Source organism: Sebastes fasciatus, chromosome 22 (genome assembly GCF_043250625.1).
Source record: "Sebastes fasciatus isolate fSebFas1 chromosome 22, fSebFas1.pri, whole genome shotgun sequence".
Taxonomy (NCBI): Eukaryota; Metazoa; Chordata; class Actinopteri; order Perciformes; family Sebastidae; genus Sebastes; species Sebastes fasciatus.
In genome coordinates this window covers 11,486,388-11,540,665 of record NC_133816.1, presented here as the reverse complement: position 1 = coordinate 11,540,665, position 54,278 = coordinate 11,486,388, and the positions used below count along the sequence as shown (strand labels likewise).

At 40.5% G+C, this 54,278-nt stretch overlaps 6 protein-coding genes across 6 annotated transcripts; 2 read left to right on the top strand and 4 right to left on the bottom strand.

The window, feature by feature from the left end:
• Nucleotides 1-2,756: 2,756 nt before the first annotated feature.
• LOC141760803 (uncharacterized) lies at nt 2,757-10,509 on the bottom strand. Its single transcript, XM_074623881.1, has 4 exons — nt 9,712-10,509; nt 9,392-9,593; nt 4,412-7,692; nt 2,757-4,303 (listed from the first exon to the last, which is right to left on the bottom strand). The coding sequence occupies exons 2-4, from the start codon at nt 9,465-9,467 to the stop codon at nt 4,073-4,075; spliced, it is 3,588 nt and encodes a 1,195-aa protein (XP_074479982.1). The 5' UTR covers nt 9,468-9,593; nt 9,712-10,509; the 3' UTR covers nt 2,757-4,072.
• A 3,664-nt stretch (nt 10,510-14,173) lies between these two features.
• Nucleotides 14,174-16,606, top strand: ccnb1ip1 (cyclin B1 interacting protein 1). Its single transcript, XM_074624768.1, has 4 exons — nt 14,174-14,478; nt 14,594-14,740; nt 14,979-15,153; nt 16,184-16,606. The coding sequence occupies exons 1-4, from the start codon at nt 14,182-14,184 to the stop codon at nt 16,348-16,350; spliced, it is 786 nt and encodes a 261-aa protein (XP_074480869.1). The 5' UTR covers nt 14,174-14,181; the 3' UTR covers nt 16,351-16,606.
• On the bottom strand, nt 16,568-23,114 carry ttc5 (tetratricopeptide repeat domain 5). Its single transcript, XM_074624767.1, has 9 exons — nt 22,853-23,114; nt 21,671-21,803; nt 21,375-21,586; nt 20,965-21,115; nt 20,776-20,867; nt 20,485-20,688; nt 18,810-19,024; nt 18,555-18,699; nt 16,568-18,469 (listed from the first exon to the last, which is right to left on the bottom strand). Exons 1-9 carry the CDS (start codon nt 22,913-22,915, stop codon nt 18,350-18,352), a joined length of 1,335 nt encoding a protein of 444 aa, XP_074480868.1. The 5' UTR covers nt 22,916-23,114; the 3' UTR covers nt 16,568-18,349.
• Nucleotides 23,115-23,316: 202 nt separating this feature from the next.
• mettl3 (methyltransferase like 3) lies at nt 23,317-32,125 on the top strand. The gene is made up of 11 exons (XM_074624765.1): nt 23,317-23,578; nt 25,463-25,650; nt 25,768-26,220; nt 26,353-26,528; nt 27,848-28,061; nt 28,161-28,348; nt 29,499-29,537; nt 29,636-29,744; nt 30,172-30,237; nt 30,354-30,466; nt 31,674-32,125. Exons 1-11 carry the CDS (start codon nt 23,479-23,481, stop codon nt 31,786-31,788), a joined length of 1,761 nt encoding a protein of 586 aa, XP_074480866.1. The 5' UTR covers nt 23,317-23,478; the 3' UTR covers nt 31,789-32,125.
• On the bottom strand, nt 32,064-38,701 carry LOC141761393 (uncharacterized protein C17orf114). The gene is made up of 3 exons (XM_074624772.1): nt 38,662-38,701; nt 33,401-33,496; nt 32,064-33,288 (listed from the first exon to the last, which is right to left on the bottom strand). Exons 2-3 carry the CDS (start codon nt 33,483-33,485, stop codon nt 33,116-33,118), a joined length of 258 nt encoding a protein of 85 aa, XP_074480873.1. The 5' UTR covers nt 33,486-33,496; nt 38,662-38,701; the 3' UTR covers nt 32,064-33,115.
• An 8,702-nt stretch (nt 38,702-47,403) lies between these two features.
• tm4sf5 (transmembrane 4 L six family member 5) lies at nt 47,404-54,015 on the bottom strand. Its single transcript, XM_074624769.1, has 5 exons — nt 53,705-54,015; nt 52,467-52,547; nt 51,310-51,452; nt 49,160-49,352; nt 47,404-47,819 (listed from the first exon to the last, which is right to left on the bottom strand). Exons 1-5 carry the CDS (start codon nt 53,876-53,878, stop codon nt 47,802-47,804), a joined length of 609 nt encoding a protein of 202 aa, XP_074480870.1. The 5' UTR covers nt 53,879-54,015; the 3' UTR covers nt 47,404-47,801.
• Between the last annotated feature and the right edge of the window lie 263 nt (nt 54,016-54,278).

Here is a 54,278-nt window from a genome sequence, read left to right as displayed (position 1 = left end):
TGTCTTTTGTCTTGCAATAGAATAATAAATAAATAAAATATACTTTAAGTACCAAAAGTAAAAGTACTCATTTGCCTCTGACAAAGTATAAAGCAACATAAAATGAAAATACTCAAGCACCTCAAAATTGTACTTACGTACAGTACTTGAGTAAATGTTGTCTATTTAAATTACTAACTTACTAAGCATCAAAATATACTACCAAAAGGCCAGTATTCACTGTTCTTGTCATCCTCTTGTTCTGTTAGTGTGTTGTCTTTTGTCTAATAAATAAATTAGAAAATGCGATGAAGTACATTTACCCAAGTACTGACTTTAGTACAATTTTGAGGTACTTACTTGAGTATTTTCATTTTATGTTGCTTTATGCTTGGTCAGAGGCAAATGAGTACTTTTACTTTTGGTACTTTAAGTATATTTTATTTATTTATTAGACAAAAGACACTAACAGAACAAGTGGACGACAAGAACAGTGAATACTGGCCTTTTAGTAGTATATTTTGATTCTTTTGTATTTTTCAGTAAATTAGTAGAGTATTTCTACACTGTGGTATTACTACTTTTACTTAAGTAAAGTAACTAAGTAGCCTACATTTACTCAAGTACTGTACTTGAGTACAATTTTGAGGTACTTGTACTTTACTTGAGTATTTTAGTTTTTTGCTACTTTATACTTCTACTCACCTGCCTGTCAGAGGCAAATATTATACATTTACTCACTATATTTATTTGATAAACTTAGTTTAGAGGGACTTTCCAGATTTGGATTATAAATACAAATAATATCAACTAACAAAATATGATATATTATTAAATATTAAGCTACACGGCAGTATATCAAGTAATTAAATTATTTTGAAATTGGCAATTTTTGCATAATGAGTACTTTTACTTCCAGTATTTTTTTATGCTAACACTCTTAAAAATGTATTTCTACACTGTCGTATTGCTTTTTTATTATTATTTTTTTTATTAGGATCTGGCTGGTTTAGTCCTCATACATAAAAAAAAACACCACTTTAATAGATAAAACCAGAAACAAACAATATTTATTCAAGTAAGATACTTAAAACCCACAATCCACCCCCATACATTGTACAACATAGGCAAGACATGATTTTTAAGTCTAAGTATTGCAACTTTGACTTAAGTAAATGATCTGAGTACTTATTCCACCACTGAGTATTACATAAATTCATTACTCATCATATTGAGTCTTTACTGTGAAGTGATTTCACTTGTTTGATGGATGACAAAACTATGGACCATAGCTCCCTCTTGTGGATTTAAATAATACTGAAGGGTGAAGAATCACACAGAGTGTCTCTCAAGTGAAGTTTATTCTGACTTTGTGTCTTTTTAAAAATCACAATAGGAGAGTTTAAAACGTATATGACGGAACTTTTATCTACTCTTACTCCATAGTGGTGTTTAAATTACTGCATTTAGACCTATACTTGTACAGAGTATAAAACAATACCTACAGTATTTTCTCCACAAAAGCCACTCTCCAAACTAGTTTATCTCACCTATTGACTCATTAAAAACAACAAAATAAAAGCTGTTTTAAAAGCCCTCCTGAAAACACTTGCATTTACAAGCAGTATGCAAACATTTAATAAATGGTAACATATTGTAATCTAGTTTTACCCGGTTATACGGATGTTTTCAAGTGTTTTTAATGTACAGTATTTGTCAACAATTAACTTAACGTAGACTATAGTTTTACTTTTATATCGTTCATTATCTGTTTATACAGCAGCCTCCACTTATGGGTGCCGACAGGAGGAGTTATAGTTGTTGACAAATACATTAATAAATGCACTTATTTCTGCTTACAACTACATAATAATACCATTTATTAAATGTTTATATTCTTCTTATAAATGCTAGTGTAAAAGTGTTATTCATTAGGGTTTGCATTTCTATGTTTTAATGATTTTTCTTTATAAACAAATACAAAAACTCTCTAATAAGCAATTTAAACAATTAACTGACTATGTGATTCTGTCCCATTCTAGTTGAATGGCAGCTGTTATTACCAAAACCCCCTTAATCAATGACCAGTGTGAGAATAAACAACTCTTTGTCTTCCAAATTGGGTTGATTCTTCTTTAATTGTAGGCTAAATATGCATATTAAATGACCTTTTAACACCTCAAAAAACTTTAGTCCTCCCTATACTGAAGATGATCGATGTCTACAGAGAGTTGATTAATGCGTATTGATGAGTGATAAACGTGTTACATGTGATCGACCACCTCCGTCACACCTGTGGACCATTCACCTCCACCTCCCTGCTCCTTTCTTTAACTGAAAAAACTATTAAACTGACTTTTTCTTCTTTCTTTTTTTTTTTTTGATTGAGACACGTCCCTTGTCGCCCACGAACGCATGTGGACAAACTTCTCACACATGGCTCCTTTCAGTCCCTTTGTCCCGCTCGCTGCCCTGAGCATTCTTTGCCTTGGTTACCGGTTGTCATGGTTTCAGGAGCCCCTGTAGGCTAAAAAACTGGAGGGATTAAAGACGGCCATTTTGGGGACAGCTGGGCCAGGTTGGTCCCTGTTGCCCCCTGTCCCGCTCCCAGTCACTCTGGGGGGAAGAGGGGTGGCATTGTGTGAGGATTAGAGCTTCCTGTGTGTCAGCTCATTACACGGGGTGGTGGGGGGGTGGGGAGTACAGGGGTGAGGGGGGTGAGCAGAAAGAGTGAGGGAGAGAAATGAAAGAGAAAATGAAAGAGAGTGCGTATGAAAGAGCGTATGACACAGAGAGGGGAGGGATAGGCAGGGAGGGAGGGAGGTGGTGGCCTCTACAGCTGCACCCTCAATCACACTCATACAGGCTCTGATTATCCTTTTCACACATACACACACAGTAGTGGGGAACTGAAACATATTAAAAGACATTGAGGGCAAAAAAAAGGCAGAATTAGGAGACAGCTAGCCCAGCGCCCTAGACAAAGGACCCCCCGATATCCAGACACACCGAGAGCTGGAACAAACAAGCCAAAACTGACCAACAGCGTACATGCAAACAGAATACTTAAACAGATAAATGAATTCACAAAGACGGCTTAAACTGAACCCAGACACACACACACACACACAAAAACACAGACGAGCAACAAACAGGTCTCCTCTTCACATCGCCGTTGTTTTATTGATCTTTTATACATCACATGGGAGGCATGGTTTTGTCATTGCTACAAAAAAAAGGGTTTACAAAGCATACAAATACTAAACTGGGCAAAGCAGGAGTGCAGACAATTTCTGCAGGAGCAGAAAACTCTCAAGTGCTTTGAGAGAGGAGAGCAGGGGGAAGAGGAGGGGGAATTATAACGGACAGGGCTCATCCTTGTTGTCGGTTTGACCCTGCAGACAGCTTCGACAACGAGAATAAACATTTACAATCATCAGTATGAATAAGGTCATTTGCTGTTAGCAAATTTTTACAGCTATAAGTACAAGGACTGTTCACAAAGGTACTAACACAATCATCGCCATTATTATCATCATCATCATCATCATCATCATTACTAACGTGTTTGTTTAAGATGTTTCCACAGCACAGGACACAGTGCAACTCACAGTGCAACTCACAGTGCAACTCAGCACATCAGAAACATGCTTTCAGCAGCATGGCATTAAAACAAAAAAAAGGAAAAGAGCAAAGTAACAATAAAAAAAGGCATAAAACGTAACCGCAGCTCATATTTACAAACATCGGCCATTACAAATTGTTGGCCTGTTTTGGTATGGAGTTCATCTTGTAAAATGCTGCACCGTCCCTCTTCATTCAAATCAGCTTATACAAGCGCAAACAATTAATTCTCATTGTGACAATGTTGTGAAGTGTGTAAGATAAGGCCTCACTGTGGTCTTTGAAATACAAAAATACATAGCTAGAATACTACATTCACAAATCTCTTGTAATGTGACTAAAATACAAACTAGATCTATCTGCCTAATACAAAAGGTAAACATGGTTTAGAATTAACAACTCTAGAAATCAAATCTATTAAAAAAATACATTCCCTTGTCAGGACCCTTTTTTAAAGACGATACTAACTCTACACAGTAGTGTCCATAGGCTCGCCCGCCACACTAGAAACAACACTGATTGGTGGAGGATCTGTGCTGTCTCCTTTCTCAGGGGATTTAGCCAATCCCTGCTTTTCTTCCTGCTGTCCCGGGTTCTTATTGGCTGAATGTGAGCTGCGATCCTCCGCAATGTCGGTGTCATTGGTTTGAGCCTTGGAGGGGGTATTGGTCGATGCTCCAGGGTGAGTTTTCATATGACCCTGTTGATGGGAGACACAACACAATAGTCAGTTACCCACAAGTTGACTTTAAATGTATAAATATCTTCTTATTACACCATCAAAATCCACAATATCTTCAACCCTTACCTTCAGTCCGCTACGGCTGGCATACGCCTTTCCACACTGGGAGCAGCTGTAGGGTTTGTCAGGGCGAGGAGGCTGTGCGTTCGGTGCTGGTGCTGGGACAGAGGGCTCTGGGTCCTCTGAAGGCTTTTCTTGCACGCCGTTACCCTCCTCCATCGTAGAATCCTTCTCCGGCTCTGGATCTGACACCGGCAAAGGCTCACTGGGTGCGGTGGTCTCACTCTTGCCTTTGCTTTGGGCAGTATCTTTCTCTTGTGCCTCCTGTGGTGCACTGCCACAGGCCTCTTCTGCTTCGGGGATCGCTTTGGGGCTGGCAGGTGGGGTGAGTGCAGGTGAGGGGTTTGCAGCTGGGGGTTTGGGGTCAGGACTTGTGATGTTTTTTTCTGTGGAGCAGGCTTCGTCATTATTAACCCCCGTATGCGGCGTATCATTGTCTACTCCAGGCTTTGAAACACAGAGGGATAGAGGGGTGTCATCTGCCTCTGCGTCTCCATTCACTACAGCTAAGGTTTTTTTTAAAGGGCTGGTGCTGCCTGGGTCAGCGTGGGTCTCCTCCTCAGAGTACATGGAACCGTTCATGGGGCTACCATCAGCTAGGGCGTTGTTGTCTTTCAGACGCAGGGGGTCCTCGGCTCCCACTGAGGGGGGATTACGGGTCAGGGGTGGGCTAACACTGGGTGTTGAGCCCTCTGATTCCTCCGTCTTCACAGAGGTGACGTCAGCGGCTGTGGATTTCTTGGAAGTGGACCCTGAGTTGAGAGCATCAACTGGAGACTTGGATCTTGTCTTGACTTGGATCTCCTTTGTGGTTAAGGCCAGAGGAAGGAGTTGGGGGGCTTTAGATGGTGAGCTACTCTCACGCTCATCAAAGACAGCATTCTCCGTTTCCGCTGCGTCCTCAGGAGGCATGTCTTCGTCAGGCGGTATTTGCCCACCCAGGTGCAAGCGGATATGGTGCTGGAGAACCAAGGCGTTGGTGAACTTGCGTGGGCACAACGGGCAGGAGTTCAAGGCACGGGAGTTGGCTGGTCTTGCACGGTGAGTGGCCAGGTGGGCTCTGAGGCTGCCCTTCGTGGAGAAGGAACGACCACACAGCTTACAAGGGAACGGTCGCTCTCCCAGATGCGTGGCCTGATGCAAGCGCAGAGCTCTGGGGCAGCTGAGGACACGCAGACACACTCCACACTGATTAGCAGCCTGGGCGGTAGGCAGAGAAGGGGTCGTCATTAGTCCAGCGATGTTGGCACTTGGGCTCAGGCCGAGAGCAGCCAACATTTCCCTGCGATAGGCACTGGAGGTTGTAGACAGGTCGTGGCCGTGTGTGTCGCCATGTGCTTCAGCAAGGCTTTGTGAGGAGGTGGAGGAAGAAGAGGCACCTCCCTGTGGCTGCTTTCCAAGCTTCTGTACCAGGCGCTGTAACTTGGAGGTATCTGAGGTCTGGGTAGAGGTGGTGGGAGAGGATGAAGAGGGGGACGAGGTTGATGGTTTGGGGAAAGGTGGAAAGGGGAAGGGCAGCTGATGAGATGAGGTGAGGTGGGAGGCGGATGGGTGGCCTGGGGGCCGGAGAAGTGCAAGGTGGTGAGGGGAGGTACCGTCAGGGAAGAGAATCTTGGGGAGGTGGGCCAGTTGGGAGTATGGGGAGGTTGTATGGAGGGCGGAGTGAGGAGGTGTGTTTTCATCAAATCGCTGCTGTTTTGCTCCTTTGAACTGGCCGCCCATGGAGGAGGAAGACGAAGACGATGAGGGCAGTCCGGTGGCAGCAGCTGCAGCTGAGGCTCTGTTCAGCTGTAGCAGTGAATGGGCTGTGGACAGCAACGCCATGTCCACCGACGGGGGCAGAGGTAGAGAGGAAGGCGAGGGCCGAGCGGACGCACCAGACAGGAATCCTAAAGCCATGTTCTCCGTCATCCCAGGAATGCTTCCTTTCACTGCATTAAATGGCTCGTCATCATCAGCCCGCCGTTTTCTCCTTCTCTGGATGGGACTGGGAGCAATCTGTATTTGATCTGACAGCGCCGGGGGCAGCAGGGAGAGGGACAGCTCTGGGTTCTGCTCTCTGTGTCGCAGGAAGTGAGCTTTGAGGTTCCCTCTGGTTGTAAAACGACTCAAGCAGACAGGACACTGGTAGGGCCTTTCACCTGTATGCGACCTCAGATGGATCTGGAGTGATGAGTCGCTGCTCAACACCTTCCCACAGAAACGGCACATATGTTGAGGGCGTCCCGATGACGAGGCAGAGCCCAGAGAGGAGCTGGGCTGGTGATCTTGGGAATGGCTGGTGATAGGAAGAGGAGGTGTCGGGAAACTGATGCCATTGCTATGACCAAACGAGGAGGTGTTGGATGATTTCTCGTGGAGGTAGCGTGGCGGTAGGCCCAACGACAAGGACAGAGGGTGTAGGGAGGCAACAGAGGAGCTGATAGTGGATGAAATAGATGAGGTAGAGGAAGATTGAGCTCTGCTGCCATTGATGTGTGAAGCACCTGATTTGGAGACGGATGGCTGGGGGAAGAGGGAAGATGGAAGGCCAGTCAAAAGCGATGCTGCGGTGGTTACCGGCGTGGCAGTGGAGGGGTGCGTTGGCGACGAAGATGCTGCTCCTGTAGACTTCTGGTTGCTGTCAGCGCCACAGGCCTGTATGTTATTATCTTGGCCAAAGACGGCGCCTCCAAGCCGTAGAACGTGCCTACAGATCTCCTCTGTTATCTGCATCTGGTGGATTTGCCTCTGCTGTAAAACCCTCAGCTCCTCAAGGAGTACTGCCAGTGTCGGCGACACCTGGATCTGTCCCTGCTGCCCCGGAGAGCTTGAAGGCTGCTGGTGACCGGGGCTGGTGCTGTCACGGTGAGGCAGCACGCACTGAGAAGACGAGGAGGAGGAGGAAGAGGAGGAGGAGGTAGTGGTGGTGGCTGAGCTGCCCATCGGTGGGGAGGTCATGGTGGAGTGAGAGTTCCCTTGGTGGGACAGGCTATGGGAACCTGAGGTTTGACCCAGGGGAGGAGGCGAGTGAGTCTGGGACGACAGCGAGGGGTGAGGAAAGTCCGGGGAGAGGGAGGAGTGGGTGTTTGGGAGGGAGGTGGTGAAGGGGGCGATGTGGCTGGGCCAGTGGGGAGGAGGCGAGCTCTCGCTGGGTAAGGAGGGCGCGTGGAGCCCACCAGGGGATGGGCGAGGGGCCAGAGGCGGCTGGCAGTCTTGGAGAGAGGTAGGGGAAGAGGAGGAGGAGCCCGACGAAGTCACTTCTGAGCCAAGAGATGTAGATGGCGACTTCATGCCCAGGTGATCATCTGAGGATTGACAGAAAAAAGGAGAATTTTTTAAAACTTAAAATTGACTTTCTGTTTGTTTCTTTGCAGGGGCATTATTATGCAGTATCCAGACTCCAATATCAGACCAGATACATAGGTATGTAAATTCATTAAAACTTTCTACTTCAGTTTCAGTCTGTTTATTTCATTGATTCCCCTTATTGTTTAGAAGTTCAGTTTGCATACCAAAAGATCCTGTTACAACTTCAAACAAAATGCCTGCTAGGAAATGGCCTTGAACAAGCAAATAAACAAGTGGAAGAAACTCTGCAGTCTATGAGTCTTTGTAATGTCTTGTCTCAATCTGTGCTCTCCGGAGCAAAACTCCTCAAACATCTTGCACACACAAAAAAGCTTACAGACCACCTTGCTGCTATGGCAACACATTTTAGAGGACAATGGGCATCACCAAGACAACCCATAACCCCTCTTAACCCACCCCCTCCCTACAGCAGTTACGTCTTTCATCTCCCTATTCACCCTTCCCCCCTTACGTCACAGTGGAGGTCAAGGGTCAGGCCACGCTAAGGGTTCTGGGCACTGTCCAGACACTCTGATTGGTCAACTAATCTGACCTCTGCTGCTCGGGGGTCAAATTCTTTCAGAATCTTGAGCACGGAGTGAGAAAGAGTAAAAAGAAAAAGAAGGGGGAGGGTAACAACAATGGAGAGACAAACTAACTATTCCCTCCTGGAGTGATATAGTGATGGAATGAAAGACTGTACCTCAGTGAAATTCCTTCCCTGTGTGACTTATAAACAAACCTGAATCTGCAGGAAAGTCTAAAATAACTCCCAGGTGAAACTTCTATTTTACCTGCAGAGAGTTTTAGGTACACGCACTTGAAGATATAACACAGAACAAGTGCGAGAACAATCTCCCTATCCCCCTGAATCTTTTCTTTCTCATCCATCGGACCCCCCCCCCCCAGCTGTGTAGGAGTATACAGTCAATAGGGTTGGGGGCGAGAAAGAGGGAGAAAGAAAGGGGGAGGGAAGTGTTGAGAAGGTGGAAAAATGGGGGTGCATGAGAGAGAAAGGCATGGACGAAGAGCAAAAGAAGAAGAGAATAGAAGGGTGGAAGATTAATCTTTACCAAAAAACACTGCCTTCCCTTCCCCCCACCCATGCACCTTATTGTTAACAAATAAGAGAGTGCTCTATACTAATCAAAGACCTCCAGCAGTCAGCGCTGAGCAGCCTGTTGGGTTTCCTAGAGGACGAACAGCATATGAAAATGGCCACAGATGTATGTTAGTTAATCCCACTCTATTCATTTCACAGGGACACGTTTATTGGCCCCGACCAAAGTGCCTAAGGCCTCCATTTAGTGGGGGCCCATTACAGTGAATGGCCGAGCAGTGAGGGGTTTCTTTAGTTGACAAACTTTTAGATCTTCAACTTTTTAAGTCTGTTAAATCAAGTTGTTGGAATGGAGCCATGCGTAAATAAACGGGTGAAAATGACAAAAAAAAACACAATAAATAGACCAAATAGAGCACATTAATTCACTGCGTCTAAACCCAAACTTTTTTTGTTGTTGCTTTTGTTAAGTTCTCTGAAGATTTTCCAGACTCTGAAAGTGAATGATGCAGGATAAGTTTGCAGGATGGTTGCGCCTCTTTCAAAGAAATTCAAGACAAAAACGCGTGCACACTCAGTAAAAGATGTTTACTCACCGTGAGATAGCAGCCTTGGGCCCCCCGGATCCGCGTTAACTAGATGCTGGGGTCGCTTCTGCTTCCGGCGTGACATGATTCACTGCGACTCAGACAGACAGGATGGAACGGAATGGAATGGAATGGAGCGTTCTTTTTGCGCACTTTGGAAGCGCTCCTGAAACCATCCAAGCATCTAAAGATGCAAAAAGACGCGCAAGCCCTGTGGATGAAAAATCGCAATAAAAAAAATGTGTAAGATCACTTTTAAATGTAAAAAAAAGAGCGTCTTTTTATATGGAAAAAAGTTTAAAAAAAATAGGAAATCCGCAGGTCTGCACCGTGTCATATGAAGCTGCAGTAGAGTGTGTGTGGCTGTTTCTCTAAAGTCTCTTCTCCCCCAAAAAACTTGTCCAATTTGCGCCCCTCCTCTCCCACTGCTGCCCTGCTGCATGCACATACAGGGAACACACACACACACTCTCTCACACACACACACACACACACAGAACCACTCCTTGTTCTTCAATGATATTTGCATTTCAATGGCGTGTAACACACAGCCTCCCTGGTTCTCTCTTTCTCGTTTCTCCCCCAGCTTTATTTTTCTTTACACACTCAACGCAGCAGCTATAAACTTTCAATAAAAAAACATGACAATTATAGGTGTCAAAGCAGTTGGATTGCTTAAAAAAACAAATGTATTTATTCCACACATCTATTTTGCCAAAGAGATGTTCTTTTAATCATTCCTAGAAGAGAATAAAATCATCATGGGTCAAATTTAACAATTAATTACGATTACAATTAATTTTACAAGTGCAATTACCTCTGTTTACATTACATCTATTTTTTATATTTTATACCTCTAGTGTAACTCTTCTGTTTGTAATTATTTATTACATCTACTTTTACCTGTTTTATTGTTTTGCTTTATAACTGTGTGTGTGTTTTTAGCTGTTATATGTTTTATTTGCCTCGTTTAGTCTTGTCAAGTATTTGTTTTAAAGCACTGACCAGAAGTGGCAAACTGTGAATCTCGTTGTATTTAATACAATGACAATAAAGCTTTCTATTCTATTCTATTCTATTCTATTTAAGATGCAATAATATGTCTAAAAGAAGTCTTAACAGGTGACTCATCCATCAGGCCACATCTGTTTAGGGACCCTCAGGTGGATAAATAATGAAATCATAATACTTGACTTGCAGGTGGTTTCCATCAGCAATAGTCAAAAATCCATTCCTCCCAGTGGTGTTATTGTGCAGGATGAGGCGATATTTCTAAACCTTTGATTTCCATATAGGGCCAATTATCAGCAGTGAGTTGTGTGCAAGTGGGGCCACACAGCTATTCCACATGCATGCATGTATTTGGTGTGTTATCACCAAGCCTATAATACCCCCCCTAACTCCCACCCAACTCCCAAAAAGCATCTTACACTGGAGCTCTATTTAAAAGGCAGAGAATAGATGGGAATCTTTGACAATGGCGTGCTGGACACAGTTGAGTGAGCATCTCCCCTCTCTCACTATGAACCCCCGGATCCACTGCTGCACAGCACAATGCCCCTCTTTCACCCCCCGCCTTTACTCCTGTACCACGTGGAGAAATGGATAAAGAGAGAGAGAGAGAGAGAGAGAGAGAGAGAGAGAGAGTGAGAGAGAGAGGAGGAGGGGGGGGCCATATTTAAGTAGGTGTCTCACATTATACATATATCCACTCAGAGGCTTTGTAAGAAAATAAGGCATTATTTGATTTGTGGGGGGGGAAATAACTGCAATGTTTATCTAAAGGGTTATAGATTGGGCTTGTCATTAAAGTATCTCACTTCATCCAGCTTAGTCATCACCTGTAAAAATAAACAGAAATGATAATGTAAAGAGTCAGGTTGTATTTAAGATTCTTTACTTAAGTAAGTAGCAATACCACATAAGAATAAGAGGAATAAGTTGAATTCAATATTTCATTTAAACAGTGCAAAAGTATACAGGCATATATATATATATATATTACAATGATAATTGGCATTGTATTTTACATGGTTGGAAGGCCTGTTTATTTACCTTCACAATGATATCCAACTTATAAGGATCATGCATTTGTAGTATGAGCAGGCACAGCTGATTATATGGGTAGTGCCAAAGAAAAATTTGCCAAAATGCATGATCCTTACAAGTTGGACATGATTGTGAAGGTAAATAAACAGGCTTTCCAACGATGTAAAATACAATGCCAATTAGCATTGTAACAACAGAGAAATAATCAACCAAACACAAGTTTCCAAACTTTTTTTTCCAAGTTTATAAATATATATATATATATATATATATATATACACAGTATATTGTGTGTATATATACAGAAAAAAGACAACACAAACATATATAGACAATTGAAAAAACAAAAATAATCACATATACATTTCATTATGCCAGAGTTTAGTTTATAAACATAATATTATTTTAATTTAATAACTTAAAGTTTTAAGAAAGTTTATTTGGTTCCTGACCATTTTTTCTTATGAATATCAATTTTCCAAAAATAATAAATAATTGTATGATATATATAGCATATTATTTAAAGTCTCATCTTGACTAAAATATAGCATTACATCAAACATATATATTTCTACATTCATCTTGAGTTTCTTCTCTAGAAAGTTGGCTGCATCCATGCAGTCACTCTTATAATCAGGGATCTAAATATTTTGAAATTTGACCCGTTAACAGCTTGACTTGCAATCAGCCAATCAGATTACAGTATTCATTTAGCGTCACCTGTCGTCACCTGCGGAGTGAAGATCTAACTGGCTAACTGGTAGGTTGGTATCGTCGCTCTCTCGATAATTAACCGTAAATATCCCGTTAAGTTATCCGTTTAAGTTTAACAGAAACATATAATTTTAAAAGATAAAGTTCTTTTCTTCAAAAGAAGCCATTGAACAGAAAGTGGACGTAACAGTTTAAGCCTGAAAGCTCGTAATTTTACCTGATATAATGCTAACATTTAATGGCAGTTGATGTAACGTTAGCAGAAATTTAGCTCAAGGCCTATGAAAGGAGGATGGTATACACGTCATGGGGTGTTGGGTACGACGCATGCGCAGTGTGACTTTAGCCGCGGTCCTGCGTTGCAATTGGCTCAATTTCGACGAGTACAGACCAGATTGTACTGCGCATGCGTTGTATCTCGTATATATGACGTGTTGATCTAGCCCCCTTCTATAGGCCTTGACTTAGCTAAACCAAAGGCTAAACTACATAGGCTACTTCTTCATACAGCCAAGTTATGATTTGGAGTATTTAGTATTTTAATATCCAGCATTTATCTCATTGATAATTTAAAAAAAGATAAAAGAAGACAAAATTAAAATTGAGTGGACATTTTTTATTTTTTTTAATACTTTATTTTTTCCCTTTTTTTAAGGTTGTTTTCATATATGCAGTTTACAGTTCTTAATTACAATAGTTTTATAAACCAATTTTTTAAGTAGATGAGCTTATAGACAAACTCATTAAGTAAACTACAGAAAACAACTTCAACATTCAAAATTTAAATAAAATTAAAATAATAATAATTATATATTTTATAATATAATATATAATTTATAATAATACATCAAATAATAATGATAAAAAGAAAGAATAGAGTTAAAAAAATAAAATAATAATAATACAAAAATACAAGAGTAATAATAAATCAAATCAATAAATATGTTGATAGAAAATAAAAAGGGTGGGAGCGCAAATATATAGTATTATCATTGACATGGGCACACACATGAATCCTCCTTAACGTCAGGTCACCTCCAAGCATATGTATATGTGCATGCGTGTTAACCAATGTAACTATATTTTTCCTTCTGTTAGACTCCATCTCTTCTCAAAAACATCCTCCGTATTCCTTAATTTTGTGAATTCCCTTTGCTATAACTTTTACTTCTTGAATTACACTTTTCCATTTTATAAAATCTGGGGGTTTAGTTTTTTTTTCCACCCTTTTGTTATTTGCTTCAGTGCTGTGATTCTGAGTATTCTAAATAAGTAACGTTCATCTTTACCCAGACCAATTGGAGGTTTCCTGAGTATGATATGCTGGAGTGGACATTTTTTAAAGGATTAAAGAACACTGAGAGGCAGAATTAGCCCAGTAACATTATGTATGCTTCATTTGTCGCTTTGATAAGATCAGGAGCCAAAATATTGCTTTACTCCAAGAAAAATGATGGGAAAGGAAAAACTAGCAATACATAAAATAGCAAAAGTCAATCAATATTCACACACAAACATTACCATACGCATCCTGTGACTATGTACACAGTGAACAGTCTTTTATATTGCTTGTTGTGTTGTTAATGTATATGCTGTTTGTAGTGTTGTCCACCTGTCCAGGGACTCGGGATGAAAATGAGCGTTTAGCTATATCTCTGTATAATGCATCAGATTTAAAGTATTGAAGTTTATGTTTTTTTATATGTGCTCCTTGTCAAATATACTTGTAAAGAAATAAAAAACTAGAAATTGTTACCCCAAACCTGGTGATTTTGAGTTGGCAAAGTTCACCAAATAGGACCCCGATGTCTTGAAACCTCCTATAATTTGAAATCCATGAGAGTGTGATGAGTGGTAACCCCCCAATACATTAAATGTATTAGCCTCTTTCGTTTTATTTGCTTTACCTTGATATGGTTAAGGTCTTTGAAACTCAAAATGTATTGTAATTGCTGTATAGAAGCTTCAGTTAATGACTTGCCTATTGCCCTGATCTCCATTACTAAACTGTTACTGTACTTTCCACAGCCGTGGCCATGTCTCTCTGCGACGACACACTCCTATGCAACTTCCCAAAGTGTCGGACCAAGCTGAACGGTTTCGCCTGGGTCACAGCCTGCTCCCATGTTTTCTGTGATCAGCACGGGTCCGGTGAGTTCAGCCGCTCCCCCGCCGTCTGCCCGGCCTGCTCCTCTGCCCTGTCTGGGAAGCTGGACATTGTGAGGACGGAGCTGTCTCCCTCTGAGGAGTACAAAGCCATGGTGCTGGCAGGTCTGCGACCAGATGTAGTTCTGGACATCAGTGCCCGTGCTCTGGCCTTCTGGAGCTATCAGGTCAAATATCTTTCTGTTTCTATGTACAGTATATCTTGAAATGTCTGTCTCTGTCAGTCTGGTTGTCTTCTCTTTTCCTGTAAAACACCCAACCTGTCAGTCTCTTTGTAAACAGGCCCATCAGGAGCACATGTATCAAGAGTACAGTCTGTCACGGACTGAGGCACAGCTGAAGCAGATGGAGAAGGTGTTGACCCAGCAGAACCAGAGCAGAGAGCTGGAGCTCACCGGCATGAGGGGGGAAATCAACTCCCTGAAGAAAGTAAACCACCATTGTTAAACTCAAGTGCAGATTAATAACATCACATTTGAAATTGACTCCAAAGCATGCCCTCTGACCTGCTAAGAAATACTGTTGCCATACTGTGTTACAACCCACTCTTTCTTGACCGTAGATGATGATGAAATAGAAATATAGTTACAGCTTGATTTAGAAAATAAGAAGAAACCTTTAAGTTCAGAAGAATACATACAAATGTAAAACTTCCCATTTCCTTCAGGTGATGGAGGAGTATAAAAGGAAGTGCAGCGAGGTGTCCGAGAGGCTGATGGAGAGGAACAGGCAGTACCAGAAACTACAGGGGCTGTACGACTCTCTGAGGCTTCGCAACATGGTGGTGGATATGGGTGAAAGAGAGATGCTGCCACAACCAGGACATCACAACTTCAACACTGGTAAGAACAATTACAATTTAGATTAATGTTTTTACAAGTTTTTTTTTTACAATAGATGCTTGGTCTTTTTGTGCAGGAGATAAATTGATATTTCGCAGTGAGAGAGCTGGATGTAGATTGTAAGAGTTTATGAATGATCAGGCCACAAGTTCCGTCCTTCCATAGACACCAACATTTTGAAAGTGTTGAATCATGGGTAGTAAGTATAATATATCTAGAGCTGCAAAGATTAATAGATTAATCAATTAGTTTTCAACTATTAAATTAATCTCCAACTATTTCGATAATCGGTTTGAGTCATTTTTCAAGAAAAATTCTCTGATTCCAGCTTCTTAAATGTGAATATTTCCTGGTTTCTTTACTCCTCTATGACAGTAAACTGAATATCTTTGAGTTGTGGACAAAACAAGACATTTGAGAACGTCATCTCTGGCTTTTGGAACCACTAATCATAATTTTTCACTATTTTATAGAAAAAACAATATTGCTGCTGAGACGATTAGTTGATGGAAACATATTTGCCAACAATTTTGGTCAGTTAATCATTTAAATAATTTATTAAGCACAAATGTCAAACATTTGTTGGTAGGCGTAAGTCGAGTATTTTTGCATTTTGGACTGTTGGTCGAACAAAACAAACAATATGTGGACGTCACCTTGGGTTCTGAGAAGCTGTAACGGGTATTTTTTTCATAATTTTCTGACATTTTATAGATTAAATGAAAAAAAATGAATAATATCAGTAATGACAATAATCATTAGTTGCAGTCCAAAACAATGTTTGTCAGGAAAAGAAATAAACTTTTATTATATCAGTTGTCACATTGTGTCCACACTGATTAATGAGAAGAGGAAGGAAGCAGAGAGAATGATGCTAAATGGCACAAAGGAAGACACAGCTGTAGGTGTTTTGTCACAAAGTGGTCATCAAGAAAAGAACAGTAGGAGTAATGAGCCGATTGTTGATGTAAGGGAATTTTACTCAGTATAACAATGAGAGACATCCGTCAACCCCCTGTGTGTCACCCAGGGGTGGCTCGGCCGGGGACTCCCCAGAGAAGCCCTCAGTTCCTCTCCGTGGGCCAAGATGGGGAGAGCAGGTTCTTCTCCTGCCTCGAGGCGGACGGAGCCAAGAACTTCTTTCAGTTCAGCTCCCCTACCAGGGAGAGAGGCCGGCCCTTCATGAAGAAGCACTGAGACAGCAACAGGTTTCATAATGACTGTAGCGCATTCACTTAATTTATTTATGTATGTTAACAAAGTGTTCAATTTCAAAGTATTAATTTAGTTGGCGGTGTTTGCCCTGAGTGCATTTTTGTATTTATTGTAATTCTGAACTAAACTAGGCATGAAATCCAATGTTCAACTTTCAGTCCTGGTCTCTACCTAAGCATTTGTGTTAAGAAGTACTTGACAAGACAATGTAAATACAACATAAACTGTTTACAAAGAGCACTGCCTTACAGTCTTCTCTGCAAATGTAGGTTGCGCCAGTTTTACTAAAAATAGGATGGTAAAAACTTCTGGTCAAAAACAGACAAATGTAAGGAATTAATGTAATCAAGAGGACTCTACCGTGTTCATGTCAGTATTTTCATGTGTGATTAATATCTGAAATCAAGTTTAAGGGATTAGTCTAACATTAACCTAAGTAAAGACAATTGATGGCTTGTTTTGGTCCAAAAATGTTTTTAAAAAAAAGCTCTACATTGGTATTTATAGAAACTAAAAATCGAATCATACAGTATCCTTTACTGATATAGTACTAGGGCTGACCCGAATGCTTTGAAGCTTCGACCGTTGCCATGGTAATAGAAGTCCAAATCAGTATTTGAGTGCTTCGTTAGTTTTTTATATAAATCAAAAATAAAATAAAGTATGTAATAATAATGTATAAATTCCAAAATAGCCCATGAAATAAGGAATAATCCCACAACATTATTCATATTCAACATTAATCATTATGACATTATGCCAGAGACAGACAGAAGAACATGTCAGAATGCTGCGCTGTGCCGCACCACGAAGCTTCGAATACTATTGAATATTTCTCACCAAAGCTCTGAAGGTCTGTCATAAACCCTGTGTGAACAATTTGGGCAATCTGGGTTAAACCTGAGTAACTGGTTGGTTGTTGATTGGAAGTGTAAGGTTTCACCCTGCATAACAAACAACCGAAGCAGCTGGTAAACAGGCCAACCCAGACCACAAGAATACGTTTCTTTTGTAGATTTGATGAGTAATACCAGATAGAGATTGTAGCGAAACCTCTGATCAACGGGCGTTTTTCACAGAAGACATGTTTGAAATGTCACAGCTGGAAAAACACCGGTGTAAATGATGAAATGATCCATTTAGCTGCTTCAGTTTCAGGGTCCTGGTATCGTGCACGCTGGCTCACTGTCACTCACTGGGACACTAGAATAGAGCAGAGCCATCGCTAATGTTACTAGTAACCCCTGCACTTTTCCTACTATGACGAGTCAAAATGTCTGCTGTGAAAAATACCTTTCAAAGTGATACTTCACCAACAAAATGACCATTTACATATTAATTATTCAAAGCGTGAATTCTTGAAGAAAACTTTGTTTCTCTCGCATGACTCCACGATGAACGGAGAATTAAAACATTTAGTAAATTCTTGAGGAATTGAAGTAAATGGTGTCCATGCTTAACAACAGCAAATCTAAAAACTCCGTTTTACAAACTCTCGCAGTTCTCGTGCAGTATAATCCAAGTCTTGTTTATCCAGTCGTATGCTCAGGTGACACGTGGTGAGTAATAGATATACAAATAGTCATTTTGTGGGTGAAATATTCCTTTAAATTAATGAAATAGTAGATTTTAAACAACATTTTTGGGGACCCCTGATGACCCCAATTTGAAAACTGCTGTGTTAAGACACCACGCAAACAATATGTTTAAGATAGAGGGATTTTTATTCAGGGTAAACTTAAGTCACAATTCTGAGGTTCATTGATATACAAAAAAAAGAACTTGTCTCAACAACAAAATACAAAAACAAAAAATTTATAAATATAAACAAACTGTCCATCTAAAGACAAAGAAAAAGGCTGACAACTATTTACAAAACAACAAATGAAACAGGCACAAAATTTGGAAGCTTCAAATTATCTGCACTCTTCTTCAAAATCCACAAGAGAATTGGTCCCCCCTGCTGCATTTCCTCTTCAGCTCATTCGCTCTTCGGCTTGTAGCTGACGGAGGCAGCGATCTGACTTTGGACGTTTTGTTTCTTGCCGTTGACGATGAGGCGCAGAGGAGAGTCCACTCGTATACTTCTGAAGTCAAACGACTGCCGGACAGAGGAAATGTTAGAGTCAGACTATTTAGAAAGACATTATTCTTTACAGTTTGAACTGCACATATGAAACACTGACCTCGTCTTTATGTGTTATGCTGTTTCGTTTGAGCTGCGGTTCAGGAATGACTACAGTGTCTCCTATCAGGACGCCCCAGCTGTCCGCTGTGTTGTATACCATCACCACTATACATGACTCCTCGCTGTCGACCATGCCAAACGTACTGGAAGAAAAAAAGAAACACTCCAAAAATGTAGAATTTTTTCCACTATCGCAGCAACACTGAAGTACACAGCATATGGAGCTATTAATGATAAAATAAGCTGCACTCACAAGGCCATGTGACCCTCAGAGGCCAGGCTGAACACCACCTTGCCCAGGGCAGCCACCCCGGCGTTATGACTTTGCGTGAGGGAGGAGAGAGTTCGAGGCTCCAGGCTGCCGACGCGGCCCGTCGGGGAACGGAACTGAGGGGAGGAGCAGGGACCCAACGCAGACGTGTTGAGATTAGAGAGCATCGTCCTCAACCGGCGCGCCTTCACCTTCCCCTGAAGAGATGGAGAGACTGAAGGTTAGGAGCAAAACAAAGACATACGGCTATACTTTTCTGCCACCTAGTGGTGAACAATTAAATCTCTTTGTCATCTTGATGACAATTTTTATGCCAAGGAAAGCCAAAGATGACATTTTATACAATAAATAAATAAAAAACAGACAAGACAACATATAAAAAACAAAAGGAGGTGATGCTAAAAGTACAATATTATATTATGATATTTCTCTCTATGAAACAAGTTCAGGCATATTATATATATATATATATATATATTTATATTTGTTTTTCCCAATAACATCATTTCCTCCAGCTTTCTTTTACTCCATTGAATTCTTATTAGGGCTGTCAATCGATTTAAAATATTGAATCGCAATGAATCACATGATTGTTCATACTTAATCGCGATTAATAATCCATTTTTTTATCTGTTCAAAATAAACCTTAAATGGAGATTTGTCAAGTATTTAATACTCTTATCAACATGGGAGTGGACAAATATGCTTGCTGTATGCAAAGGTATGTATATATTTATTATTGAAAATCAATTAACAACACAAAACAATGACAAATATTGTCCAGAAACCCTCACAGGTACTGCACTTAGCATAAATAACATGCTCAAATCATAACATGGCAAACTGCAGCCCAACAGGCAACAACAGTTGTCAGTGTGTCAGTGGGCTGACTTGACTATGACTTGCTCCAAACTGCATGTGATTATCATAAAGTGGGCATGTCTGTAAAGGGGAGACTCGTGGGTACCCATAGAACCCATTTTCATTGACATGTCTTGAGGTCAGAGGTCAATGGACCCCTTTGAAAATGGCCATGACAGTTTTTCCTCGCCAAAATTTAGCGCAAGTTTGGAGCGTTATTTAGCCTCCTTCGCGACAAGCTACTATGATATGGTTCAACCGCTGAAAGATCTATTAATGCGTTAAAGAAATTAGTGCCGTTAAAACAAATTTGCTTAATGCGTTATTATCGCGTTAACTTTGACAGCCCAATCAGGTGTATATATTTGTTTTTCCTAATAACATAACTTCCCCCAGCTTTCTTTTACTCCATTATTTGAGTTCTTATTATTTCTTTCCAATCTTAAATCAACAAGTGGATTTAATTTGATGTTTCAACGCGGGAATCTCTAACATTTTCAGTAAATATGTCATTCTTAAACTGAGATTTTGTTGGCAAGAAATATAGAAAGATTCTACTAGAGCTAAAATGATCAATGACAAATTGAATGGCCGGTTGACTAATTAATTTGCAACCAATTGGGAGTAAATCTGAGTACATTTTTCCCTGGTTCGAGCTTCTCAAATGAGAATATTTTGTGGTTTTCTTATTCTGCTATGCCGGTAATCTAATATCTTTGCTGATCTGACGAAACAAGACATTCAAAGACGTCACCTTATGCGCCAGGAACTAGTGCTAGGGCTTTTTTCTCCATACCTTGTTCTGTATGAGTTCTGTGACTTTCTTCAGATAAGCCAGCAGCTGCTTCTCTCTCTCCGGAGGCTCCTCCCCGCCTGGGTCCAGCGCCGCGGCTCGGCTATAGCCGCCGAGCGCGGACCCAAACATCTCCTCGTACTGGAACAGAGTGGCTCGGTTGAAATGCAGCTCCGGGTAAGAAGAGGCAGCTCTGTCCACTTTCTCCTACAAATGAGGAAGAGAGGACTAAAACATTAGTACAATAGTGCAATTGGTCCCGATAGATTTTAATGTTCGATGCTCAGCACTCACAGACTGTCCATAGGCACTTAGAGCTTGTTGAGACAACTGTGGATTCTGTCCGCAGGTGAAAAACAAGGACACGTTGGCATTTCCCAGGATGTCTGCAAAAAACAATTACATTTTAGGACAGCACATCATTTGTACACTCTTCTAACTCTTCTTCTCTGCTTACTAGCAGCACCCAAACACTCTACGCACACCAGGACGTCCCGTCCGTGACATCCAGCTGGACGGCTTGTCGGGCCATGTCCACGCTCTCCATCACCTGCTTGCTGTGTGCGTCGCTGTCTGCCGACGGCAGCTGTCTCAGCACCATGGACAGGTTGCGTAGAGACACCTTGTTCTTGCTCTACAGAGGTGGGAGATAGAAGCACAAGCCAGATGAGTTAATAAGTAAAACCAAGCATGGAGAGATTGGAAGAAATTCCACAGGAGCTCTAAGTGATTCATTCAGACATTCATTAAGTATGGGAAAGTTTCTCTTGACATAAAGTGCCAGAAATGTTAACCTATAGGTTGCATATTTAATCCTTCAAAACAAAAACTTTCTAACCCAAGCACACTTTTACAATACCTTATATCCCTCTCTGTTTCTGTCCTTAATGTACCTGTTGCAAGGCTCCGGTGAAGCAGTTCTTGGCACCGATCAGGTCTCCTTTTTTCCAGTACTGCTCCCCCAGCGTGTTCCAGCCCTCGACCAGGCCGGGCTCCAGCTTCACAGCGCGGGAAAGGCACTCTTCTGCTACGGCACTGAAGTCAGGAGCTACGTTCAGACACCTACCCTTCTGCAGCAGAAACTCTGTTTTGTGTTTGAAATGATCTACGGGAAACAAAAGAGATACAGTAAGTGTGATTTATATTCTGTAAAGACTGAAGCGCTGTTGTGTAAAAATGTAGCACTCACCCTCTTTCTCCTCCAGCTTCTTAAGTGTCTTTTCCATCTCCTGTGCGACATCGCTTTGTTTCTTCCCAGCTTCCTCAACACTGTGAGTCTCAAAATAGCAATCTCTAAAATTATACAGTTCATCCACGAGCTCCTGTGATGGGACAACAGGGAGAAGGAAGGGGGGAGGAGGGGTAGATGATGAAAAATAGTGATTGTGAATTCTTAACGGTTAAAAATAGATCAAAAGGCACGGTTCTCGAAGCATATTCTGCCTGTTGAGTTGGTGAAAATTGGGCCATCTTCCATTAGAGATGCACCAATATAACAGAATACTGTATGATACCTACTTTTGTGATCTTGATTTTGATCAATAAGTCACGTTATAAAACTGTCAAAACTCCAGCACAGTAAAATTACTATGGTTGTTTTTGGTTTGGTTTATTGACACCTTTGGTATATATATTGTAAAATAATATGCAAACATCAATACATTAAAAATGTGAAGCATAAAAAAGTGCATTATGATCCACATTCTACAGTTGTTGTTGTTGTTTTTTTTACAGAAAACCTGCCATACAAACTGGGAACACGGTGAGAGGTGAGCATTAACCAGACAGAGAGGGTCTCATGAAAGAAGCGATTGAGTTGCATTGTGGGAATTGTAGGATCCAGTGTTTTCAGTGCTTGACCCACACACTTGGGTCTAAAAGTAAGGATATCAGAGCCTCTCTGTTGCTTTGATTTTGTCCAGCTTCATGGAAGCACATTACTAAAAGGCTGCTTTAAAACATTGACTGTCAAATCAGTCACAGAATTAAACTACCATATTTGTTATATAACATAAAATACATTTCTAAATATGAAGAAAACTGTTAAAACTGAATATAGTGCAGGGTAACAGCTGTGATACATGACTATTAAAAATGAGTATAGTGCAGAAGAGACTGTTATAAATGAGTATAGAGCAGAAGAGACTGTTATAAATGAGTATAGAGCAGAAGAGACTGTTATAAATGAGTATAGTGCAGGGTAACTCCAGTAGCTTAGTCTAAAGTGCACAGTGTGCATTAGTATCTGTCCTGCAGACCGTCCTCCTTTGTCCTCCTCCCCTCCCTAGAGATGTCCAGCGTTGCAAATTAAGAGGCAACACTGAGCTCATGACAACAGATTGAGATATTGGTGTAATATAGATTGAGATACCTTCATCATTTGCAGCTCGTTTGTCTCTTTCACAGGCTCACAGCTCTTCTCGTCTTCCGCCATCTTTAGCTTCAGCAGCAGCAACAAGCCTGGTAGAAGCAGTCTGAGGAGCGTGCACCAAGTTACGAGGCGAGTATTAAATCTATTGCTCTAATGTTAATATGATGAAGGATGTATTTACTGAAATAGCACGAATGCAAGGGGATTTTAGCACAGAGGAAATAAGGCTTTTAATTTCGCTGACGCCGGAAGTTGGAGTAGTCAGTGCGTACCGCAAATGAGTCCGATAAAAGAACTTGTTCACAAATTAACATATATATATATATATATATATTTATCGGCACGTTTTTCGTTGTTAAAATACACCTTTCAATACAGACTGATACACGTGTGCTAATTTATTTATTTCAGATAGTACACCCACCAGGATTGTTTGTTTGTTTTTACACCACTAACCAGTCAGCCGGAACGTTTCTCACTCAAGATGCTGCTCCGACAGCTTTTTCGCCACGGACCATACATTATTCGCTCCAAACTAAACAACACAAGGCGGACAGTGTTTCCAACTTTTGTTCTAAATACGTGTTCAGTGTGAGCGGTGTTTGGTGTTGAATCCAGCTCGTGTCATGTCGGACACATGGAGCAACATCCAGGCGCACAAGAAGCAGCTGGACTCTCTGCGGGAGAGGCTGCAGCGGCGGCGGAAAGACCCTGCTCTGTCCTCGGGTACGTTCAGGCCGGAGAGCCGGTACCAGCCATGGTACCAGCAGGGCTGCAACAATGTTGTTATTAGGTCATCAATGGAGTATTTATCCGATTAATCACTTAATTCATGAGTCTATAAATGTCAAGAATGCAGACACATGTCCATGTTTCTTTAACCTGAGGCCACACTCTTAAAATGCATAGTTTTACTAGCACATTTGGGGATTTTTTAGTCAACAAGATAAGATAAGATATTCCTTTATTAGTCCTGCAGTGGGGAGATTTGCAGTGTACAGCAGCAAAGGGGATTGTGCAAAAAACAAGATGCATCAGCTAACACAGTAAAAAAAAAAAAGAGCTAAACAAAGTGTAACAAAATATGAACCTTTTAAATAGAAGGAAGTATAAAAATAGGAGCAGTATATACATTATTGACAATAAACAGACCATTTACAAAATTGCACAAGTGGAAAATGATATTGCACAGTGAGAATGAAATGAAATGACATATATATATATATATGCAGCTGTCAAACTTTCAACTCACATGACTTGTTTACTACACCTTACCTTTTCCCATACTTTTAGTTAAATGATTCATTTTTGTATGTATTTCATTGTTTTTATTGGATTGTTTTCCACTGTTTGGTTAGGTTTTTCTGCACATTTTGTGTACTTCTTGTTGTTGTTTAACTTTTGTTGTATTTTAAAAATTATGTTAGTTTAGATCTTTCTCCCTTTTTTGTTATTGTTTTTTTTTTTCTCCTGGGGTTTAGGGGGAGGTCCTTTGTATAAGCCTGTGGCTTCTTGACCTCTCCTGACACATTTCTTGGTTTTGTTTTCATTGACTGGATTTTGTGCAGTTTTATATATGTGCAAATATGTAAATATATAAATAAATAAATAAATAAATTAGCAATTGATTGTAGCACAAATCGTGTATAATAATATAAATGACTTCTACGGTTACAAAGTGAATCATGTTGGATTGTTTGAAAAACAACTATTTTACTTTTGCGGTTTGATGGTTATAATTTGTAGGGGCAAACACCAGCCAGATGCTGGTAAAATATGCAAGCGGCTGATATATTTTCTTCACTCACCAACCATTAATACAATGGTAATTTAAAGTAAATAATGCACCCTGAGGGCATGGCTGTAACTAATTAATTTAATTATCAATTAAACTGACGATTGTGTTCTTCATTAATCAAGTAATTGTTTGGTCTATAAAACATCGGAAAATAGTCCCATGCCCATCATAATTTCCCCAAAGTCCAAGATGACATTTTCAAATAAGTTTTGTTTGAATAACACTAACAGTGCCAAAACCCCAAGATACTCAGTTTACCTTCACAGTAACAAGTGGATTTCTGGCATTTGTGTTTAAAGAATCACAAATTATGAATTAGTTGTCAAAGTTGTTGCTGATTCATTTTCTGACGATTGACTTATCAAATCATTTTGTCCATCCAACGGTCTACAATACAAAAAATATTCAACTTACAATGACATTAAACAGAGAAAAGCAGAATCTCCTGCCAGAAACTTGACTCAAATAATTATTGCCCTTCTTCTTGATAAATGACATTGATCGATTATCAGAAATGTTGTTGGTTAATTTTCTGTTGATCGACTAATCATTTCATCTCCAATCATTTGTTGTAAGGCCGCCTAACTATATGTGCTTTGATATCAACAGTAGGAAGACTGACACAATTCATTGAACTCACAACAAGATAAATGTTTTCATCATTGTTAAGTTGTTTTTCTATATTAAGAAATACAAATAGAAAGATTATGTTAAGTTATGGAAAACTGTTTCTTTTTTAATTTGATATCTAAATGATCTGTAAAACCGTTTCAAAACAAGGATGTTAACCTCTGTTGTCTCCTCTCGGTCAGATGGCGGAAGCAGTACAGAGGGTTCCACAGCCAGGAGTGACAGCCCGGCTCCGTCAACTCCGCTACCCTCTCAGGAGGAGACGGAAAAACCACCAGACCCTGAACTGGAGAAGAGTCTGCTGGGATATCTCTCTGACCTGAGTCTTTCATTGCCAACAGACTCTCTTGCCATCACAAATGAACTCAGTGTGAGTATTTGTCTTGGTCTCTAAGCACAGAAATGTTTTATAGAGGAACGTAAGATATGTTATGTTAAGCTTGGTATTATATTAACAGCTTCATTCTTTTCTTCTGTTTGCTTACAGTCTGAAACAGCTGTCAGTCATGGAAGCATCCAGAGTCTGCTGCTTAAATTCTCTGCCCAGGAGCTCATCGAGGTCCGGCAGCCCTCCTCAGCCTCTTCCTCTACTTCTTCCTCCCCCTCAATCGTGGTAGCAGTGGACCACACAAAACTATGGGCCATGATCGGGTCCGGGGCTGGAGCCCAACGGGCTGGAGTCAAGAGAAAAGCAGAAGATCAAACCCATCACAAGAGAGCTGCTGGCTTCTCGCCATCACTTCAGAGCTCCGCTTCTCCTCCGCACACTTCCTTCACCTCTCTGACGCCGGCTTCCTCCTCACAGCTGGCGGGGCCTTCGGCGTCGGGGAGCGGGGCTGAGAAGAAGGGCAGGAGCAGTAAAAGCCAGTCGTCCCATTTGGACATGGAGATAGAGAGCCTCCTGAACCAACAGTCCACTAAAGAGCAGCAAAGCAAGAAGGTAGGAAGGTTGAGGAGGCCGACAAATATCTCTTCTTGTCTCTTTTAGCACCCAGTATCATTGTAACCAGTTACACTTAATGGTTACAGGATAGTTTGGAGGTGTGATTACTGATATGGTATTTATGTCCAGGTGAGCAGAGAGATTCTGGAGCTGCTCAATGCCAGCACAGCTAAGGAGCAGTCCATCGTGTTAAAGTTCCGGTCTCGCGGCCGAGCTCAGGTCCAAGAGTTCTGCGACCACGGGACCAAAGAGGAGTGCGTGCGCTCCGGGGACACGCCACAGCCGTGCACCAAGTTACACTTTCGGTCAGTGTTCCTCAGCAAACTTTTCTTGTCTGTATTTATGTCACCCCAACTGTTAAAATCTTTTCTATCAGACACTTCACAGCAGCAACATATTTTTAATTAATTCAGATAAATTATGAATTTGCATTGCAGTTCAGTGTTTAAAAAATACACTGGGGGCACCCTGGTGGCCGAGGGTGAGGGCACCGACCATCGCCCACCGGTATAAAAAACAAAACAGAAAAAAGCCAATATTCTCTGATTCCAGCTTCTTAAATGTGAATATTTTCTGGTTTCTTTACTCCTCTATGACAATAAACTGAATATCTTTGAGTTGTGAACAAAACAAGACACATTTGAGGACGTCATCTTGGGCTTTGGGAAACACTGATCAACATTTTTCACCATTTTCTGACATTTTATAGACCAAACAACTAATCGATTAATCGAGAAAATAATCAACAACTACCGAATAAAGGCGTAAAATGCCCAAAAACATTTAAAAAAAAAAATAGAAATACTCCCATTGGCCTCAGGAGGTCGCCATAATCAAGGTTAAAAGATATACTACTATCAGAAACGCCACATTTTGACAATGTTCTTGCAAAACACTGACGTTTTGCTAATAATGTCAATGAAGGTCTAAATTTCAAACTCAGAAAGGCCTTATTGCTACAACACGAGTTTCACTTTAATCAAATAGAAAAGGATAATGAATCTTGTTTTCATCTCAAAATATATAATTTGCAAAATTTCTCCTCATTCTAAATGATGGATCTGCGGCAATGGTTCCCTAACTGGTGGTTGGGAACCCCCAAAAGATGTCTCAAAATAAATCTTAGGGGTCATAAGATGAATAATGAGATGTGAGATCAAAAACAGATTCTGATACATACAATTTTGTACGGCTGCAACTGACGATTATCTTCCTCGTCGATTAATCTGTTGATTATTTTCTCGATTAATCATTTACTTGTTTGGTCTATAAAATGTTTGGTGAAAAATGTTGATCAGTGTTTCCCAAAGGCCAAGATGACGTCCTCAAATGTCTTGTTCTGTCCACAACTCAAAGATATTCAGCGTACTGTCATAGAGGAGTAAAGAAACCAGAAAATATTCACATTTAAGAAGCTGGAATCAGAGAAATTTAAGTTGTTTTGCACAATTTATAAAGGTTGGGAAACACTGGTGTATTTTCCTTCCTGTATTTTAATTTGTGTGCTAAAGTAGGGAAGGTTTTGGGGTTTATTTCTGTGGGGTTTTATTCAAATCTGAAGTTGTCATTGCACAAACATGTTTATGCAACCGATTCACTTTGTGACACATATTTTCTCATTCAGTCGCATCATCAACAAGCACACGGACGAGAGCCTCGGCGACTGCTCCTTCCTCAACACGTGTTTCCACATGGACACCTGCAAGTACGTCCACTATGAGATCGACAGCCCTCCAGAGGCCGAGGGGAGCCTGATGGGACCCCAGGCCGGGACTACGGAGCTCGGCCTCTGTGCAGGGGACGCCGACAGCAACGTGGGCAAACTGTTCCCCTCACAGGTGAGGCTGTTAGAGGAGCGATGAGGAAAGAAGAGGCAGATGGATGTTGATATTTTTAGCGGGTTATGAAATTGACAGAGGTTGTGTTTTTCTTTGCAGTGGATCTGCTGCGATATTCGTTACTTGGACGTGTCCATCCTCGGGAAGTTTGCTGTGGTGATGGCCGACCCTCCGTGGGACATCCACATGGAGCTGCCCTACGGTACGCTGACTGACGACGAGATGAGAAAACTCAACATCCCCATCCTGCAAGATGACGGCTTCCTCTTCCTCTGGGTCACCGGCAGGTAACTACAACAATCAGTCATGTATCTATCCACGACTTGATCTCCTACAATGTCAAGATGTCCTTGAACTTAACACGAACTTGCCTGGTCGCTTGAGTTTCGTGGTTGCTGAATATTTTCAGCGAAAAACCTTAACAAAAAAACTTTTTTTTCAGGTGTGGCTTTTACTCCTTTAACCAAAGACCCCCTTTACACCAGGCATTACAATACATCTCGTATACAGATTGTATCTAGATATGATTTAACCTGATTACATTTACACCTGGTGTCTTTAGTGTCCACATTGAGATCCAATCGCTCTGTCTGAAAGGGCTGAGAGGAAGGCTGCATACACACAGGCTTGTAGCTGGGCACTGCAGGAGAGGCGTTGTGTAATGGACGGACACTTAAGCCTCAAACCGCCGCCGTTTAGGGGGATAGGGCCTGCAAACGTGACTTTGATACATCTACATTCACACACACAGAGGGATGATGAGAGGAGACGCTGAGCACAGACAGAGCGGTGGCAACCGCGATGATCTCTCTGGTCACAGTGGTCCGGTGACAGGAAGCGTGCTGCAGGTTGTAACCTGCCGCACACACACCCGGCCAAAGCTGTTGATTACTACCGAAGCTCCGGAGCCCCAAAAAATGGTGCTCTGGACAGCTGTATATCCGCTCACGTAGTTTTCAATTTACACTTGTGTTCAATGTGGTCACAATGTGTCCCTGGCCACCTCCGGAGGGTTTGGCCGATCCGATCACAATCCATCCTCAGTGCGTTCTGGGAGCATTTACACCCGTACTTTCATGTGGTTGAGCACCATCCAATTGCAATCCAATCACCCAAAACACAATTTAAAGACAGGTGTAAAAGGGGTAAAATATATACATTCGAATAAACTGTTTAATTTGTGTATACTATTTTTTTTCCTTTTTCTGTGCAGTTTTTGTTTTCCATTTTCTCATTTGTTTTGAAGTTGTAGCCTGACAGAAAAGCTGTACTCTATTCCCAATCTTCAAGTCCCCCCCCAAAAAATTGTTAAAGCTTTCCCACAAAGGTTGAACCTGCATGGTAACACATTTACATGCAGCCAGGTCATAGTTCTGCACATCCAGATATAGTTGTGTCTGCTCAAACTCATCATCTGCTCAACTCCTCTTCTTCCAGGGCCATGGAGCTGGGCAGAGAGTGTCTCAGTCTTTGGGGGTGAGTCTTCCACTACCATCATCACTTTGTTAGGATACCATTTCATTTCTTATATATTTGCTGCTTTTTTTATTAATGTATTTATTTTCATCCGTCAGCTATGATCGAGTTGATGAAATCATTTGGGTGAAAACCAACCAGCTTCAGAGAATCATCCGCACAGGAAGGACAGGCCATTGGCTGAACCACGGGAAGGAGCACTGTCTGGTATGTTTGTCCATGTATCCTCTTACTGTATACATTTGAATCTGTCATATACTGTATGAGCTTGCATGAAAATGTTGAGGTCCAAGCTTGAGGAATCTTGCCTCCAGGGGTTTCTGCTTGTTGCGTGTTCATTCTTGGGAGTTGGAGAGGTTGCCCCATAGCTAGAAGGTGTTTTGAAGCAAGATGACGCTGCTACAGGCTCATTCTTTTTAAATCAATCAATCAATCAATCAATCAATCAAACTGTATTTGTATAGCACCTTTCATACCGTTTAGTGTAGTTCAAGGTGAGAAAGTAAGTCAAGTGAGAACCATGAAAACAACTGAAAAGAAAAAAAGAATTTAACAATGAGATAATTTGATGTGTAATTTAAATGTGCCTCTGATGGTGGGTCAGATAAAGGCCTAAAATGTACATTCTCTTCAGGTGGGTGTAAAGGGAAACCCTCAGGGATTCAACCGAGGTTTGGACTGCGACGTCATTGTGGCCGAGGTAATTGTTTACTTCTTCTGTCCTACTTATTGTATTTATGATTTCTACAGCCTGAAAAAAGTTTGCTTCACATATGATACAGATCTCCTCATTGCATTACAAACACTCTTTTCCAGGTCCGCTCCACCAGTCACAAACCAGATGAGATCTACGGCATGATAGAGAGACTCTCGCCCGGCACCAGGAAGATCGAGCTTTTCGGCCGACCCCACAACGTCCAGCCCAACTGGTAACATACTATCATGCTTTAATTCCACTCAACCCCTTTTTATCATAGACCCGTTTTTGTCTTTTTTAAGGGGGGGACAGGGGGTCTTTAGGGGGAGATGGCAGGTCAGCAGTAGATGTCACATAGAAGTAGTGTACATCATCTGAAATTAATTTGTAGGGCTGTCAGTCGATTCAAATATTTAGTCGTGATTCGCATGATTGTCCATAGTTAATCATGATTAATCGCAAATTAATCATGTTTTTTATCCCTTCAAAATGGCCATTTCCTTGCCAAAATTTAGCGGGAGTTTGGAGCGTTATTTAGCCTCAAGCTAGTATGACATGAGTGATACCAATGGATTCTTAAGTTTTTCTAGTCTCATATGATACCAGTAGCTTCACTATAGCTAAAACTGAGCCCGCTACAACCTAAAATTGACAAGTTGTGTTAATGCATTAAAGGAATTAGTGGCGTTAAAATGAATTTGCATTAACGCGTTGTTATCACGTTAACTTTGACAGCCATATTAATTAATTCAAATAAAGTGTAAAGTGTATAAGGCCTTAGAACATTATGATGGAAGTATATGATGTCCATCCCCATGCTCTATTGTGTCTCATAAGTTGTTGCAGCAATTTATGATACCATTTGTTACACAGATTTGGTGCTAAATCTAACCATTTTTTTCCACTCGAGAATTGATAGAAATGATCAATAATCCCTCTAAAATACCAAATTAAGACATCAAGACCTTGAGGAACATCATAGGAAGAGCCATACTGTGATGTGGTATCAAAAACTTTTAACATTTGGAGATTTCTGCAAGAATTGCATTTTTCAGCGATTGGATGGCGAGCACTTCTGTTCTGTAAACAGCTCAGAAACACCCTTATTGTCAGTATACCTAGGAAAGCCATCCATCCTCTGACTGCTCTAGGTCTCTAGTTTGTGGTTGTAAAGTTTCATCAGGCTGTGATTATCTTAGAGGTGACCACAGGTCATTTTATACAGTGAGGTCAAGTTTCAAAAAATTTAATGTAATGACTACTATAGGCTTCCTAGCTTCATGTGATACCAGTACCTTCACTCTCGCTCTAAAGCCTGCTACAGCCTCTGAAAGACAGTAAAGTCAGCCGTTCCAAGTGGTGGAAGAAGTTAAAGGCTAAGTAACTATTCTACATATTTTACATGTACTGATTGACCTTTTTTCCTCCTCCACCTCTAGGGTAACTCTTGGAAACCAGCTCGATGGCATTCATCTCTTGGATCCTGATGTCGTGGCTCGATTTAAGAGTCGTTATCCAGACGGCGTTATCTCCAAACCCAAAAACATGCAGTGATGACTTTATCAGTGGTCACAGGTTTGGAAGAAGTTTGTCTATAGACTGTTTTTGATTTATTTTTTTTATACCAGTGAACTAATTTCTTAAATAAATGTTCTCAACAAGATACACTGTCTGTGTCTTGGATAAGAAATGATCAATACGTGAAGAAATTTAAATTTTTAAAGTTAATCACTTTTGGTGTTACTTTTGGAGCAATGTTTGTATATTACTGTATGTATATCTAATTCTGCAAAACTTCACATTCACCATCAACAAAAACACAGGAGACATTTTTAATGTACATTTTTAGTTATTATTTTGTTAGTAAAGAATAAAGAGACTTTTCTTTTGACGTACTGTAGATTTGAATAACTGTTAATGATTTTTTTTTGCATCAAAGGACAAACATTGAATTTAGAAAATTTCAGCAGGTTTTTCCACAGTCATTTGGGATCAACGCTTAACATTCATATTTGTTCATTTTAGCCAAATACAGAAACCTGTTCATCCTAAAAGTCTACAGTTAAGGTTTGTTAAAAGTAAACATTTTAATAACAAATGCAACCATGATTTTTTTATTATAAAAAAATATTAAAGAAAAGAAATTAGCCAGACAGAGCTGAAGCCAAACATGATTGACAGAATACCTAATAGAAATACATTTTGCTGTGTAGCTTAATGCTTTCAAAACAGGAACTAACTGGAGGCAAGAACAGCTGCTGAGCATCTTCATCTGTTAGTGTAGAGCAGGATTAGAAAGTAAACCCATAAGAAATGTCAGCAGGAGGTTCAGAAATATGACTCATGATGGTGACTGCTAACGCTGTTTAGATAGAGATAATTATCATCATACTTTTGAAGGTTAACTCCCTCATTCTGCTTTGTGAAACACCTCCTTATCTCAACAGGGAATTGAAAAATCTGCATTTTTTTCCCACAAAAGTAGTCAAAAAAAGAAACTCAGTAAAAAAAAAAGAAAAAAAAAGTTATGCACTTTTTGGTTATGAATGCTGTAAACAAGTCTCTATGTTGTCTTCTCTCTCTCATCAGTATCGGGTCCATTTGGGCAGTGGATCCGTTCCTTTTAGAGTTTCGTCTCATGTCATGTTAATGCACAGAGATTGAAAACCAAGTCTGTTTCGGTCTGTCTTCCACGGCCCCTTGTTGAATCTGATTAATCATCGAGAGTTCTTTGTGTGCAGCGAGGGGTTAAAAAGCGAACTGTGGCTGTGCACATCTGCTGTTGATCACATCTAAAGGTGACGATGGATGCACTAGCTCAACGATCAGGCTCCCAGGTAACTTAGATACAGGAGTCTCTTTATCTCCTCTGCAGCCCTCCTCAGTAGGTGGCGTCCACTGCGTTGATGTTGCTGTCCAGCTGGTGTCTAAAAGACAGCCTGGCCTTGGTGGAGAAATATATCTGGGAGCCCCGACTCAGGCTTCCTACTCCTTCACTGTCGCTACCCCAGGATGTGGTGGAGCACAGACGGGGCTTCATCTCCTCGATGGGAACTGAGGGGTGGAAGACAGAGATAGAAAGTTAAGCGTTATCAGGGCGTGCTATCATGAAATGGCTGTTTATTTGGTCTATGTTTGATTTTCTTAGGGTGTAGCTGCTCCTCACCTGCCGCTGGGGGGCACTGCCTGCTCTTGCAGCGTTCTTTACAGCGTCTGTAGAAAGGAAAACACTGCAGCATCTTCACACCCATGGCAGCGTTGTCTGTAGAGAGAGGGGAGTGAACAGAGACATAAATATGTGGACAAAACATACTAAAATGATGGTTGTTTTAATGCACAGGGTTGTCTTTGAGACTGACTGAAAAAGGTAACGCCATCCTAAACTGCAACAGTGAGAATGTCTCTCAAATATGAAGTAAAAAGTAAGTCAACCACATTTTTTTTCCTGCCTGATCACAACGACAGCATGTCTGAGTGTCTGCTGACAGCCCCTTGTCTCATCACCAGGTCACAGTTTAATGGAATTATGATCTCGCACTTCAGCGTCATGATATCCTAACGCAAGCTGATAATATCACTGAACAGCACGGCGTCCCAGCAACCAGCCAATCAGTCAGTATTTACATGTGCCAGGATCCTCCTTCACACCGCCTAATCCTGGAACAGGACGTCAATGGGCTACGGCAGACAGAGGAGTTATTAAGCTCTCTCCTGACTACCAAACACAGATTACATAGAGGTCGTCTGATGTATGCAAGTTGTGACTAACAGCCAGACAGGTACATATCTCAACTGAAGCTAAAGCTGTTGTTTTCCTTTTAAGAACTCTAAAAGCTTTTGTTTCCCTCTCAGCCAGCATTTATGCTTTCCATTGAGGGTTTCCTGGACCTAGATCTGCCCTGAATATACGTCACAATCGATCTACGCTGCAGGTACTGTAGTTCTGATTCATTGAGCAACAAGTCAGTCAAATTCATTATTTCCCCGAGGATTGTCCCTCTAGCGTTGGCACCTCTGAATGGTAAGATAAAGCCAGGGCCACACGCCAGCACTGAGCTGTATTTACTTAGAGCGAGTGAAAAACAAGGTATTTATTTTGGTCTAATCAGGTTAGGAAATAGGTCAGGTGAAATGGAGCGGAGGGAGGCGATGGATCTTGACAGTTTCTATTGTAATTATGCATTGGGGTAAAAGAAGAGTTGTGTAGCGTTAATGTTTCTTGGGAAAAAAATAACTTTTATGTATAACCTACATGATCAAACTTCAATAGCCACAGAAACAGCCAACAGATTCGCAAAACTACCAAATAAGATGCACAACGATTATTAGAAAGACTCAAATCAACCTCAAAGAGACGCACAACATCCACAAAAGAAAACAACTAAAAAGTGATAAAAAAAAACTTCAGATTTTCAAAATGACCACAGAAATGCAAATCAACCACAGAGACAATAAAACGACCCCAAAAAGATACAAAACTACAAAGGGATGCAAAACAACTACAAGGAAGCACAAAACAACTACAAAGAGATGAAAAACTGACTACAAAAGGATGCCAAACGACTACAAAGGGACGCAAAACGACTACAAAGACGCAAAACAACTACAAAGGGACGCAAAACGACTACAAAGAGATCCAAAACAGCAACAAAGTGATGTGAAATGATTACAAAAAGACTTAAATCAGCCACTAAGAGACATTAAAATGACCACAAAGAGGCTCAAAACAACCACAAAGTGACGCAAAACAACTACAAAGAGATGCAAAACTATTTCAAAAAGACTCAAGTCAACCACTAAGAGACATTAAAACCACCAGAAAGAGATGCAAAACGACTAAAAAAATGACCACAAATAGACACAGCGTCTGAAACAAGCCGCCTATTTCAATCTGATGAGAAAACCCACTAGTGTGATAAAGCAGTAAGCCCCATTGTTCATTCATCACAGACGGGAGGATTTGGATATCTGATGACAAACGGTAAACTGTGATTGCAACATACAGGAGCAGAGTGTTCGGTTTCCTTTGTTTACTGCTGGTAAACTCATGCTGCTTGAGACAGTGAGGCAGTTTCATGGAGACGTGACAGCTCACACATACGCACAGAGCTGCTGTAGCACATTGCAGACAAGCCTCAGGGGAGACTTGTATAAGTGGAAAAACTCAGTCTCTATTTTTTGGTTAAATTCACACAGAAAAAGCTCTTTTTTTCCTCCGTTTCTTAACCATCTAATGCACCTCCCTTCTCATTTTCACTCAGGTGTGGCAGTGAAATCCTATCCCATTTACAGACACAGTGAATCCATTATGGTTAGGTCAATTTAGAGGTTCTGCCTGTGAAATAGGAACTCACAGTATAGCTCACATTGTGAAGGAAAGAACAGGAACAGTACTGACTGACCATGTTTTCCACCGCCTAGTTTCATTATTTCATTCTACAATTACGCCATAAATTCTTTTGTGTATTAATAATTTAGCGAGCATGCACTGTTTTCTCATAGAAACAAGCGTGCAAAACAGCACATAAACACACACAATATGAAGGCCCTGTGGTCAGTGGTGAGGAATTTTGGGCAGAGATCATGATTGGCTGTGGGGGTCTGGCAGCAGCTTAGGAGCCTGGAGGAGAAAAACAACCTCAGATGGCAAACGCACTCAAAAACACACACATACTCAGAAAGCACAGAGACAGTACCCGCATTGACCACAGCGAGTAGGGGAGTAGAAGAAATAGAAAGGAGGTCTAAGTGAGAAAAGAAGTATAAAAACGGGATGAAGTTGTGCCTTGACCTCTTTTTCTCTTCATGTTTCTCTCTGGAGGCCCGCAGGCAGCTCATGTGTGCAACATGCAGCACCTCAATAATGTGTTTTTTCTTGCTCAATCAGTGGCGGCTCTCTGATGGAGCTGATAATTGCGCAATCCCTCCAGAGAAACATTAGCAAGTGGCTCTTGGCTTGAGGTTTTCGAAATTGTGAGTGCATGTTTGTGCATGTGTGCATCCACAGGGGAAATCTGTGAGAGACTTAAACATGTTTGCCGAGTATGATCCCGACAAATTCTCCATTTCTAAACATGAGTCGAGCATTTCTATCTACAAACCACCTCACCAGTCCACACTCAGCCCCGTTATCTGCTTTGTAAACAACGTTAAAGCAGGCCGCAGAGCACATATGCCTACAGTAATGTGATAACAATCTTCCCACTGCCCCACATTTTCACTGAGCTCCCCCCTTCCCCAGTCAGTCCCTGGGGTTTTATAAAAAAAAAAAGTGCAGTCTTGTGTCACTGCCCGCAACACAAAGCCTCATACAGGCCTGCCAGGCTGGATGACGCACACACTACTCTGTGCATGTATACCTGCACAAGTGTGTGTGTATTTGTGTCCATTAATACCAGCATACAATCCGCTTTCATTCATATTCATCACAGCCAATGGATAAAGCAGCTTTTAAGGTGTTTCTATAGAGCTCTCATACTGTATAACAGACAGAACACATAATGTAACCCAAGTACTGTGCTTAAATACACTTTTATGGTACTTGTACTTCTATTTTATGCTACTTTATACTTCTACTTCACTACATTTAAGGGGCAAATATTGTACTTTTTAATCCACTATGGTTATTTGACAGTTCTAGTTACTTTACTGATAAAAATGTACAAACAAAACACATGCTTAGCTTATAATATATGACATATATCAAACTACCCAGCCAAATATAAAGTAGTTAAAATGATCTCCAACTAATAAATAATGAAAATGCAGCTTACATGTTAACGCATGAATAAATTAATCCGGTAATATATAATAACACTCTTAAAAGTACATTTTTGAATGCAGGACATTTAGGGACTGTACGAAAATTATTGGAGTGGTGAAGTGGGCAGACTCTTATTATTCACTATGTAAAAATCGCTAAGGTTATTAACAATTACTTTGAACACTCCTCTGCTGCAACAACGCACGTGAAAATAATAATATAATGTGTATATGTGATAAAAATTACGTTCATTATTTAAGTATTCTAAATTTGTATGTGACGTGTTTACTTCTGCCTGCTCCTTTTCGGACATATAATATTTATTTATTTAGTTTATTTAGAATTTGCTGTATGCTTACTGTTCATTTTTTATTCTTGTTTTATTTTTTTGTAATTTTTACATGTTCGAAATAAATCTATCCAATCTAATCTAAACTAATAATTGGTATAACTTGTTCAATAGTCTACCCCAATTTAAACCCTAATACCTTAATGGAACTTGATGTCTGCTTGCCGCATCCGCGAGGGTCGCGAGTGTCCGCGCGCCCAAAGTGATGTCACACCATCAGACACGGCCCTTCGCAGGGGTTCTTTGCAGCAGGTTTTCGCCCGTCCGCGTACGTCCAATTATGCTACGCAGATGGGCTGCGAAAATGTAGAATTTTGAGGAGCTTTGAGAATGTCGGTTTGCCGCGAGGAGAAACTCGAACGGACTATAAAAAATCCAAATATTTCCTCGTCACGATTCCACGTCGGCTCATGTCCGTGCGACCGTCCTTGCGGAAAGTAAAACCCTGATGTAACTATATTGCACAGGAAATCTGAAATAAAATATAAATTTATGACAGGGAAGAAATAAATGACTCTCCCCTCCTCTTCCAAAAAGTCAGACTACAGAAAAAAAATTACATTTTCTTTTCTGAACCCTTCTACTAATTTTCGTACAGTCCCTAACCTGTAATACACTGGGATATTACCACTTTTGCTTAAATAAAGAAACTTAATCGTAGTACTAGGTACACAGTTTTGTCATGTTTGGCTAGCCTAATTAATACACCTTTTAGTTTATAATTTCACATACTATATTCAGATGCGCCAGGTGGAGGCCTCTTTGCGCGCGGGTGGAAGGTTGAATGAAAATCTGTGCCAGACAGGCTAATCTGAGCTTTCATCTAGAGCACTATGCATCACTTATCTCCTCTCTGGCTCCCAGATTAAACTACTAAAGAAGGGTTTGTTTACGTATTCGAAGAATCAGAAGTGGAAACATTCATTATCTGCTCATTTAAGCCTGAAGATGGTACTTTTTTAAAGGTTTAACTTGCTCACATTATTCGACCCAAGCGGTGATGCCAATTAAAGTGGCAGAACCGGACAGTTAAGGAGAATAATAGGTGGTGCATTCAGGCGTGCAGAATAAAGTTTGACAAGTGGTTGTCACAAACAGTAGCCCACTAAAAGCTCACAGCATAGCAGAATGGGTTCTTTATGAACATGAACCCTCCTCCACTGACACACCTCCTGCTTCAAAACCAAAACAGCAACCCTTAAACTGGTCTGATAAGAGAGGTGTACATGTCAAGTATCATATTTGTGCAGCTGAAGTCTCATAAATGCCTTTTCATTTTTTTTTTATAAGTATAACGTCCCTTAAAATGACTTACCTGGTGAAATAAACTTGCAGACAGGCAGTAAAAAATGGATAATCTTGATAATTCCCAGCTGCAACACGACTATCCTCACTTCATCTGCGTTTTCTTGTCATTCAAATGTGTTTTTCCGCTGTTTTCTGCTGTTTTCTGCGCGTCCTCAACTGTGTGCGTCCTTATTGGCAGTATGGAAAGGTTTCTGTGGCGCGGAGCGACTGAACTTTAAATAGCTAATCCCTCGAGCATGGTGAGTGAGTGAGTGAGTGGAGGACACGCCTGCTTTCTCTCACCCTCCCTCCCTCCCTCCGTCTCTCCTCCTGTCGCCTCTCCCTCCCTCTGAGCTCCCATCCCACATACTGCACACTCTTCCTCCTGCATGCTCTGTTGTGTTTTGCATCCACCTCATTCACATATTTGTTGATACAGATAACACAACACTTTATCAGAAATAGCTTCTAGTGTATAAATAGCAAGTCATGAAGGATGAAGTCATATGTGTGTGTACAGATAACATGTCAAAATGACTCAATAAGATCATGAATCAAGGTGATTTGACCTCATGATCAACAAGATGTAATCCCATTTTAACAATAGACTTCATCTATCTATTAAAGTGTATTAATCACTGATGAAGTTCTTTCCCCTGATCCATGTAAGAACTTTCCACTTGTATCCCTATAGAGAGGTCAGAGGTCACCATCAGCGGCAGGACTTCACTCCTGTTGCTGGTAGGATTGATATTTTATTTCTTATCTGTTTATTACTTTACTTCCCCCTTCTTTTTAAATATATTTTCGTTAGGGCTGTCAAAGTTAACGCCATAATAACTTGTTAACGCAAATTTGTTTTGACGCCACTAATTTCTTTAAAGCATTAACACAATTCGATATTTCAGAGGTTGTAGCGGGTTCAGTTGTAAAGCTAGAGTGAAGCTACTGGCACCACATGAAACTAGAAAACCTAAGAAATCCATTGGTACCAACCATGTCAGACAAACCAAACACTGGCTCAAGACAGGGCCATTCGCATTTTTTCGTCAGCCTACACGCTTGGCAAACGGGAGAAGCTTCAGTTGGTTGCAATCTGCAACCACATTGCTAGATGCTGCAATGTCCTACACACTGCACCTTTAATTGTTCTTTAAATAGTCTTCACTTTTTAGTTTTGTAAAGCAGTTTGAGCTGTATTTTATGCTAAATAAGGACTATTACCATTATTATTATCATTATTATGGGAGGGTGCAATTCAATTTATGTATACTTCTAAATCAGCAAATCTAATTGTAAAAACACTAGATGGTATTGTACGGAAGCCCTAAACGGACATGATTCAATCATTTTTTTATGCAGTTATCTCGAGATCACAAGTTAACCTGTGATCTCGAGACAACGAGCTTTGTTATCTTGAGATAACGACATAATTGACTCATTATCACAACGGTATTAATATGTTTGAATCATGTCCGTTTAGGGCTTCCGTAGTATTGCAATGAGCACAAAAAAAGGACAGAAACACTGAAAATGTCATGTGAGGAACATAATTTGATAATCAAATGATGTACAGCAATGAAGAAGGTTGTGATGGTGAATGGATGTAAACATTACCGTCACCTTACATACAGTAGGGCTAACTGACACTCTTATTTACCCACAAACAATACGTCACCATGACCTTTACCACAGTGTCTTATTATGGACCCAAACTCAAAAGTTACATATCTGTATTTATCAGTTTTGCATCTTTGTAGTTGCTTTGAATCTCTTTGTGGTTGATTCTAGTCTTTTTGTAATTATATTGCATCCGTTTTTGGTGCTTATTTCTAAAACATGTGACTGTGAGACAGCAGTGTTTGAGAACTGAAGTGAAGGGAGACCTATAGCTCTGGAGGAAATCCCATACCTATCCTGTTAGAGTGAGAGGGTTTTAGTCTGAAGTGGATCAAAACTACCGAGAAGAATTAACAGTCTCAGACCCACCTTATGGAATACAAGGCACTTTTCATTTAAATAGATTTCTTGTCCATGCAAATGTACCTACAGTAATCGATTCTCATTCTTTGACACCCTGATAGCAGAAATCTAAGATCTGAATCAACACCAACATGTACTGACTTGTTTCTTGGCTCATGTCCACCAAATTTCATGGAAACCCGCTAAATGTTTCGCAATATCACAGTGAGAGCCATGTAAAGGTGTAAACATAACCTTCCTGGTAGAGATAAATTATGATTTCAAGGAGTAAAGGTGTGGCCAGGTGTCACTTTCTTGCCACCGGCAACCTATCCAGCACGACTGAGTCACGCAGAGCCGGTTGAGATCATTTTAATGCAATGTGCAGTACGTGCAAACTCAAGGTTTACCTCAAAATGCCCTGAATTGCATCAACTCAAAATGTCAACCTATGCTGAAGTCGCACCCAAAGCCATTACTCACAGTGATGAACATGTGAAACCAAAGCATTTGTCATGTTATCAGGACTTTGCAGTCAGTCCTGAGCTATAATATTCCCACATACCCTCTCTATAAAGACATATAGAGAGATAGACAGAGGAGACCTTGGCTGTTCTTGGCCCATTAGATGGTTTATTGCTGTTCTGGTCTGGGTTTAAGGCTTATTCAGGGCAGCTCACTGGTTGGTGGGTATTTGTCCTAGTGGAAATTTACCAAGATGAGAGCCTCAGAGTGAGTCTGCGCCTGCCGGTTAGAAATCACCCAGGAAACAGTCTGTGTAACAGCAGGCACATTTCTGAGGCTGAGTCTGCACGGTGGACTGCAACAGGGACTTGCCAACAACTAGAATTCATATGAGAACGTCAGCGTTGTTCTATATAATGAAAATACATGTAGATGAACATTTACAGGTTGTAATCAGATGCACAGGTTGTGTCCCATTGCACAGTCCAACAATAGTTATTCAGGTCAGGTATTTAAAATGAATGTAGTTAATTATAATTGTGGGTTGTTTGATATGCATAGGCCAAAAGCGTAACCAAGGCTGTTTATAATTCAAAACCACACAGATACTAGGATTTTCTATTTCAACATACACCATCAGTGATCATTATCTTTCCACTTTCTTTTTTGTACTTCCCCATCCAGAAACACGTATAGTGTTGGTGTACCTGAAGCGCTCCTTTTAAAGGAACAGTGTGTAACATTTCGGGGGCTCTATTAGCAGAAATTGAACATAATATTCATAACTATATTTTCATAACTTGTGTTTTTGTTAGCTTAGAATGAGCCCTTCATATCTACATAGGGAGCGGGTCCTCTTCACTGAGTCCGCCATGGTGCTCCACCATGTTTCTACAGTAGCCCAGAACAGACAAACCAAACACTGGCTCTAGAGAGAGCCTTACGTGTTTTTACGTTACCTGAAGGCCACCGTAGTTCTCCGACACGCTTGTGAAACTGTGTAATGTGAGCCGCAGAGTGCTAAACCGTGGTACCGCCAGCCGACGTCTGACTTCTGTTGCTCCTAAAGTAGTGTTATTATGGTAAGGATGGTCAGTGAGCGAGGTGATTACCGGCGTTACCACGGTTTTGCACTCAGTGTCTCATGTTACCGCAGTCTTGGAAAGGGAGGAGTGAGCGGAGGGGTGCTCAGTTGGTTGCAATCTGCAACCACACCACTAGATGCCGCCAAATCCTACACACTGTACCTTTAAGTTCACTGTTCCAAATCTACACGGTGTGCAACATGGGTTGCCCCAACATCGTAAGTGAAAAACATACCAACTAAGTACTTGTAAGTACATTTTGATGCCAAACTGCAAGCAAAGATAAAAACAAAATCCGTTTGTAAGGGGAACATGAACTATATCTGTTATCTGGACTGAATGTGAGAGATGTACTGAAGCTATCTGTCAGTGTTATATCTCCAACTGTTGCATGTGGAAAGTCTTACCCAACATGATGACAGACTCACTCACATGTTCACATTTACACCTGCAGATGTGGGTGAAGGACAGACATAGTTCAGTGGGACATTGTCTCTAATTTTAAATCGACTGCGTGGATGATTGACAGCAGAGCAGCAGACTTGGACTGTCAGTTACTCACTGGGCACAGTTTTCTAACTTTTTATGATGAATTGTCTGATACAATTACTGTAGGAACTTATTTCAGAGTGATCAACCTTTTTTCCCATGACCTTTAACCTCCCAGATGCCCATTCCATAAACTGAAAATTGGGAATTACAAAAGCGCCCTTTTCTTTTTTGTGCAACAGATTCCAAACTTGCACTGAGGTGCACCTTTGCACAGAGTCAAGTGGTCCCTCTGCGGTGTCACCCCCGTGCATTCAGACACTCGTTCCTCTCCTTGTAAGGTGACAAGTGCCCCCTGCCAGTCTGCCACTATGACTGAGGCAACACAGTAGCTTCCTGTGAGCCCACGAGGAGACTCAGATATCAGGAACTGAATCACTCCCACCGTCCCATTGGCCTCAAATGCCATTGTGATATCAGCCAAACTGGATGGCGAGTGGAAAGCGGCATTGTTGTCATAATACTGACATCATCCCCTGTGAATTTTTGCCCCTCTGGTAATTGAATCCCTCAGTGCCACTGCTCCACTGGCCGAGAGACAGGAATAGCAGCATGAGTGCGAACGTGCAGGGAGACATGAACAGCAAGAATGAGAGACATGAGAGGGTCAAAAGGGTCAAAAGTAGCTCTTGCATAATCTAGAATTACCCAGTCTGAGGTGAAAGACATGCATTAATAGAAGTAGTAAAAGTCTCAAAAATGGTAGTATGCAAATAAAGTGCCACAACTTCAAAATTGTACTAAAGTAATTGAGTAAAAAAAGGTAGTTTATTCATAAGACAATTACCAAAATGACCTGTTTAAACCTTTTACAGGTCTTCAACAGTGTTTAAAGCAGTAGAGAATACATCACTTTGACCTTTTTATACATTCAGTCCTTAAGGGTGTCTTGATTAAGTGACTGGGACTTGATGGTGATGATGATGATGATGATGTCGCAGGCAGCTAAGATGCTAACTTTGTAAAATGCAACATATCCAGGTGTAGTCTCGCTAGGGACCAGAGGTTTCTCTGCCCTTATGTACTCTCACTTTGATATTGTTGGCTATGTACCGCGACGCCTTATATGGTCCAGACCCCTGGTTTAAATCCTTAGAGAGTTAAGGATCATTTCTTTTCTCAAGCCATCTTATTTGATGTGGAAGTTCATAATCTTACAGTGCATTGCATCAGAAAAGGGAGATTTATGAATGCAGTGTTCATGAGTGTATCAGTTATCAGGAGAATTTGATTTTAAATTGTTTCCACCTATATAGTTCCTTCATTTTGATTACATGTATTTGTTTATTTAGCAGGGACAAAGCACAATGTAAAATATACCGTACCAGATATAGCTAAAAGCTCATTTTCATCTGTAGTCCCTGGGCGGAGTGCTGTGCAGGTTACAGAGATCAGTTGTATTCAAACCTTACATTTTCTAAAGAAAACAACAACACAATAAAACCCAAATCTAAGAAACAAACCAAAAATGAATAACCACCCGAAACAAAGAAAAGTAAAGAAATACGCAGGACATATGTTAAGATGCGTACCAGCCACTAAAGTTACTCTTCAGCCCTGATATCAAAAATATTTCAAAATAAATGCATTATATTGAAATGCTGTATAAACAACTAAAATCAAGTCAATGCAGGGTCAAACCAGTCTAGTCCTCCCACAGTATGTGAGTGTTTACTGGTCCCCACCCCAACTCCCTGTTTCTTTCTCCCTCCCACCCTCGTCCGTCAGACTTCCAGACATTCCCACACCCAGAGTTTGTTGATTTTCTGTTGATGTTGGCATGCTTCTGTGGAGCCGGGACCGGGACCGACTGGCTGAGGTCGCTCACGGCTGGTTCCAGCCTCTGTCGCCCTCCTTTATTCTCCTCCCTCTGTACATTGTCATGTTTCTTTACCATGCCCTGTTTTTACACCATGATACATTTATTGTTCTCAGTGCTTACATTAATCCTGAAGAGCACTGGGGAAAGGGGTTGTATCCTACATACCATGTCGATCAGCTGATAATGCTGGGTAATCCGAGGGCAAAGAGCAGACTTCATTTACTACAAAAGCAGTGAAATTGAGAAAAAAAAAGAGAGCACATTATCTTACACTGATTATTTTACTCCCAAAACATTACCAAAGAACCTAAATAATACCTAATACCTGTTTTGCTTGGTGTCTGTTTATCCATCTATTCATATTTATCAATATTTGTTTTAAATGTGTTTATTGCGAAGCATCATTTTCCAAGATGGCAAAACATAATATTGCCATGCTTCTTTTCCATTTAAACATATTAACAAACATAATGTCAAAAGACACAAGAACACTCTTCAAAAATAAGAAAATACATAAATACATAATTAAAATAAATACATACTGAATATATATATAATAAATAATATAAAAAAATAATTCTAATAATACATAATAATAATAAAACATAATATATGAAAACAGTAAAAAATAATAATGACAACACTAATAATAGAAATAAAACTATTATTTGTATAAATTCACCGACAAAATCTTGCAGCCAACATATCAACCTCACACTCTCCCCTTGTCTACCCCATCTCCACCCCACCATATTTATCAATATCAAATATCAATAAATCAATATGATGAATTTATTAAGAAGTTAAATTAAATACATTCTGAATATGTGAAGTAAAAAGTAGTTGCTGGTTGGCTGACTCTCATCTTATTAAGGTCTTAACTCAGTTTTGACCAAATATGTAGTGATTGCCTCTTTGTGGGGCAGATTTTAGGCAGCTTTCTTTGTGCATGACTTGATTTAACCTACTGGACTTAAACCTCTCAGCTCCACACAGACCAAAGCTAGCAGTCTCCTCAGTTCTAGTTCATTCGGTGCACATGCTGCCATTAAGTAATGATGCTAAAGAAGAAAAAGTGACACTATGTCTTGTTGGTAATGTGTAGTCTGAGTGTCAAATATCACGTTTCAGGGTTATATGATAATATAGTGCCAGTAACACAGACAGGTGCTGTCAGCATCTTTAAGCAATTGTTACCTGAGCAGAAATTACAACCAGTTCAACTCAAATAACACCTGATACTTACAGGCTTTTTTCTATTAAATGTCATTTTCATTTGGCTGAATATCAGTGCAGCGTGGTGAGCAATTAAGTCAAGTCCAATTCATTTATAGAGCATTTAAATTCACATTTAAAAATAACACCAAGATGCCTCTACAGAGAGATGTAAAAGTACAAGTTAAGTAAAAGGTAGAAATTCAGATTCGATTGTGTGATGTTGACACAGAGTTGTAAATAAGCTTGCAGCAGACCCGCTGAATGTGACTGACTGTCTACTTTGTGGCTCCGCTTAGGTCATTCGTAGTGTGGTTGACATAATTATTGGGCGGTGGACGCTGCTGAGTTATCACTTACGTGTGTCTGAGTTGATATTTGTGCCGCCAGCATGACTGTTGCTTTTAGACAAGGCTGCGGTTGTGGGTGTGCTGAGGAGATTTCAACCAGATGAGGAGGACTATCATAGAAATGTTAAGCTTTTATCATCTTGCACAGATTGATTTGTACTATTGTCCTGCTCTGTCCAAATCCTGTTTTCACTAGTCCGGCCCATACTGGCCAGTTCTGCTTCATGACACCTTGTTTTTCCCTTCTGCCTCCTCTTTGTTATGTCAGTCAAGCCTGAATAACAAAGAGGAGGGGGCTCAGTTTTGGGTACATTTCTAAATAATGGCCTCTCCACAGGGTCTAAACGAGTGCACAAGGCGGATATAACAGAAGAATTTAGTGCTCGAACGACTGTCTTTTTGACCTGCTGTCATTCCCTGTTGAGGAACCTCTCTCTGTCTTTCAAGTCTCCCTCATTGCATGCATGGACTTACATCCACCACGCCATTAAACAGCACTTTCTTTGCCTCTCCGGATTCTTTGAGTGGCTACGATTTGCATGAGAAGTGGCTGAGAAACGGGCCCCCTTCCCGTTTTCCTCCCTTTGTCCCACCATTCTTTTATTCCAAATCCTTCTCACTAATGCTCCTTCCTCGCTTTGTGCTGTGCATTATATGAGAGAGCTGGCCAATCAGTTAAGATGGTCACGGTGTTGGGCACAGGCCTTCATTTCCACAGCTACATAATTTCCCCTCCCTGTACTGAAAGTATGTGCACACAGGAACTTGAAATTTGAAAGGAATTGTATGGTTTGGATTAGAAACCAAACTAAACGGAAATGCTGAAAGGCATAATTGTTATTCACCTGGCTGTGCGCACATCGTCTCTTTTATCTGTACTGCCGTGGAGACTAAGCTTTGAGCTTTGGGTTGGAGTGTCTATATTTACCTGGGTGCAGCTCTACAACTAACTTAAAAGTTAGGTAACAATTACCACGAATCAGCTCGATGGTAGAAAAGATTATGAGCTTAACTTGCACCTACCTACCTAGATTGTGTACTGTTTAGGCAGCTGCAGTGCTCACAGTGTCCACAGGGGGCAGTCTGACCTTTGACCTTGTCTCGACACACGGTAATCCTGTTAGATCTGGCTGTCTGGCTGCATGGGCGCAGCGTGAGGTGAGTAATTGACAGAGATCCTAACAGTGATTCTGCAGAAGTTTTTCAACTGGATAATCAGAGTTATAGAGTTACTCAGTTGGTGCACATGTTCCTCTAAATATTAGTGTGTTTCGGAGGCAAGCAATGCCAGAAAGAAACAGCAGCAAAGTTCACAAAACTGATCAGGAAAATAAGTTTTTAATGTTAACAGAACTGATATAACTTGACATCCTGTGTCACATTCACTTGATATCAGTAAATAGAGGAAAATGAAACATATAATTATTTACAATTACGGTTCAATCCATACAGTATGGCTTTAGTATGGAAATTACTTATTAATTCAGTAATTACTTTAATGAAGAATTCAACCAAAAATAAGTCAGGCAATAGAATAAAATTCACACAATAATGGATTTGAAATATTTCAAATAGCCAGACGCAGACTTGGTGTGAGACAAAATAGTATCAAAAGAAAAAACCCAACATGTTTTATAGAGAGGTATCCCGGAGTATGAAATACAGAAATGCCTCCTGGCCCTTGTGGCGGGGGGTTACAACCGGGCGATCATCTTCACTTTCACAATCCACCTTCATCCTGCAACAGGACAGAAGTCACATGTTAATTTCACGTTTGAGGACAGGAAGCAAACCTCTGACAGAGTTGTTAATAAATGTGCGCATCATGTTAATGTGTAGACATTTGTTGATACAATACACATGTTCTTGTGTCTGCATTTACTGAGAAACTTTATGGTGCAATGATGAATAATGTTTGTGAATCCTCTACGGAACCGTTATGTCCTTCAAATGAACTAAATGTCTCTTATTGGGTGTGCATATGAAATGTGTCTGAATCCATCTGCAAGTCAGCCAAAACACTTTTTTTTAACAGTCCTCACTATATGTTCAACCATGTGCTAAATCTGAGTTTAATCTTCAACCTGTGTTCATATTTCTGTTCAAAAGTACATGTGCGAAATTATAAATGATCTTTGACCTTTTTCCATTTTCCTGCCGAGCTGCCAGTTTACTTATTGTACCTTTTTATGGAGTCAAATCAGTCCCCATATTAATTCATTCAACAGTCATGTTTATTTTTAGTAAAGCCAAGTTTCAACTATTGAATCTTGACGACACCTGGTGTTTTGAGCCTTAAATCTTATTAATCTTATTTGCTTTCTTTCCCAGAGTTATATGAGAAGATTGATACCACTCTACGCTAAATGTAAGCTACACCAGCAGTAGAAGGTTAGTTTAGTGCAAAGACTGAGGGAACAGTTAGCCTGACTTTATAGAGAGATTTAAAATCCAATTCCTTTTAAAAGCGAAGTGTCAACATTTTGGGAAATGTGCGAATTTGCTTTCTTGCCAAGAGTTAGATGAGGAGATTGATGCCACTCTCATGTTTGTACGATACATTTTAAGCTACAACCAGCAGACGCAGCACAAATACTGGAAACAGGAGGAAACAGCTAGCCTGGCTCTGTCCAAAGATAACAAAATACACTGATACACCTCTAAAACTCAGTGATTAACACTTTATATCTTGTTTGTTTAATCCATACAAAAGTGTAAAAATGACACAGGATCAAGACTACAATACTTTTTTTTCCCTTTCCTGTTTTCCATCAGTGGCAGACCTGATAGAAACACTGAAGCTGTTCAGGTCATTCAACAAGCTGCAATACTAAGAGTAGCTGTGTCTAGCAGTCTAGTTTGATGAGATTGCATAAAAAATGTTAGTGCTTCCCCCTTTTATGGCCACTCCAGCTCCTCCGTGTAGCTTTCATGACCTCCTGGGCTCAGAAATAGCCTCTACTGTTCAAAACTCATTGTGTCATTTTGAAGATTTGCATGCATGCTCTCCTCCTCTTCCTAACTCACTTTACTTTCATACTTGTTTTAGGTTTGGAGTTTCACGACTTGTTCACCTACATCTTTGCTCTCGCGACAGTCCCCGCAGATGCATCCCAAGCAGCCGTTTACCACCTGGATGCCGCAGAGCACCAGCTGCACCAACCCCATGGCCAGCAGAATGGAGAACAGGACGACGTGCCACATCACCGCATTGGCAGGGAAGGCACAGATTGCCCACATGGTCTGGTTTACAAGGTAGCTGCCATTACCACTGCAAGGGAGAAGAGCAGTAGAGCGTGAGCACTGTCCAAGACACACACACAACAGCATTAATGAAAATATGTGTGAAGCAGGCCTAGTTTGGGGTGCAGGGAGAAAAAGTGCGATGACCGAGTTGAGGAAAAATGTGTCAGTAAAGAAGGTGAATGGAACAAGTGAGGAGTGGAGAAAGAAAGCTCATGGAAAATAGAAAGGAGGGGAATTGAGAGAGAAGTTCTTGTTGAAATATGAATACTTTTATTGGAGAAATGTGACATTCAAAATCATTATTGGTGGAAAATTAAAAGAATGGTTTGACATTTAGGGAAATATGTGTTCTCACTTTCTTGCCGAGAGAAAGATGAGAAGATGGATATACAACTCACCTGCCTGTACAGTAAATGTGTAGCTGCCACCAGAAGCAGGTTAGCTTAGCTTAGCATAAAGACTGGAAACGGGGGAAAACAGCTAGCCTGGCTCTGTCCAAAACTCGGTCTCATAGGAAGGCGTATAAATAGCACGACATTACACGGGAATTTTGCATGTCATGACGACGCATTTTAGGCTTTTAGCGTGTCATTTGTACACCCTGCAACAAAACTTCAGAAATGCCCGCAGTTAGGTTTAGGCAACAAAACCATTTAGGTAGGTTTAGGAAAAACATCATGGTTGGGCTTAAAATAAGGACGTAAACTAAGTAAAACTAACGGAAGCAACGTAACATAAGTGTTAAAAACTGAACGAGGCTAGCTGTTTCCCCCTGTTTCCAGTCTTCATGCTAAGCTAAGCTAACCTTCTACAAACATCTACAATTAGATATTTAAAATAGAGATTGTTTTGTCAAATTAGGGATATTTAAGGGAACAGAACCTATATATTATGCAAACTGATAACACTGAGATATTGTATTTTTAATATGCTGCTAACTAACTATATAATTATTTTCTATTACCTATTAATCTAAAATCGTTAAAGTGCTTGTTTGGCTCAATCAACAGTTTAAAACTGAAGAAAGCAGCATATCGTCACATTTGAGAGGCAGAAACAAGCAAATGTTTGGCATCCTTGCTTCATAATTGTCGATTCCTTTTCTGTAGATTGCCAAATCTATTAATTGACTAATCACTTTCGCCCACTTGGAAATATTAGAGTACTCCAACCAATGCTGGTTCATGGTGCACTGTGTAAAAGACAGTTAACAGGAGTTCAACATAGCAGAATCTCACATAGAAAAAAGGGGAAATTGAGGTTTACTAAAGGAAGGACAATCTGAGGTTGAGTATTAATATCCCACCATGTATTGTTGGTTCCTTCCCTGTAACCACTGGTGCCCTTTAGACTGCTGTCGTCATGGACAGCAATAGCCTATGTATTAACAACATGCTCATATTTATTAACGGGTGTCCCAATCACCTGATGAGCCTCTATCAGGTGATTCAGTTTTACCTGCCTAAGCTCGTAAAATGTTTCAGCGGTGCCCATCGTGTCATCCTCCCAGCGTTATCGCTTTGGCTCGGCCTTATTTTAAGTCCTATGGCGTCGGGGCCTGCAAGGAGCCAAATTTAGCTACTAGATTGAATGTTCCTCAACAGAAAGAGCCAAGAACCGTAATCTATAACTTAACAAGATCAACATAAAAAAAGAATATCCCTGCATGCATTAGTATATTCTCCATTATTGTTTTCCACATTTGACAAGAAGACTATGAAAAGACTCGGAAAGAAGAGTGGTTGCTTATTCTGAATTCCCAGGCTCATCAATAACACATAGCTAAAAAGTGCTGGTCCAGTCTGCCACCTACTGGATTTTAATAATATTGCATTACTTAAGAACTGAAACTCTTCTGCTGCACTAACAAAGATCCATTAAAGTAAATATAACTGATGGAAATAACAGAGATTCAACAGCATCACCTGCATGCCCAAAAAAAAAAGTACATTTCCATGAGTGATGATGGGTAAATCACTCACGTGCCGAGGTCTTCGAAGGGGTATTTCCATGAGCCATCATCCAGCTTACACTTGGGTCCGATAGCCAGACCTGCAGAGGCCACGCTGGTGCAGTAGATCGCTCCAACCAGGCCGAAAGCAGAGGAGAACACAGAGTTCAGCATCTGAAAGACAGATGGGAAACATTGAGAATTACTGGTCCTTAAAACGGGGTTCCTCTTTGCGTTAATTTTTTGAGGATTTCTTTTCTCGTCTGTCTTGTTTTTCTTGACTAAAGCAGGCCTGTGTTGCCCTTTAAGGCTGTTAATGTGACCAGGGACAACACAAACACCTTTGACATGATTTAAGACGAACACCAACACACTCCCAGGCAGTCTGGTTTCATTATTTGACATTCTAATTCAATAAGATGCAAGTGCTGTCTTGATTAAATACAATCCAGTGGAGGTCAGAGTAGGAGTGCTGTTACTCTCGGCTCACTTTATCTGAAATTATCAGTAAATATAAGGTTATATAAGATTATAAATATGTAAAATAATAATAGTTTGACACAAAAAAAGGTCCGCTGACTAGTTTTTTCAGGGCTTTTGACCACATTTCATGATCTTCTTCTGCAGACGGAGTTGGCTCACTTAACACCAAGAGGGCTCAGATAGATATTGAGGTGTCTCCATGACAACTGAGGGAAAACTCCATCCGCTGAGGAAGACAGTGAAACGTGGTTGAATGCCTCTGGAAAAGCAAGTAAGTGGACTTGAGTTAAGATCTTTTTTTTTTTCATCAGCGCACTGTATTCAAATTTAATAAGGAACTTTCACACTCAACAAAAACTATTATAAACATTATTTAAACAACAATAAGGAGATTAGATAGAGTGCAAAATTACAAAATAAAATACACTAATTAAAGCAGATTACACTGCTTTTCTTCACTACAAATGTCTCCACAATTAGCAGTCTATTTACTGCTAATTAAAGAGAGGTGAGTACTGTTCGTAGCCCTACTTCAGTAATATATTTACCAAAAACTTTAAATAGTAATGCACAGTAAATATAATAATATGATGGTGCTTCGGTATTTGATATGACATCATCCTCTCGGCTTTTTACCACCCATCGTTTTCAGTCTGCTCCCCACACTGGCATATATATGTAAATCTTTCAAATGACTTAACTCACCCGGCAACGGTTGCCACAGCAACCATTTCCGCAGCAACCCTTGCCCCCGGCCCTGATAGCTGAGCAGCTCGGACAGAGGATCTGAAAAGTTGAAAGTAGAAAACGTTTATCAAACGACACATTTAGTTTTCATCACAAGTGATATTTAAGTAATTTAAATGCGAGAGTTTCTCAAAAAAGCATTTATGTAGGAATGGTGTGTGTATTTATATCTTCATAAAAGTGCACACATCCCTTCTTACACATTTGCATTTATATGCGTGTGTCTCTGTGAATGTTCTCTTATCTCCTAAAGCAAATATTTGTGAATCCTGAATCGAGGAAAGAAATCCAACTTCCTGGTTGTCTCTGTTCCAAACTGTAATATCACGCCGATAAAGATGCGTCCTCTCCACAAGACTCAAAGGTCTCTCTGATCCATTGATGAGATTAAATAGGCCTATTTATGAATATTTATTGTGCTTGTCAGCCTTTAAAATGTCGAGATAATGTCGGTGTGTTTGTCATTTTTGAGGAAGTAGAGGAGATCAGACAATGTTTTAATCTCTAGTGTCAATGTTTCCTAAAAGTTCTCCTTATATTATAACATGTAGGTACACCGCAGTGTAAATATACTCCATTACAAGTAAAAGTACTCAAAGCAGAAAAAATAGTGTTATACATTATATTCATATATTTATTTTAATCTTGTACTTGGTCAAGTTGGAGCTAATTCTTTATTTATGTTAGGTGGTTTCATCTACATGTTTTGTAAAGCAACTATCTGAAAGATAAATGTAGTATAGTGAATTGGAAGTATAAAGTGACATCAAATGGAAATACTCAAGTGTAAATACCTTAAACTTGTACCTGAATTAATGTACTTTGTTCTTTATCTGTTTCGAGAATTCATAAAGAAAAATTGTGCTTATGTAAGGTTTAATTTTCAATTTTAAGATGCCTTTTGCTAGATACCAAGTACAATTTAAAAGTTATTTACTGGGAGGAAATTGGGTATAATTATAAATAATTTACAAATAATTATCGTCCACACAGAGTCAAAAGTAAGGCAATGATGAAAAAGAAATAAAACAAACCAATGCTTCTAAAAATAGGTCACAGTTATTCCCCCTACTCAATAAAAGTGATTTTATAGGTTTACACAGAGCCAAGTTAATGACTGAAAAACCCAATAAAACACACAGTAAAACATCAAACCAGACTTTGGCAATACACACAGATCATAATCTTTTACTCACAAAGAGGCCTCCTCCGATGAGCCCCCCCATGAGCCAGACCTGGAGGGAGATTTGGTCGTTGTCCAGACTCTCCCCGTTGGGGAAGAACAGCAGCAGGTTGGCGATCATGCAGATGAACGCTGACGGCAGCAGGATCAGGCCCACCAGACGGGCACATTTCCCCGTACAACACATAGTTACACTTCGCTACGTGTGTCTTTTCCTCTCAAAGTCAGTGAAAAAGTGAGCGAAACAAATATAGGAGGCGAGTGAGAAGCTGTCACACACTGCGTAAGTCAAACACAGGCAGTGACAGTTATAACAGGAAGGAGAGGGGAACAAAGGCCAAGTATTGGTGTGGCTGCCTACAATCTGATTTCAGACCATGTGTATCTTCTCATGGGTATCATAAAAAATGAAAATCCTCAGCGGGGGTAAAAACATCTACTCTGTCAAAGTAAAAATGCAGGATAAACATTAAAGCTAAACAAACTACAGAATACAGAAAGGAGAGGGGGTATCTGTGTGTGTTTAGGGGGCTCGTTCATGCAGCTGGACGCCCTTTGATACCTGCTCATAAGTCCATTTGTTCTAT

What these genes read in the sequence shown, in the direction of transcription:
- LOC141760803 (XM_074623881.1), bottom strand. Translation starts at nt 9,467, where the DNA reads ATGTCACGCCGGAAGCAGAAGCGACCCCAGCATCTAGTTAACGCGGAT. An exon ending in CCCAAGGCTGCTATCTCACG is followed by an intron (nt 7,693 to 9,391) that starts GTGAGTAAACAT and finishes GTCAATCCTCAG; the next exon opens with ATGATCACCTGGGCATGAAG. An exon ending in CCAGCCGTAGCGGACTGAAG is followed by an intron (nt 4,304 to 4,411) that starts GTAAGGGTTGAA and finishes TCCCATCAACAG; the next exon opens with GGTCATATGAAAACTCACCC.
- ccnb1ip1 (XM_074624768.1), top strand. Translation starts at nt 14,182, where the DNA reads ATGTCTCTCTGCGACGACACACTCCTATGCAACTTCCCAAAGTGTCGG. An exon ending in AAATCAACTCCCTGAAGAAA is followed by an intron (nt 14,741 to 14,978) that starts GTAAACCACCAT and finishes CATTTCCTTCAG; the next exon opens with GTGATGGAGGAGTATAAAAG. An exon ending in ACATCACAACTTCAACACTG is followed by an intron (nt 15,154 to 16,183) that starts GTAAGAACAATT and finishes TGTGTCACCCAG; the next exon opens with GGGTGGCTCGGCCGGGGACT.
- ttc5 (XM_074624767.1), bottom strand. Translation starts at nt 22,915, where the DNA reads ATGGCGGAAGACGAGAAGAGCTGTGAGCCTGTGAAAGAGACAAACGAG. An exon ending in ACGAGCTGCAAATGATGAAG is followed by an intron (nt 21,804 to 22,852) that starts GTATCTCAATCT and finishes GTCCCATCACAG; the next exon opens with GAGCTCGTGGATGAACTGTA. An exon ending in TCTGAGGGTCACATGGCCTT is followed by an intron (nt 18,700 to 18,809) that starts GTGAGTGCAGCT and finishes TTTTTCTTCCAG; the next exon opens with TACGTTTGGCATGGTCGACA.
- mettl3 (XM_074624765.1), top strand. Translation starts at nt 23,479, where the DNA reads ATGTCGGACACATGGAGCAACATCCAGGCGCACAAGAAGCAGCTGGAC. An exon ending in TGCACCAAGTTACACTTTCG is followed by an intron (nt 26,529 to 27,847) that starts GTCAGTGTTCCT and finishes TTTCTCATTCAG; the next exon opens with TCGCATCATCAACAAGCACA. An exon ending in TTCCTCTGGGTCACCGGCAG is followed by an intron (nt 28,349 to 29,498) that starts GTAACTACAACA and finishes CTCTTCTTCCAG; the next exon opens with GGCCATGGAGCTGGGCAGAG.
- LOC141761393 (XM_074624772.1), bottom strand. Translation starts at nt 33,485, where the DNA reads ATGGGTGTGAAGATGCTGCAGTGTTTTCCTTTCTACAGACGCTGTAAA. An exon ending in GCAGTGCCCCCCAGCGGCAG is followed by an intron (nt 33,289 to 33,400) that starts GTGAGGAGCAGC and finishes TCCACCCCTCAG; the next exon opens with TTCCCATCGAGGAGATGAAG.
- tm4sf5 (XM_074624769.1), bottom strand. Translation starts at nt 53,878, where the DNA reads ATGTGTTGTACGGGGAAATGTGCCCGTCTGGTGGGCCTGATCCTGCTG. An exon ending in GCTGTGGCAACCGTTGCCGG is followed by an intron (nt 51,453 to 52,466) that starts GTGAGTTAAGTC and finishes TCTGTCTTTCAG; the next exon opens with ATGCTGAACTCTGTGTTCTC. An exon ending in CCCTTCGAAGACCTCGGCAC is followed by an intron (nt 49,353 to 51,309) that starts GTGAGTGATTTA and finishes TCTCCCTTGCAG; the next exon opens with TGGTAATGGCAGCTACCTTG.